The 72,089-nt window shown below is 37.8% G+C and overlaps 5 protein-coding genes across 5 annotated transcripts; 2 read left to right on the top strand and 3 right to left on the bottom strand.

Annotated features, from left to right (window-relative positions):
* The first annotated feature begins 31,302 nt into the window (after nucleotides 1-31,302).
* On the top strand, nucleotides 31,303-32,452 carry LOC138872121 (uncharacterized). The gene is made up of 2 exons (XM_070150164.1): nucleotides 31,303-31,780; nucleotides 32,247-32,452. Exons 1-2 carry the CDS (start codon nucleotides 31,303-31,305, stop codon nucleotides 32,450-32,452), a joined length of 684 nt encoding a protein of 227 aa, XP_070006265.1.
* Nucleotides 32,453-39,915: 7,463 nt separating this feature from the next.
* On the bottom strand, nucleotides 39,916-40,714 carry LOC138872118 (uncharacterized). Its single transcript, XM_070150163.1, has 2 exons — nucleotides 40,366-40,714; nucleotides 39,916-40,310 (listed from the first exon to the last, which is right to left on the bottom strand). Exons 1-2 carry the CDS (start codon nucleotides 40,712-40,714, stop codon nucleotides 39,916-39,918), a joined length of 744 nt encoding a protein of 247 aa, XP_070006264.1.
* A 7,357-nt stretch (nucleotides 40,715-48,071) lies between these two features.
* On the bottom strand, nucleotides 48,072-49,353 carry LOC138872116 (uncharacterized). Its single transcript, XM_070150160.1, has 4 exons — nucleotides 49,034-49,353; nucleotides 48,827-48,927; nucleotides 48,276-48,715; nucleotides 48,072-48,215 (listed from the first exon to the last, which is right to left on the bottom strand). The coding sequence occupies exons 1-4, from the start codon at nucleotides 49,351-49,353 to the stop codon at nucleotides 48,072-48,074; spliced, it is 1,005 nt and encodes a 334-aa protein (XP_070006261.1).
* Nucleotides 49,354-51,366: 2,013 nt separating this feature from the next.
* On the bottom strand, nucleotides 51,367-51,744 carry LOC104234841 (uncharacterized). Its single transcript, XM_009788477.1, has one exon. It carries the CDS (start codon nucleotides 51,742-51,744, stop codon nucleotides 51,367-51,369), a length of 378 nt encoding a protein of 125 aa, XP_009786779.1.
* Nucleotides 51,745-61,548: 9,804 nt separating this feature from the next.
* Nucleotides 61,549-66,180, top strand: LOC104234839 (ATP sulfurylase 1, chloroplastic-like). Its single transcript, XM_009788476.2, has 5 exons — nucleotides 61,549-62,184; nucleotides 64,414-64,819; nucleotides 65,073-65,333; nucleotides 65,422-65,508; nucleotides 65,781-66,180. Exons 1-5 carry the CDS (start codon nucleotides 61,667-61,669, stop codon nucleotides 65,916-65,918), a joined length of 1,410 nt encoding a protein of 469 aa, XP_009786778.1. The 5' UTR covers nucleotides 61,549-61,666; the 3' UTR covers nucleotides 65,919-66,180.
* Nucleotides 66,181-72,089: the final 5,909 nt, after the last annotated feature.

Raw genomic sequence — 72,089 nt, 5'->3', positions numbered from 1 at the left:
ATCATCATATTTTGGGTTGAATGTCATATTTGGGCCTCGTGCCAACTGTTTTGGACCCTTAGGGGATTTTTACTACTATTCCTCACTATTTTGACTTCATATTTGTACTCAGTCATGTTGTATTATACTGTTTTCATAACTCAGCCATGTTTACTCTATTTTGACATTCTAAATGATATTTTGGGTTGAGCATCATGTTTTTACTGTTGCCCAAGTGGCTTGAGAGATTTCTGACTGAGTGAGGCCAAGGGCCTATGTTGTGAGGATATTATGGGATTGGGCTGCGCACCGTAGCAGTGTAGTACTAATTTATGATTATGAGGCCGAGGGCCTGATTTGTTACACCACGAGGTGGATTGATATGAGGCCGAGAGCCTGTTTGATTATGCCACGAGATGGCTAATTATTGTGCTTGGGATATAAAGACCCTTCCCGGAGTCTGTACACCCCCAATGAGTGCGGGTACCCAGTGTGAGTGATATGATGTAGCCCGAGAGGCTTTTGTTGTTTCAAATTTTTGCCTGAGAGGCGGTTCTTGATTTATGTTATGTCCAAGGGACTGATTACGAGTGATAGTGAGGTAGCCCGATGGGTTGTATCTATTGATATTATGCCCGAGGGGCGGTTTATGGTACTTGTTTTGCCCGAGGGGCTGTTTACGTTTATATCATGTTTACTCAGTGTTTTATCACTCGTTTTAAACTATTGAAAACTGCTTTAAAAGGTTTTACCGAAACTGAGCATGATTTACAAAGTAAATGATTTCTGTACTACATTGAAAATGTCCTGCATTTGTTGTAGTGTTTTCACATGGTTTACGTGTTTTCTTACTGCTCAGCTTTCATTTACTTTTATTACTTACTGAGTTGGTGTACTCACATTACTCCCTACACTGTGTGTGCAGATTCAGGTATTTCTGAACCTGGTAATGTATATTGGTGGCTCAGTGGCAGAGTCATCGGAGTTAGCAAGGTAGTTGTCCGACGTTCGCAGCCCTGCTCTTCTCCCTCTTGTCTTCCTTAGATTGTTTTTAGTATATTTTCTAACTCTTCATTATATTCAGACCTTAGTAGATGCTCGTAACTTATGACACCCCGATATCGGGCTTGTGCATTTATTCCGCACTATTCATTTAGACTTACATTATGAGATATTTGCTTAATTAAAGGCTTAAAATGATGTTATTGATTAAATGGTTAATTCGGAAGTTGTGTCGGCTGGCCTAGTTTAACGATAGGCACCATTATGACGGGGGTCAGTTTTAGGGTCGTGACAAGTTAGTATTAGAGCCTAGGTTATATAGGTCTAACGAGTCATAAGCAGGTTTACTAGAGTCTTATGGATCGGTACGGAGACGTCTGTACTTATCCTCGGGAGGCTGCAGAACCTTTAGGAAAAACCTCACATTCTTGAATTTTTATCGTGTGTCCTTAATTCAGCTTGAAATGTAACTTTTTTTATTCCTTCCACGCGTTCGTATGCGCGCATGAGTGCTCAGTATCATATGTGCATCGATGGCTTGTGATTCCCTTATCGAGGGGCGATATGAGATCTCTATGTGTTGATGTTGGTCCAGTCTAAAGGACTTGAGGTCAAGTTTTGCCTGTAGCTTGAGCACTGAGGTGCTGATTATGTGAGAACGTATTTTTTGAATTTATATGTTCGGTAGTGTCCTTATTAGTGGAAGTGATGGCTACTATGTGATGAGTATGATGTGACTATGAGATGTATTCATATTATTTGGATGTGACGAGAAGGGTCTGCTTGAGGATAAAAAGAACTATTTGGTGCTTGATTTCCATCTTGATTTGATAGCCCCAAGTTATGGGTGTGTGAAGAATCTTTTCATGTTTTCTAGTTGGGGAGTGAAGTAGATTTCATGTTACGATATGAGTTCAGACTCAGGAAGATTAAGTGATTGTGTAATGTTTATGATGGTGGAAGTGTATAAAGAGCTATTAGGTTGAGGCGAAGCAGGTGGGTTAACTCCTGCGGAGTGTTCTGAAGTTGTGTGATCCTTATGTGGTTTGTTGGAAGATCTCTTTTACCAGTGAAATATATACGTGTTGCAATTTGAATTTGGGTTGCTTAGGAGAGTGGGCTTGACTGTTACGAGGGTGAATGCGAGATTTGCAGAAGATTTGAAGTACTAGATGGTCGGTGTTGCACGAGCTTATGAAGGATTGAGTTTAATCTCGCTATGGTATTATGGTCGTGATAGAGTATATGCATTATGAGTTATTGGGTGTTTTGATCTATGGCTTTGAGCCAAGTGGGGGACTCTGCTATTGATTAGTTGATTGCACGATTATATGCTATGTTGGTTCCAGTTTGAGGCGTACTGGTGAATCAGTTACGGCTTACAGAGGTTGAGGCTGAGGATGGCTTAAGTAAAGGAAACTTCAATAAAGGTTATGTTATGATGTATGGGTGTATGAGAATCACGGAATGACTTGAGTTGTTATTGGTAAAGGATGTACGGTGCATAGAACAGGAAGTTTCTTGGTTGCATTAAGGTGAGGTTACACTCTGCGGTGTTGGGGTGCTATTGGAGCACAGGTCGTTTGGTCCATTTGATCGGTCTAATTGCGGTTTGAGTAGAGTGGATGACTCTCAAGAATGGTTGTAACGGGTTCAAGATTGTACATGTAATAATTGGAGATTTTCAAGTTGTATATTTGGCTAGAAACTGAGGTTTGCATTGGAGGGTGTCAAAACTCATGGTATTTCTATATTATGATGGGATTCTAAATATTAGTATCATGAAGGTGAAGGTAATGGCTTTGGGGTTCATAGGGAGACACTTCTGGGTAGGTATTTTGAATGTGGTGAATTTGGGAATATTTAAGAGAGTATCCAGCGACTTATGAGCTTTAGACTGTGTGGTTTTATGCTTGGGTCTCGTATGGTGAGTCTAGGTTGAAGAATTGTGGTGTTATAGCAAGAAGAAATATCAAGTTGAAGGTAAATCAGAAGGAACTTGGATAGATGGGATAGCTTGGTAGTAGGCCGGATCGGCATGGTAAGGATATGACTAGTTCTTTGGGTGCTTACAAAGTAATGAGTTTCTACAGCTGTATCGCGATAATTCTTTTGGGTTTTAGTGGCCTGCATAGCTTGGTTGAGTTAAAAGGATTCAGTCCTGATAATTTAGTTTTGTGCAAATAGAATTTGGAGAGTTCTTGATGGTTTCTACCACGGTTAGAGATTTACATTTTCTACGAGCGTGAGGAGCGTGGGATGTGTAGTGATTTTTTCTAGATGGGATCAATGGAAAGTTCTTGGCTAGTTGAGTACGTAGCTGCTGGTGGCTCGGAAGGGATATGAAGTTCTCATGTTTATCCTAGGATGGTATGGTATATGTGGTGTGTTGTGTAGGATTGAGATTGTCATATGTAAGGTCACGATTTAGTTTTAAAAGGAAGGTCACAAATTCTTAGGTAGCACGGACAGTTCAAATGACTAGATAAATGAGATCACTGATTGGTGTGGCTTAATGAGGGTATACATTTTAGAATGGGCGATGTGTTTGAGTTGAGGATACTTCATTAGTATTGCGGCACTCTCTTCTTGGATCGACTGCTGATATTCGAGTTTGCTTGGTGGCACAGAAGAATTATAGGAGTACCTCTCGTAGGATGATTGGGTATTAGAGGTGTGTTGTATATTCGGACGGTGGAGTTGGGATCAGATATGGTGATTCGCATGCTGTATGGATTTGGAGATTGGGAGTTTCATAAATAGGATACGTCGTGGTTGTATACCGCGTATATCGGTCTTGTGTTGTAACTATTGGAGGTTTGGACACCCGAGTGGATCCTTATTGCTTAGTATGCAAGATTTTGGCGTGATATTGGGTATGGACTGGTTGTCTCCATGTTGTGTTATTCTAGGCTATTGCGCTAAGGCAGCGGCGTTGGCTATGCCGAGGATGCCATGAATTGAGTGGCAAGGTTCGATAGTTTATGTTCCCAATAGGGTGATTTCATTTTTGAAGACCTAGTGGATGGCTGGGAAGGGTTGCTTTTTCTTATTTGGCCTTCGTAATGGATGTCAGTGCAGAGACTACAACTATTGAATCAGATCCGGTGGTAAGGGATTTTTCGGATATGTTTCCTACTTCCGGGCATGTCACCGGATAGGGTTGTTGATTTCGATATTGATTTGGTGTTGGGCACCGTATCGTATGGCACCGGCGGAGTTAAAAGAGTTGAAGGAGCAGCTTCAGGAACTTCTTGATAAGGGGTTCATTGGTAGGCCAATATGGATGTGTGATTCAACATCGAGTCGGCTTGGTCAACTCCGAGTTGTATTATTGAGGGATGTGTTGATTCGATTGTAATTGAGCTTATTGGCGAGCTGGGGAGATCTATGAGTTATCGTTTGCGAGGTGTTGGGACTTGTTGGTTATAGGCACATGTGGTGCGGTTTTATTGGGGCTCTCAGTGGAATTCGAGCGGGAAGAGTATTGGGTATTGTTCGGCGGATGGCGTATCGGTTGTGTCCTTTTGGGTTGGTGTAATGTTATGTCAATTTATTTGTCGTGGTTATGATGATTTGCTTTTGGTTGTAGACATCAAATTGTGCATGGTTGTCGATTTAAGCATAGTAACTTGAGGTGTTTCATGTGGACTAGTGTTTGGATGAGGTCGCGCATTGGAGCGAAGTTATGTAGAGGTATGATCCTTCGGGTAGATTCGTGTGTTCTGGTTCTACGACGTGTGATGGGTTCTCAGCATTGTGTTGTGGTGGTACTAGTGAGCTTATGGTACGGCTCTCTCAATTGAGTCATTTTTCATGATTTGAGTACGTTCAGATTGTTGCTTATTGGTGTGCGGATTGCACGAGTTGTTGCTTCAGATGGTATTGATGTGTTATGTCACCAGAGTATTTGTGTTGGATTAGATGAGATCGTTTGTATCCATAATAAATACAAACGGATTCGGTTTTAGCATGTTGGAAGGATAATATCGATGTTCGGCTAAGAAATTTGCTATAGTCCTTGCCAAGGGAGGAGTGGCTTCACGAATGGTTGATATGAGGAATAGTTATGGCTTTCTATGTGTTTCTTTTATCATTGCCAGTATACGGAAGTGTTGGAATTGGGTTTTATTTGATAAGAGGCTTATTATCGAAATTCGGATGTTTTGAGCAATTGTTGTCATTAGAAGTTAACGCTACGAGTGTTTGAGTTATGTGGTATATCATGTAATTACATCTGAGGTTGTAGGTATGGTTTATTACAACTTGTTCGGGCTTATTCAGAGTATAGATGTGAGATTCTGGTCTTGTGGATGATTTCAGAAGTGGAAATGTGATTCTAAGGTTTATAGGCTAGGTTGGATTGTGAAATTTCAGTTACATTGTGTTATCGGACCTATATGAGATAGGGTGATGTGGGATCACCCCCGGGTATGTGTATGGTAAGGTTACTTATTGATTAATGGTTTTCGAAACAACTCTGGGCACGTTCTAGGACGGACGTATGTTTAAATAGGGGATGTATAACGACCTGACCGGTCGTTTTGAGCTTTTGCACTTCGCTCGCCAATTCTCGGTCATGACTAGCCCCGTAAGATGTATTATGAATTATCTAAATCATCGGTTTTGGAATTCAGGGTAATCAGAATGAATTTGGAAGAACAGTTCTCAGTTTGAAGCTTAAAATTTGACAAGGTTGACTAAATTTTGACTTATTAGTATATGATATCAGATTGGAATTTTTATGATTTGGTTAGCTCCATTAGGTGATTTAGGACTTAGGAGCATGATAGGAATGTGTTTTGGAGGTTCAGAGTAGATTTAGGCTTGAATTGGCGAAATTGGATTTTTGGCGATTTCCGATTGATAGGTGAGATTTTGATATAGGGGTTGGAATGGAATTCCGGAAGTTGGAGTAGGTTCGTTGTGTCATTTGGGATGTGTGTGCAAAGTTTCAGGTTATTCGAACGAGGTTTGATAGACTTTTTGATCGAAAGCGGAATTGAAAGTTTTGAATTAGCATATTTTGATGGTATGAATCTGCTTTTGGCTAGATTTGGAGCATTCGGAGGCCGAGTCAAGAGGCAAAGGTATCGCGGGCTAGAGTTTGGTCCAGATTGAGGTAAGTAATGATTGTAAATGTTTTTCCTAAGGGTATGAAATCCCAGATTTCACATCGTTGTGCTACTTGAGGTGACGCACACGCTAGATGACGAGCGTGGGGTCGTGCACCTTTGGAGATTGTGACTTAGTCCGTCCCATATGACTATTAAACTGTGTATTTGATTGAAAACTATTTGTTATCATTGTGTTTTGGAAAGTATCATCATATTTTGGGCCGAATGCCAACTATTTTGGACCCTTAGGGGATTTTTACTACTATTCCTCACTGTTTTGACTTCATATTTGTACTCAGTCATGTTGTATTATACTATTTTCATAACTTAACAATATTTACTTCGTTTTGACATTTTAAATGATATTTTGGGTTGAGCATCATGTTTTTACTGTTGCCCGAGTGGCTTGAGAGATTTCTGAGTGAGTGAGGCCGAGGGCCTGTGTTGTAAGGATATTATGGGATCGGGTTGCGTGCCACAGTAGTGTGGTACTGATTTATGATTATGAGGTCGAGGACCTAATTTGTTATGCCACGAGGTGGCTTGATATGAGGCCGAGAGCATGTTTGATTATTCCATGAGATGTCTTGTTATTGCGCTTGGGCTGTAAGGAGCCCTCCCGGAGTCTGTACACCCCCAGTGAGCACAGGTACCCAGTGTGAGTGATATGATGTATCCCGAAGGGCTGTTATTGTTTCAAATTTTTTCCCCAGGGGCGGTTTTGATTTATGTTATGCCCGAGGGGCTGATTACGAGTGATTGTGAGGTAGCCTGAGGGGTTGGTTCTATTAATATTATGCCCCAGGGGCGGTTTATGGTACATGTTTCGCCCGAGAGGCTGTTTACATTTCTATCATGTTTACTCACAATTTTATCACTCGTTTGAAACTATTGAAAACTATTTTAAAAGGTTTTACCGAAACTGAGCATGATTTACGATGTAAATGATTTCTGTACTGTGTTGGAAATGTCATGTATTTGTTGTAGTGTTTTACGTGGTTTACGTGTTTTCTTACTGCTCAGCTTTCATTTACTTTTATTATTTACTGAATTTGCATACTCACATTACTCCCTGCACCGTGTATGCAGATTTAGGTATTTCTGAATCCGGTAGCGGGTGTTGGTTGCTCAGTGGCAGAGTCATCGTAGTTAGCGAGGTAGCGGCTCGATGTTCGCAGCCCTGCTCTTCTCCCTCTTGTCTTCCTTAGATTATTTTTAGTATACTTTCAGACTCTTAATTGTATTTAGACCTTAGTAGATATTCGTGACTTGTGACATCCCAATGTTGGGCTTGCGTATTTATTCTGATCTGTTCATTTAGACTTACATTATGAGATATCTGCTTAATTAAAGGCTTAAAATGATTGTTATTGATTAAACGGTTAATTCGGGAGTTGCATCGGCTGGCCTAGTTTCATGATAGGCGTCATCACGACCGGGTCGGTTTTACGGTCGTGACACACAATTTACTTAATAACATTAATAAATGCTAAATAAACCAATTCTAATGCATGAAAATAGGTTTTCTAGTGAATTCCCTAAAAAGTCAAAAATCGACCCCGTACTTGCTTGGTCCAAACCCGAAATTCGGACCAAAACCTGATTACCCATTCACTCCCGAGCCCGAATATACAATTAGTTTTGGAATCCGGCCTTAATTTGAGGTCTAAATTCCCAAATTTTAATATTTCTAAGTTCTACCCAAAATTTTTAATTCTGACATGAAAACCCTAGATTCTAGGATGAAATCTTGTAAAAAGGAGTTAAGGAGTGAAAAAAGTGAGTTAAAAATCACTTACTTGCGTTTTGGGGAAGAAAGAGTGTTTGAAAAATCGCCTCTTATTTTTAGAGTTTTGGAAAATGAAAAATGGCTGAAAGTCTCGTTTATATATACCCCTCTCAGACCCTCACCGCTGACCGCATAAAAAGGACTGCGGTCGTGGAGCTCCACCGCGGACCGCGAAATATCAAGCGCGGCCAGGAAGACATGGCCTTGCCCACTATCACATTTTGTAACGAGTCACGCGTACGTGTACGTTGATTTATTTGGTATCATAACTTTGTCACGCGTACGTGTACATAATCACAATAATTTAAAACGCGTCTAAAATACTCCACCGGGTGTTCATAACGCTGTTGATACTGCCATGTTTTTGGTGTAATAATTACAAATTTATGATTGCAACTACTCCTCTAATTTAGATCACATAACCTTGAATCACGGCACATACAAGTACTAATTTCAAATAAGTAAAAGATTGGAATTTAAAGTTCTTCAAAGAATCAGTAGAGCTTGGTTTAAAGAAATTCACATTTTTGCTTTGAGTTTTGTTACTGATCGAAATGAATGAATAACACACTTAAACATGATCTAATTTTAGTCTTCTATCATTGAATGTTTTATCAGTTACTAATGAATTTACATTTCAGAATGCAAATTGAGCTGCTCCGTAATGGATTAAATATTAGCCCAAAGATCCAGATCTTGATATAAGCAACTACAACGTCAACGAATATAATTCAAAAACACTCGAGCCAAAATAATCTCAAAATATATTACAAGAAATAAATAAACTATTGCTATGATTGACATCCATAATTTACAATTTTAACTCATTTGAGCATATCCCGTCAAATATTAGACAGAGAAATTAAGATTGAATCTTTATCAACACCATCTTTTCGGGCGAATTGGAATAAGTTACTGATTTTTATATGCATTGACTAATTTCTGTCAAAGAGCCAAAGACAAAATAAAATATTGAAGCTGAAAACAAATATAAAAAAAGTGAAAAATAAAAAAAAATGGCCAAAGATAACATACCAAGAAAAAGGAAGCACCAAAAAAAAATTTAAAAAAAGTAGCAACAGAATCACGTTTCGCTGGTATTCAAATAACTTCAGAAACAGACCATGTAAAGCTAAACAAAAACTACATGGATTTCATGTGTACCTATAATTCAGGTGACAGTAGAGTCACAAAAAAAAATGAAGTCAGCAAAGAAAGAAGTCAGAGCTCAGCTAGCAGCAGTCAATGGATCCAGCAATCAACAACGAACATCTCTGGATTTCAACTTGAAAATCAACTTCAAATCCTCCTTCATTTCTCCGTTTTCTTCTCTCTTTTTTCTTCTTTGTATTTAAATTGAAATTTTAGATTGTTTTCTTTGGGAGAAATCAGTGAAGAGGGGTGGAATGTGTCTCGGCGGCGGCCTGGTATGGAGAAGGAGGGGTCAGTCGCTGCTGGGCATAAGGAAGGAGAGGGAAGGCTAGTGGCAGCCGCTGTTATTTTTTAGGGGGGTCCAAAATTAGGTCTCTTAGGGTTTAATTAAAGGTAAAGGGTGTTGAGCTAAGGGTGATTGTGGGGTTAGATGGGTTGGGAAGATTGGGCTTGCCGAAATTGGACTAAAATTTTCTTGAATTAGCTAACAATTGGGCTTTTTAGAAAATCTGAATTTCATTAGCTACAAGTCTAAGTGCTCCTTATATAAAATATTTATAAAAATGTAAGACTACTCCTAATTAATTAAAATAAAGTTTAAAACAGAATTAACTCAAAGTGAAACTATTTTTGATATTTTCACAAGATTATACAAAAATAAGAATAAAGAAAAATGTGTTAAAGTCATGGTAAGATTAAAATAATATTATTATAAAAATATTAATAACCTAAACTAAAAAGAAATAAGATAAAAAATGAAATTATTTTTGTATTTTTCAATTTTTGTGCCTTAAAAATAGAATTAAAATTAATAATAAAGTGAAATCCTATAGAAATAAACTCAAATAAATATCCTAAAAAAACTAGGACTATTAAAGGTAATTCTAATGTGCGGGTCAAAAATTACATGTCTACAGTTGTCCCTCTTTGACGGGAAGCACAAAGTGTTTCCATACAAAGAACAACAAGACATGTTTCTGACCCGACCCTTGTTTAGAGAGACCAGAACTAAAAGAAAAGAGAATGTGACCGAGCCCTAGTATCTGAGCTGCCTACATATCCTTGGCTATAAAGGAATCAGGCCACGTGTAGTTTATAACTGAATGAAGTGATGGAGTGTGTGAAGAGGACTAGAGAGTCGAGTGAGGTATTGTTCCGTCGAGGTTCCGGTTCGTGGTCCTGTTATTACATCAAAAATTAAAATTAAAAAGACTAATTAAGCCTATCAGCTACGAGTTACAAGATTCCTATCTATGAGTCTTCTAAAGCTTGATCCTGAGTTTTTGTTGGTTCTTCATGCGAACTCGGATCTGAATCTTGATGCTTGTTAGCTGCAGGTGTTAGTTCATTCTTCCACGGCTTCTTCGGATCAAGACCAGACATGCAGTGCTCGTGACTTCAGCCATGTCTTGAGCAGTTCACATCTTTTTTCTGCTTCTGCATTTTGGATTCACTTCTTTTTTTTCTTTTCTTTTCATTTTTGGACTGAGATTACTTATGTTGGTCATCTCGGATTGTTGACTCGCATTCTTTCCGCGAGGTTCTGCTACTTCTAACTTTAATTGAGTTCTGAAATGACTTCCCTTGTTTTCCATGTGGGCGCTTGCTACTGACTTGAAACTTGAAATAATTCCGAAACAAATTCCCTTGTTCTCCGGTGGGTGCCTGCTACTACAACAAAATAGAAAAAATAAAAGAAACTTTTCTGCCCCAGTTTGCACTAGGAAGATTTGTGAGTTGTTAGCAGAATAATAAAACACCTATGCAAACTAAAGATTAATAACTTAAGAAAACTAAAAATTGACCCTTTTTTTCAAATTCAGACTTCCCTTTTTTAAAAAAATTATTATCCTAGGAAAAAATTCCTCAGACTAGGTTTTAATCTTAGGAGAATACTCATCAGACTAAGATTTTGATCCTAGGAGAAAATTCATCAGACTAGGTCTCTTTTCTTTTTTTTTTTTTGTATCTTATGGGAAAGATTCATCAGACTAAGATTTCTATCCTAGGAGAAAGTTCATCAGACTAGGTCTTCTGTCTTAGGAGAAAGATTCATCAGACTAAGATTTCTATCCTAGGAGAAAGTTCATCAGACTAGGTCTTTTTTTTTAATAATGATCTTAGGAAAAAGATTCATCAGACTAAGATTTCTTGTATCCTAGGAGAAAATTCATCAGACTAGGTCTTCTATCTTAGGAGAAAAATTCATCAGACTAAGATTTTAATCCTAGGAGAAAGTTCATCAGACTGGGTCTTCTTTTTTTTTAATCTTAAGAGAAAAATTTATTAGACTAAGATTTCTTGTATCCTAGAAGAAAATTCATCAGACTAGGTTTTCTTTCTTAGGAGAAAATTTCATCAGACTAAGATTTTTATTGGGAGAGAAATCCATCAGACTAAGACTTTTTATCCTAGGAAGAAAAAATGTGAAGATCAACGGCAAGCTTTTATGCACAACAGCAAGACAAATAAAGGCAAAGATTTGAGAGACTTTCCTTTGTCGGCTCTTCTCTTCTTTTCTTTTTCTCCTTTTTTTTATTTTTTTTTCTCTTTTTTTTGGAACCACTTTCCTTGCACTTCTTTGTTCCTGTTTCACACAAAGAAAAATTTATCAGTTTTGAAAATAGTGGTCGATCTGTGGCCTTGAGTCTTGGGCAGCTTGGCTACGTTGCACATTCGCTTTCAGAAAATTGATTGTATTGGTAATTGGTTGCACTGATGGGAGACTCTGTTGTTGCTTTCAAGGGGCCTTTACTTTCTGTATCAATCCTAATTTTTTGTTCTCAATGCCATTGGTGTTTTGTGGCTCAATCAGCCTTACCCCAACTGGAGATCTTTGCTTAGGTGACCTTTTCTGATATCTTGAATGACTTCCTGCTTTTTGAGTAATTTGTCTATCAGAGAGAATCACAAGTTATCTTTGCTTGCCCCAAGTTGGCTGACAAGAGTCTTTTGGGGAATCCTTTGCATGAATCCTCAAGACATGTTGACAGTAACAACCTAGTGCTGGCCAAATTTATTTTGTGCAACTGAAAAGCTGGTAGCAGATTTAGAAATTTTTTCTTGCTTATTTTGACAAGGACGGACTCAGAGTGAAGGACACAGTGATGCAAAAAAATAATATTAACAAGAAATGCCCCTGTCGGGGAGTACAAAAAGGAAGAATTTATTTCTTTCTTTTTTTACGGTAACTAGCCTTAATGATCATGACATGCATTTTGGACTTAACGGCCTAATCTATCAAACTGATTCAATATTCCCTTTTACCATTCTTATGACCTTTGAAGTCGGGCTTGTTCGTGTCAACCCTTTGCATCAGCTTCACGACTCATATGTGACTAGTGGTGCCTCGAGGGGTTTTCACCAATAAGTCTCTCTCATTTATTTATCTCTTCTTACCATCGCCTTACAGTGCCCGTGAGGGTTTTCACTAGTAAGACTCTCATTTTTTTCTTTTGCTTTCTTGTGTGAGCAACTTGACAGTGTTCTATGTCGTGTGATAATTGTATCTCATTGCATACGTCTCTTGGCATTCTTGAAGGCTGATCAGGAGGTCTTTATTTGGAAGGTTTTTGGATAGGGTTGAAAAGAAAGGACGGCATGAAGGTTCAAAGTAGACTTAAAATGAGGGGTTGTGGAGTTACAACTCTTAGAATCCACCCTTTTAAAAGTAAAATAAAATCTTTGCCCCAGTTTCAGATACTGGGGATTTTATGGATTTATTTTTGAATTCTTATTTGGTTGGACCGAACGGTGTAAGGCTGCCTACGTATCTTTTTTTAAAGGAATCAGGTCTAACGTAGTTCAAGCATCTCACCTAAACTATTTTTCATCTTTCTTTCTGTTTTTTCTTCTTTTCTTTTTTTTCTTTTTGTTTTCAAAACAAGTTTCCCCAGCTTCTATTTTATTGAGGGCATGGATCTTTGACAATTCTTTTCTTCTTCTTTTTTTTTTACTTAGAACTTTCTAAAAGCTGCCCCAGTTTGTACTCTTGGGACATGGACTTTTTTCTTTTTTGCGATTTTAAACTTGATTCCAAAAGAGTGTGGTCAAAGAAAATAACACAGTCTCAAAAGGGGTAGCGAAGGATATAAAGTATTTGGATAGCAGAAAAAGGGCCTCCCAGCCTCAAGGACGCCAAACATAGTATCCTTTCGCAATCACGGCATTGATGAACATGCCTATCTTGTTGGTGAGTCGTGGTCGAAAGACACTTTCCATTTATTAATGTCAAACTCTCGACCAAGCTTCAATTGATTAAACATCCTCAAGTTCGATCTTCACAATGATTTGAAGGTGAATTTTACTCGACCTTAATTCCCAAATATTTCAACTCTTTATTCATCCTCAAAAATGTCTTGTTCTCAGTTATCCAATTCAAGCTTAAATCAATTTTCTAAGATCTGGCCAAAAATTCCGCATGCATGTCATATCACTAAAACTAGCGGGAAAAGAACTAAGCATGGAATGACACAAAAGGACAGACTGTATTTCATTGACTAAACAACAAGACAACTAACTTAAAATCCGAGTTACAACCCTAAAATAACCCGGCTAATGAAAATAGCAACAAAACCAGACAAATAAGACTCACACAAACAGAATAGAGGTATAGAAGGGTTTGACTCAATAAAAACAAATAAACTCTGGATCACAACCTTGAAATAACCCAGATAATAGAAAAAGCATCAAAACAAGCTACTAAGATTCTTTCCTAGTGAGGAGAGAATGACTTTTCAATTGATAAGCTTGACATTTAGCCACAAATTTGCTCATCAGAATCACCATGGCCTTCACCAATTTCAGTCGGCAAGTTCCCAAGAGGATTCTCATACTCCATGTCACCAGGCATCATCCCCACAAAGTGTGCTTCATCATGTGCAGGTAAAGGATTCTGTGTGATATTCCAGATGTCATTGTCTTGGATCACAATTAGCTTTTCTTGGATCATCCTTTCTGTTTCTCTTTTCAAATCCCGACAACTTTTAACATTGTGCCTCTGGTCATTGGAATGATATTCACACCTTTTAGATGGGTCAAAGCTTCTTGCACGTGGGTCTACATGATTTGGAGGAATGGGTGTAATCATGTCATAATGCTTTAACTTCTCAAATAAGCTTGCATAGGACTCTCCTATTGGTGTAAAATTATCTTTCAACCTTTGTTCCCTTTTATACTGCTGGCTTGGATGTGGGTTATAGGGCAATTGAAAATTTTGTGGAGGCTGGTGAAGATTTTGTGATGCTCGTGCTCACCTTATTGGGTGATTTCGTGGCTAGACAACATACTGAGGTGCAGCAACAGAGTATTGTGAGTTCCGAGGTGGATAGTAATGCTCAAGAGCATCAGCAAAAAACAGACGAGGCTGGTCATACCTTCGAGATGCTCTCCTAGGACCTCTTCTCGATACTGATTTCAGCATGATTTCTTTTTCCTTTTCATTCGTGTCACTAAATTTATTAGATTCAATCTGGACAGCCTGATTTGCGGTTTTGAGAACTGCTTGACTTATAATTCTTCCTATCTTAAGGCCATTCTTAATCATTTTCCCAATTTTGATTGCTTCTGAGAAGGATTTACCCACTGCGGACATCATGATTTGAAACTAATCTGGCTCTTGAGCTTGAAGAAAGATAGTGAATAACTCGTGGTCATCCATGGGTGGTTTAACTCTAGCTGCTTGCTCTCTCCATATAATGGCATATTCCCTGAAACATTCAGTTGGTTTCTTATTCAGGTTTGAAAGGGAATTGCGGTCTGGGGCGATGTCAATATTGTATTGGGACTGTTTGATAAAGGCCCGGGACATATCGTCCTAGACATGCCAGTGAGAGGTGTTTTGATCCATAAACCATTAGGAGGCTACTCCTTTAAGGCTTTCCTCAAAATAAGCTATTAGCAATTCTTCATTTCTTCCTACATCTCTTAGCTGATTGCAATACCTTTTTAGGTGGGCTATTGGGTCTCCATGTCCATCATACTTTTCAAATTTGGGTATTTCGAAACCAAGTGGCAAACGAACAGCTGGGAACATACATAGATCCTTGAAGGCAATACTCTTCTGACCTGTCAATCCTTGCATGGTTTTCAACAGTTGTTCTAAGTTTTTCAGTCTTTGGGTCATTTCTTCATGTGCCATCTTTCGGACAGGCTTCTCAATGTTTGCAGGAAGATCAAACAAGTACGAGTTGTACTCAGAAGAGTGGTACTGCTCTTGCTTGGTAGAAAATTATGACTCATGAGTTTTCCTCTGCACCACTGTCGGTTGTGGGATAGTGAAGACGTGCATAACAGTAGTGGTTGTCTGATTGGTTGTCAATGGCCAACTTTGGGAGCGCACAACAGAAGTTCTAGTTGTAGTTGTATAGTTGAGATAATGACTGAACCCAGGTGGATAGGATTGATCAGACAATGAGACCGGCGTGGCAGTAGTCAAGATGGATGTGAGTTCTGGGAAACCATGAATAGGAAAAGGCGGTCCTTGGCCATTGGCGCATGCTTGACACATTTTAGTCATTTTCTGCTTCAGTACTGTATTTTCATCAACCACAGTAGACTCTTGTTGAACCCTCTGTCCCTAGGACTCTTGAGCACTCGTAACAACTTCGATGTCAGCTGTCATTTTCCCATGGATTTTGTGTTGTCAGCTTACCACAAACCGACCACCTCAAACTTTCTTCACAATTCAAAATAAACAACATGTTAGAATGGTTACTCTTCTCTTTGTTTTCTTTCCTTTTTTTCTCTCCTTTTTTTTTAAACCATTCGATCGAACCTGATGTGGGTTGCCTACGCATCATGACGCTGCATGGATCAGATCTTTGTGTAGTTCGGGAAGATTAGGAATAAAGTAAATAAGCTAAAAAAAATATTTGGATTTTGGACTTTTTCGAAAGAAATACTTAAAATGAATAAACAAAATATTTTTAGATTTCTATTTATTTATTTTTTTGAGAATTTTTGAAAAGAAAGACTTCTAAAGAAGAAAGAAAATATTTTTTTGGATTTTTTATTTCGGTTTTGTTTGATTTGTTTTTCGAAATTTTTGAAAGAAAGACTTCCAAAGAAGAAAGAAAATATGTTTCATTTTTTTTTATTTCGAACCTTTTTTTTGGGGGGGGGGGGGGTTCGAAAGAAAAACTTTTAAACAAGAAAGGAAATATTTTTGAATTTTTGGACTTTTATTTTGACTTTATGAAAGAAATACTTCTAAAGAAAATATTTTGAATCTTGAATTTTCTTTTCAATTTTTGAAAGAAGAATGAAAATAATTTTGTATTATGAAAAGAAATTAAAAGAAAATATATTTATATTTTTTTTATTTAAAATTTGGGTCTAAAAGAAAGACTTTTCCAAAGAAGGAAATAAAGAAAAATATTTTTGGATTTTTTGAAAATTGTGGTCTCAAAGAAAGACTTTTCTAAGGAAGGAAGTAAAGGAAAATATTTTTGCATTATTTGAAAATTGTGGGCCGGAACCGATGAGGTTTGCCTACGTATCTCGCATCCGGTTAGAATCAGACCTGTATAGTTCGACCAGTTTTGACATAATTGGGAAAATATGATATTAACTCACTTTCATTTATTATTTTTTTTAAATACATTTTCTTTTCCTCTTTTTTTTCAAAAGTTTTTTCAGAGTTACGATGCATTTTCAAATACCGAGGTTTTCAAAATCGGATGAATTCTCTATCCTCCCTCACTCTTGGTTTTTTTATTGGTTTAATTTCCTTAGCTGATAAACATACAAGCCAAAGAAAATAAATGTACAAATAGCACGTAAGATGCATCAGGATGGCCTTTCATTTCGGGTACACCTGCCCTAGACAGACTCAACCCCTGTGTTGAGTCCCCAAAGTCCAATGCACGTGATGCAAACAAACATTCCTACTAGGGATCCGGCATGAGGTTATGTTATTCTAGGTTTAAGCCTGGGGTTGTGTTCTAGACATGGCTTACCCAAGCGGACAGCTCGAGCCGAGGTGGGGGCAACGTATCGGGAGCACAAAAGTCTACTTGGCCTTGTTGCTGACCCAGCGTCGTTCTATTTGGTATGACTTCTAACAGAAAAGTGGGTCACGCATACGTGTGCACCACATTTTTAGAAGACTCAGAAGGGAGGCGTAAGAAGACAGTTTAATACAGTTCAAATAATATCAAAACGGTAAATAAGCGGCAATTAGAACATTAGGTCCACAAATACAGTAATATCAACAAACAATAAAGCCAAGCATAAATCATATTAACAATCTCGAATTCTTGAACCCTGAACCAGAAGTTCTGGGTTCTTGATCCACAGCAGAGTCACCAGAGCTGTCACACCTCTTTTTTCCCGAAAGGGGGATATAAGGGAGTTTTCCCAATTAAAGTGACAATAACCAAAACGGGATTATTTATTCAAATTCAGAGTCGTCACTTGGGATAATTTATGGTGTCCCAAGTCACCGGTTTAAAATTCCGAATCGAGGAAGTTTGTGGCTCAATCAGCCTTACCCCAACTGGAGATCTTTGCTTAGGTGACCTTTTCTGAAATCTTGAATGACTTCCTGCTTTTTGAGCAATTTGTCTGTCAAAGAAAATCACAAGTTATCTTTGCTTGCGCCAAGTTGGCTGACAAGAGTCTATTGGGGAATCCTTTGCATGAATCCTCAAGACATGTTGACAGTAACAACCTAGTGTTGGCCAAATTTATTTTGTTCAACTGAAAAGCTGGTAGCAGATTTAGAAATTTTTTCTTGCTTATTTTGACAAGGACGGACTCAGAGTGAAGGACACAATGATGCAAAAAAATAATATTAACAAGAAATGCCCCTGTCGGGGAGTACAAAAAGGAAGAATTTATTTTTTTCTTTTTTTTCTTTTTTTTACTGTAACTAGCCTTAATGATCATGACATGCATTTTGGACTTAACGGCCTGAACTATCAAACTGATCCAATATTTCCTTTTACCATTCTTATGACCTTTGAAGTCGGGCTTGTTCGTGTCAACCCTTTGCATCAGCTTCACGACTCATATGTGACTAGTGGTGCCTCGAGGGGTTTTCACCAACAAGTCTCTCTCATTTATTTATCTCTTCTTACCATCGCCTTACAGTGCCCGTGAGGGTTTTCACTAGTAAGACTCTCATTTTTTTCTTTTGCTTTCTTGTGTGAGCAACTTGACAGTGTTCTATGTCGTGTGACAATTGTTTCTCATTGCATGCGTCTCTTGGCATTCTTGAAGGCTGATTAGGAGGTCTTTATTTGGAAGGTTTTTGGATAGGGTTGAAAAGAAAGGACGGCATGAAGGTTCAAAGTAGACTTAAAATGAGGGGTTGTGGAGTTACAACTCTTAGAATCGACCCTTTTAAAAGTAAAATAAAATCTTTGCCCCAGTTTCAAATACTGAGGATTTTATGGATTTATTTTTGAATTCTTATTTGGTTGGACCGAACGGTGTAAGGCTGCCTACGTATCTTTTTTTAAAGGAATCAGGTCTAACGTAGTTCAAGCATCTCACCTAAACTATTTTTCATCTTTCTTTCTGTTTTTTCTTCTTTTCTTTTTTTTCTTTTTGTTTTCAAAACAAGTTTCCCCAGCTTCTATTTTATTGAGGGCATGGATCTTTGACAATTCTTTTCTTCTTCTTTTTTTTTTACTTAGAACTTTCTAAAAGCTGCCCCAGTTTGTACTCTTGGGACATGGACTTTTTTCTTTTTTGCGATTCTAAACTTGATTCCAAAAGAGTGTGGTCAAAGAAAATAACACAGGCTCAAAAGGGGTAGCGAAGGATATAAAGTATTTGGATAGCAGAAAAAAGGCCTCCCAGCCTCAAGAACGCCAAACATAGTATCCTTTCGCAATCACGGCATTGATTAACATGCCTATCTTGTTGGTGAGTCGTGGTCTAAAGACACTTTCCATTTATTAATGTCAAACTCTCGACCAAGCTTCAATTGATTAAACATCCTCAAGTTCGATCTTCACAATGATTTGAAGGTGAATTTTACTCGACCTTAATTCCCAAATATTTCAACTCTTTATTCATCCTCAAAAATGTCTTGTTCTCAGTTATCCAATTCAAGCTTAAATCAATTTTCTAAGATCTGGCCAAAAATTCCGCATGCATGTCATATCACTAAAACTAGCGGGAACAGAACTAAGCATGGAATGACACAAAAGGACAGACTGTATTTCATTGACTAAACAACAAGACAACTAACTTAAAATCCGAGTTACAACCCTAAAATAACCCGGCTAATGAAAATAGCAACAAAACCAGACAAATAAGACTCACACAAACAGAATAGAGGTATAGAAGGGTTTGACTCAATAAAAACAAATAAACTCTAGATCACAACCTTGAAATAAACCAGATAATAGAAAAAGCATCAAAACAAGCTACTAAGATTCCTTCCTAGTGAGGAGAGAATGACTTTTCAATTGTTAAGCTTGACATTTAGCCACAAATTTGCTCATCAGAATCACCATGGCCTTCGCCAATTTCAGTCGACAAGTTCCAAAGAGGATTCTCATACTCCATGTCACCAGTCATCATCCCCACAAAGTGTGCTTCATCATGTGCAGGTAAAGGATTCTGTCTGATATTCCAGATGTCATTATCTTGGATCACAATTAGCTTTTCTTGGATCATCCTTTCTATTTCTCTTTTCAAATCCCGACAACTTTTAACATTGTGCCCCTGGGCATTGGAATGATATTCACACCTTTTAGATGGGTCAAAGCTTCTTGCACGTGGGTCTACATGATTTGGAGGAATGGGTGTAATCATGTCATAATGCTTTAACTTCTCAAATAAGATTGCATAGGACTCTCCTATTGGTGTAAAATTATCTTTCAACCTTTGTTCCCTTTTATACCGCTGGCTTGGATGTGGGTTATAGGGAACTTGAAAATTTTGTAGAGGTTGGTGAAGATTTTGTGATGCTCGTGCTCGCCTTCTTGGGTGATTTCGTGGCTAGACAACATACTGAGGTGGAGCAACAGAGTATTGTGAGTTCTGAGGTGGATAGTAATGCTCAGGAGCATCAGCAAAAAACAGACGAGGCTGGCCATACATTCGAGATGCTCTCCTAGGACCTCTTCTTGATCCTAATTTCAGCATGATTTCTTTGTCCTTCTCATTCGTGTCACTAAAATTATTAGATTCAATCTGGACAACCTGATTTGCAGCTTTGAGAACTGCTTGACTTATAATTCTTCCTGTCTTAAGGCCATTCTCAATCATTTTCCCAATTTTGATTGCTTCTGAGAAGGATTTACCCACTGCGGACATCATGATTTGAAAATAATCTGGCTCTTTAGCTTGAAGAAAGATAGTGATTAACTCGTGGTCATCCATGGGTGGCTTAACTCTAGCCGTTTGCTCTCTCCATATAATGGCATATTCCCTGAAACTTTCAGTTGGTTTCTTATTCAGGTTTGAAAGGGAATTGCGGTCTGGGGCGATGTCAATATTGTATTGGAACTGTTTGATAAAGGCCCGGGCCATATCGTCCTAGACATGCCAGTGAGAGGTGCTTTGATCCATAAACCATTAGGAGGCTACTCCCTTAAGGCTTTCCTCAAAATAAGCTATTAGCAATTCTTCATTTCTTCCTACATCTCTTAGTTGATTGCAATACCTTTTTAGGTGGGCTATTGGGTCTCCATGTCCATCATACTTTTCAAATTTGGGGATTTTGAAACCAAGTGGCAAACGAACATCTGGGAACATACATAGATCCTTGAAGGCAATACTCTTCTGACCTGCCAATCCTTGCATGTTTTTCAACAGTTGTTCTAAGTTTTTCAGTCTTTGGGTCATTTCTTCATGTGCCATCTTTCGGACAGGCTTCTCAATGTTTGCAGAAAGATCAAACAAGTACGAGTTGTACTCAGAAGAGTGGTACTGCTCTTGGTTGGTAGAAAATTGTGACTCATGAGTTTTCCTCTGCACCACCGTCGGTTGTGGGATAGTGAAGACGTGCATAACAGTAGTGGTTGTCTGATTGGTTGTCAATGGCAAACTATGGGAGCGCACAACAGAAGTTCTAGATGTAGTCGTATAGTTGGGATAATGACTGAACCCAGTTGGATAGGATTGATCAGACAATGAGACCGGCATGGCAGTAGTCAAGATGGATGTGAACTCTAGGAAACCATGAATAGGAAAAGGCGGTCCTTGGCCATTGGTGCATGCTTGACACATTTTAGTCATTTTCTGCTTCAGTACTGTATTTTCATCAACCAGAGTAGACTCTTGTTGAACCCTCTGTCACTAGGACTCTTGAGCACTCGTAACAACTTCGATGTCAGTTGTCATTTTCCCTTGGATTTTGTGTTGTCAGCTTATCACAAACCGACCACCTCAAACTTTCTTCACAATTCAAAATAAACAACATGTTAGAATGGTTACTCTTCTCTTTTTTTTCTTTTCTTTTTTTCTCTCCATTTTTTTAAACCATTCAATCGAACCTGATATTGGTTGCCTACGCATCATGACGCTGCATGGATCAGATCTTTGTGTAGTTCGGGAAGATTAGGAATAAAGTAAATAAGCTAAAAAAAATATTTGGATTTTGGACTTTTTCGAAAGTAATACTTAAAATGAATAAACAAAATATTTTTAGATTTCTATTTATTTATTTATTTGAGAATTTTTGAAAAGAAAGACTTCTAAAGAAGAAAGAAAATATTTTTTTAGATTTTTTATTTCGGTTTTTGTTTGATTTGTTTTTCGAAATTTTTGAAAGAAAGACTTCCAAAGAAGAAAGAAAATGTATTCATTTTTTTTTATTTCGAACCTTTTTATGGGGGGGGGGGGGGGTTCGAAAGAAAAACTTTTAAACAAGAAAGGAAATATTTTTGAATTTTTGGACTTTTATTTTGACTTTATGAAAGAAATACTTCTAAAGAAAACATTTTGAATCTTGAATTTTCTTTTCAATTTTTGAAAGAAGAATGAAAATAATTTTGGTTTATGAAAAGATATTGAAAGAAAATATTTTTTTATTTTTTTATTTAAAATTTGGGTCTAAAAGAAAGACTTTTCCAAAGAAGGAAATAAAGAAAAATATTTTTGGATTTTTTGAAAATTGTGGTCTCAAAGAAAGATTTTTCTAATGAAGGAAGTAAAGGAAAATATTTTTGCATTTTTTGAAAATTGTGGGCCGGAACCGATGAGGTTTGCCTACGTATCTCGCATCCCGTGAGAATCAGACCCGCATAGTTCGACCAGTTTTGACATAATTGGAAAAATATGATATTAACTCACTTTCATTTATTATTATTTTTTAAATACATTTTCTTTTCCTCTTTTTTTTTCAAAAGTTTTGCCAGAGTTACGATGCATTTTCAAATACCGAGGTTTTCAAAATCGGATGAATTCTCTATCCTACCTCACTTTTGGTTTTTCTATTGGTTTTATTTCCTTAGCTGATAAACATACAAGCCGAAGCAAATAAATGTGCAAATAGCACGTAAGATGCATCAGGATGACCTTTCATTTCAGGTACACCTGCCCTAGACAGACCCAACCCCTGTGTTGAGTCCCCAAAGTCCAATGCACGTGATGCAAACAAACATTCCTACTAGGGATCCGGCATGAGGTTATGTTATTCTAGTTTTAAACCTGGGGTTGTGTTCTAGACATGGCTTACCCAAGCGGACAGCTCGAGCCGAGGTGGGGGCAACATATCGGGAGCACGAAAGTCTACCTGGCCTTGTTGATGACCCAGCCTCATTCTATTTGGTATGACTTCTAACAGAAAAGTGGGCCACGCATACATATGCACCACATTTTTAGAAGACTCAGAAGGGAGGCGTAAGAAGACAGTTTAATACAGTTCAAATAATATCAAAACGGTAAATAAGCGGCAATTAGCACATTAGGTCCACAAATACAGTAATATCAACAAACAATAAAGCCAAGCATAAATCATATTAACAATCTCGAATTCTTGAACCCTGAACCAGAAGTTCTGGGTTCTTCATCCACAGCAGAGTCACCAGAGCTGTCACACCTCCTTTTTCCCGAAAGGGGGATATAAGGGAGTTTTCCCAATTAAAGTGACAATAACCAAAACGAGATTATTTATTCAAATTCAGAGTTGCCACTTGGGATAATTTATGGTGTCCCAAGTCACCGGTTTAAAATCCCGAATCGAGGAAGTTTGACTCTATTTCACAGTCTGCGAAACACAAAAATCTGGGTAAGGAATTCTGTTAATCCGGGAGAAGGTGTTATACATTTCCGGGTTTCATAGTTTTAGCACGGTCGCTTTAATCATACTTGGCTTAATTTAATTGTTTAACCACATGTTTTAGAACCTATGTTCATTTTTCTTTTACGGCTCTTAATCACTTGGTTATGAAATCACCTTGAAACGAGTCCCGCGTACGTGTACCCATTTTGTTTGGTACGTCAAAAATCATATCATGTCACACGTACATGTACATAATTAATGACACTTTATATTATTAAGAAAACTTTGCCAAAGTCGCGCGAATGAATACCTTGATTTATTTGATATCATAACTTTGTCACGCGTACGTGTACATAATCGCGATAATTTAAAACGCATCTAAAATACTCCACCGGTGTTCATTACTTTGTCGATACTGCCATGTTTTTGGTGTAATAATTACAAATTTATGATTGCAACTACTCCTCTAATTTAGGTCACATAACCTTGAATCATGGCATATACAAGTACTAATTTCAAAGAAGTAAAAGATTGGAATTTAAAGTTCTTCAAAGAATCAGTAGAGCTTGGTTTAAAGAAATTCACATTTTTGCTTTGAGTTTTGTTACTGATCGAAATGAATGAACAACACACTTAAACACGATCTAATATTAGTCTTCTATCATTGAATGTTTTATCAATTATCTAATGAATTCACATTTCAGAATGCAAATTGAGCTGCTCCGTAAAGAATTAAATATTAGCCCAAAGATCCAGATCTTGATATAATCAACTACAACGTCAACGAATATAATTCAAAAGCACTCGAGCCAAAATATCTCAAAATATATTACAAGAAATAAATCAACTATTGCTATGATTGACATCCATAATTTATAATTTTAACTCATTTGAGCATATCCCGTCAAATATTAGACAGAGAAATTAAGATTGAATCTTTACCAATACCATTTTTCGGCCGAATTGGAATAAGTTACTGGTTTTTATATACATTGACTTATTTCTATCAAAGAGCCAAAGACAAAATAAAACATTGAAGCTCAGAACAAATATAAAAAAGTGAAAAAAAATATTAAAAAATGCCCAAAGATAACATACCAAGCAAACGAAAGCACAAAAAAAGAGCAACAGAATCACGTTTAACTGGTATTCAAATAACTTCAGAAATAGACCATGTAGAGCTAAACAAAAACTACAGGGATTTCATGTGTACCTATGATTCAGGTGGCAGTAGAGTCACAAAAAAAAACCAATGAAGGCAGCAGAGAAAGAAGTCAGAGCTCAGCTAGCAGCAGTCAATGGATCCAGCAATCAACAACGAACATCTCTGGATTTCAACTTGAAAATCAGCTTCGAATCCTCCTCCATTTCTCCGTTTTCTTCTCTCTATTTTTTTCTTTGTATTTAAATTGAGATTTTTAGATTGTTTTCTTTAGGATAAATCAGTGAAGACGGGTGGAAGGTGTCTCGGCGGCGGCTTGGTATGGAGAAAGAGAGGCCAGTCGCTGCTGGGCATGAGGAAGGAGAGGGAAGGCTAGTGGCAGCCACTGTTATTTTTTAGGAGGGGGGGTCCAAAATTAGGTCTCTTAGGGTTTAATTAGAGGGAAAGGGTGTTGGGTTAAGGGTGATTGTGGAGTTAAATGGGTTGTGAAGATTTGGGCTTGCCAAAATTGTGCCATCTTCTTGCCCGAAATTGGACTAAAATTTTCTTGAATTAGCTAACAATTGGGCTTTTTAGAAAATTTGGATTTCATTAGCTAAAAGTCTAAGTGTTCCTTATATAAAATACTTATAAAAATGTAAGACTATTCCTAATTAATTAAGATAAACTTTTAAAATAGAATTAATTAAAAGTGAAACTATTTTTGATATTTTCGCAAGATTATACAAAAATAAGAATAAAGAAAAATATGTTAAAGTCATGGTAAGATTAAAATAATATTAATATAAAAATATCAATAATCTAAACTAAATAGAAATAAGATAAAACATGAAACTATTTTTGTATTTTTCAATTTTTGTGCCTTAAAAATAGAATTAAAATTAATAATAAAGTGAAATCCTATAGAAGTAAACTGAAATAAATATCCTAAAAATACTAGGACTATTAAAGGTAATTCTAATGTGCAGGTCAAAAAATTACATGTCTACACCCATTGTTGACCGCGAAAACCCCACCGCGGTCGCGAAGACCCCACTGCGGTCGCGAAGAGTCACCGCGGATCGCGAAGCTCACTTCAGAGACCTGCAACTCCTCTGAACCTGCAACAGTTATGTTCTAAGTCTAAATTAGCTCTATGGCCTATCCAAAACTCACCCGAGGCCTCGGGGCTCCAAACTAATCATGCACGCAAGTTTAAAAGTATCATACAGACTTGCTCGTGCGATCAAATCATCAAAATAATATCAACAACTACGAATTCAACCTCAAACTCATATAATTACTCAAGAATATTGAAATTTCCATTTTCTCTCAACTATAGGTCCGTTTTATACCAAACCACTTCCGATTCTTACCAAATTCCACAAATTCAACCAAATTATTATTTTAAACTTGTACCGGGCTCCGAAACCAAGATACGGGCCAGATACCATCAAGAAATTGCATTAATTAACGACCCGGTCGGTCATTTCATGAGTTACCTCTCTGTTTCCCCCATTTCTGCTTCTTATTGTCTTGTTCAGCTGTATTATATGTTACCGGGTTGATTGGTTCGGGTTCGGAGAGGTTTTGGTATGGTTTGAGACACTTACCAAAAGAAGCTCCCCCTCCCCCCAGTGTTCGAGGTTGATTGAAAAGAAGCCTTGAATACTTTGTTGAATGTTCCTTAGGTAGCATATAGGTGTTGCCTCGTTAAAAACCTTGTCGGTAAAACCCATTTGGGATAAAACCCGATCTAAGGGAAAAAGAGTGCAACGCATGCTTTCAAACCCAAGGCCTTAGAGATGATATATGCCTCCATATCTTCAATCGAACATCTGCAAGGAGTTAGTTTTAAATACAAATAGAAAAGGGGAGAAGGTCGTGCCTCAGCAGTATATCGCTTGAGCATCAATACATTCCAATTGTTTGGTAGTTTCTCGCCTTCCATTGTGCTAAGTTTGTAGGATCATTTCCCTACGATTCCGAGGACACGATACGGTCCTTCCCAACTAGGACCTAGCTTCCCTTCGTTTGGGTCTCGAGTGTTGAGAGTGATTTTCCTTAGACCAAGTCCCCGACTACGAAATATCGAAGGTTCGTTCTTCTGTTGTAATACCTTTTGATCCTTTGTTTTTGCGCGGCCATTCGAATCAATGTGGCCTCACGTTTTTCATCAAGTTGTTCGAGAGAAGTGTTCATATCTTCATGATTTGAGTCCTCGGTGGCATGCTGAAACCTAATGCTAGGTTCCCCGACTTCGATTGGGATCAATGATTCGGATCCGTATAACAAAGAAAATGGGGTCTCTCCCGTGCTCGACTTCGAAGTTGTTCGATATGCCCATAGCACCTCAGGCAATACTTCTCTCCATTTTCCCTTGGCATCATCTAACCTAAGTTTCGAATGATGGTTTTGTTTGTGGACTCGGCTGACCATTTGCACTTGGGTGGTAAGGTGCTGATAGAATCCTTTTGATTTTATGGTCCTCGAGGAATTTTGTTACTTTGCTGCCAATGAACTGCTTTCCATTGTCACACACTATTTCGGCGGTATACCAAAACGACATATGATGTGGTCCCATATGAAGTCGATAACTTCTTTTTGTTACAACCCATATTCACGTACGTTAGTTCATGCCGTAAGTTACTAGACGTAAATCCAAGAAGAGATTATCTTTGAGATGATAAGAAGTTAATCTTATTGGTCTTAAATGATACGAGGGTGTATAAGGGTGGTTATCAAGTATTAGAAGTTAAACGAATCAAGGATGTTGTAACCTGTAATTTCGGGTAAACCTAGAGGTACTTAATATACTCAAGAGGTTGTGTTTTAAGATATTTGAATCATATAATATTCATATCATAAGTCTTGAAGTCAAACGAGTTATGAAACAAAAATCGACAAAAGTTGTCGCAACTTACGCTCATAATTTTACTTAAACTTTAGGTCAAATGTTACTAAGATTTTCTCCTAATTTACTTTGAATTATGGGTTGATATACCCACCAAATTGAATATCTATGAGTTTAGTTTCTAACACATTTAACCGTTTGTCGATACTATATCGAAGAAAAGAGATATTTGCATTTTCACGAGACTATGCCAAGCACCTCTCTATGAGCCCCACATAGTCGGTTTAAGAGATATGGATATATATAATATGCCTAGAACCCCTTTTAAGTCATTATTTTTCAGTATATTCAAACCTTGGAACCCTAGAAACACTCTCTCAAGGTTCTCTCAAGATTCAAGACCCAAACAAAGGGCAAACAACACAAATTAAATGTCGGGAATCTCGTGGCGCTAGTAAGTTTGTTGTTTTTCTTGTTGTTGCTCATTTTTGTGTTGTTACAGCTCGAATGGGAGGTTTTCTTAAGGGGTTTATGTTCTGTAAATATTCCCTCAAGTTTTTAATATCAACTCTAGGTGATTTCAATCCTTCTAAAGTGATTCTAGTACCGAAAAACCCTAATTGATTGCTAGTTTCGCTTCCTTGTTGTTGTGGCACCATTGGAGGGATATTTCATGGACAATTAAGGTCAAGTTGGAGCTGTTCTTTCTGTTTAAAGGTGAGAAACCTCTTACACTTCATGTATTTAAGATTATCCAAGTTGCGGCTAAGTCATTGATGCTAGAACTTGTGAAATATATATCGAAAGGCTTGGTAGTAATGTTGTTGGTTGGTGGACTATTTTGGGAGGATCAATAAAATTAATATTGATGTTGTTTGGGTTGTTTGGTGATTTTTTTACTTGTGGGAATTCATATAAATAGGGTAGCTGATGTCTGTTTCATCGTAAAATAGGTTGTGGTCGGTACGTAATAGTTACGACACTTAAACGTTAACGATAGTGTCATTTCTCCTATTGTAGACTAAGGAGTCGTGATATTTGCATAGCTTGAGGTTGAGAAGTATATACAAGGTAAGTGACGCTATCCTTTTCCTTCTTTTGCATGACTCCGATTATACATGATGTAATGAACGAGCTTCCAAAGATACTCCACTCTTAGAAGCTAACAGTACTTAAATTGTCTCCCTTCTTATGGAGAGATTGATGTTGATGTTGCTTCTCTTATTCTTATGTTATAAATGTTGTTGGTACTTCCTGATACTTATAAGATTTATGATGAAGAGTTAGTCCTAATAACGTGTACAGAGGATACCGACCTTATGTCATTCCGAAAGGTTCAGAATATTATTCCAATGAGCCCAGCATGCATTATATTTATGTATCTATTTTACTCTACCAAGTTGCGCTATAGACGGCTGGGTACGACACCTATTGTGCAACCACTAATCATTTGGTTTTTACCGAGCTCCACGTGGCCGAGTGCGATTCTACCGAGCCTTATGATGGTCGGGTACATTTTTACCGAATCTTCTTTGAGGCCGGGTATGATATGATGATGATGATGCCCACAAAGGCGTGTGTTTTAAAAGTTTATGTATATATATGTCTGTATCATGCATTTTATGTCAGTAGCCCTCAGAGGTACCCAGATGTTACAGGTTGTAAATTTTTTATCCTTATTCACATTACTGTTCATACTTATGCTTTCCTGCCTTACATACTCAGTACTTTATTCGTATTGACGTCCTTTTTATTTGTGGATGTTGTTTGCCATGCTGCAGGTCCTAATAGACGGTTAGGCGCAGCTCCCCCACCAGAGTAGGCTGCCCAGTTCAGCGATTATTGGTGAGTTCCCTTCTTCGGACTTGTTGTGGTCTTGGTATGCATTTTTGTTATACATATTATGGGTATGTCGGGGCCTTGTTCCGGCTATGTTGCAACACTTATGTTTCTTTAGAGGCTCATAGACAGGTGTCGACTCATGTAGAGTTCGGTATGCCTTGTCGGCTGATTTTTGTTATATAGTCTTTCATGGCAGTGTGGTAGCTCGTAACTTATATATAGTTTCCTAACTGTCTGGTTATTCCATTTTAAGTATGTTCATGCTAGTATCTTTCATTGTTGGTTGTTCATGATCCATATCTACTATTTATATTGGTCTCGTCAACTCTTAAAGATAATAATGAAGGTTAGATAAAATGTACGTTGATGCTCGACAAGTATGGCTTGGGTGCTAGTCATGACCCTCCAGTTTGGGTCGTGACAAACTTGGTATCAGAGCAGGTCTGTCCTGGGGATTGTCTATGAGCCGTGTCTAGTAGAGTCTTGATTATGGATGTGTAGCGTGCCACATTTATAATCAGGAGGCTACATGACATTTAGGTTTATTACCTTCTTCCTGAATCTACATCATCGTAGAGTTGAGTCATAAGTGTTCGTCTCTAATATTCACCTTGTTTTCTTTCAGCAATGCCTTCGACTAGGAAGCAAGCGATTAGTAGACGGCTCGATACAGTTATGGGAGAGGGTACCAGTAGGTGCCCTAAGCCAGATTAGGCCAAAGTGAGGCTCAGAGTGAGATATTGTCCCATGCCTCATCTACTCCATCTCCTCCAAAGGATATTAGGAGGCACCCAGCACCTCCAGTTCCTCCGTCTGGCACTACAGAACAGGATATGCGGAGTGCTTTGTAGTTGTTGACTAGTTTGATTGCTGCTCAGGCTCAGAGGCAGAATACAGGTGTTGCTAATAAACTAGTTAGTACGAGAGTTTGTGATTTTATTAATTTAGACCCTCCAGTATTTACCGGATCAGACCCCAAGGAGGACCCGCAGACTTTTATTGACCAGGTTCATCGTACACTGTGGGATATGCATGCTAGTGATATGGAGGCAGTAGAGTTGGTTTCTTATCGGTTACGGGATTTAGCAGTTTTCTAGTATGATAGTTGGGAGAGATCCAAGGGTCTGAACGCTCCTTCAGCTGTGTGGAAGGAATTTTCTAGGGCCTTTCTTCGTCACTACTTGCCAGTTGAGATATGATGAGCTAGAGCTAATAAGTTCTTGAACCTTCGACAAGGTTATATGAGTGTGAAAGGGTATAGTATGCATTTTGATTCTTTAGCAAGGTATGCTCTCCATATGGCGGTAGAGATGAGCGATAGGGTGCACCTATTTGTGAATGGGCTGGGACCACATTTGATAAATGAGTGCCTCAATAGCCTCCTTGGTAGAGGGCATGGATATTTCCCATATTCAAGCTTATGCCTAGACACTAGAGGATCGTAAGCGCCAGCAAAGGGCAAATAGGGAGCAAGATAGGGGCCAACATAAGAGGGCAAGATTTGTAGGGTATTTTGATGATTTTAGAGGCACTGTCAGGCCCCAGTCTTCGAGGAGTTCGGCCCCACCTGTAGCTAGTGCTCCTCCACAGTTTCAAAGGCCTCGATATGATCAATTTACCTATTCTGGTCTAGGTCAGAGTTTGCGGGCATCAGGCTCGCAATATCACTGGGATACTAGTCAGACGAGACCCCTAACACCACATTGTGATCAGTGCAGCAAGGCCCATTTTGGACTGTGCCATCGAGGTTCTGATGTGTGCTATTCTTGCGGACAGCCTGACCATATGATACGGGATTGTCCTAACAGAGGAGGTAGTGGTATGGCTTAGCCGACTGGATCTGTGTCTGGTTCTTCCTCATCAGTTTGACCTCCATCACGGGGTTTTCAGCAGTCGACGGGTCGTGGTAGAGGTATAGGTGTAGTGGCAAGTTCGAGTGGTGCTCAAAATCAAACCTATGCTCTAGTAGGTCGATAGGATCTCAAGTCATCTTCAAATGTTGTTACAGGTATATTGTCTGTATTTTCTTACGATGTGTATGCGCTAATTGATCCACGATCTATATTATCATATGTTACACCATTTGTGGCTAATAAGTTTGGCATTGAACCTGAACTAATAAGTAAACCACTTGTGGTATCTACTCCGATATGAGATTCTATGATTGCTAGAAGGGTACATAGAGGTTGTACTGTGATGATTTGTAGTCGTCAAACCTCGGCAAATTTATTTGAGTTAGAAATGGTTGATTTTGATGTGATAATGGGAATGGACTGGTTATCCTCATGCTATGGAAATGTTGACTGTCATATGAAGATGGTTAGGTTTCAGTTTCCTGGTGAACCCGTCATTGAATGGAAGGGGAATACTACTACGCCAAAAGGTAGGTTTATTTCCTATCTTAAGGCAAGGAAGATGATATCAAAAGGTTACATTTATCATCTCATTCGCGTTAGGGATATGGAGACGAAGCCGCCTACTATAAAATCAATCCTTGTGGTCAATGAATTTCCAGATGTTTTCCCAGATGAACTCCCAAGCCTTCCTCCTCAAAGGGAGATTGAGTTTAGCATTGATATGTTTCCTGACACTCAACCCATATCTATTCCTCCATACAGGATGGCCCCGATAGAGTTGCAAGAGTTGAAGGCGCAGTTGAAGACTTGCTGGATAAGGGCTTCATTAGGCCTAGCACTTCACCTTGGGGTACCCCAGTTTTGTTTGTGCGGAAGAAAGATAGGCCGTTAAGGATGTGTATCGATTATCGACTGTTGAATAAGTTTACTGTAAAGAACAAGTATCCACTTCCAAGGATTAACGACATTTTTTACCAACTCCAGGGTTCCAAGTATTTCTCCAAGAATGACTTACGTTCAGGATATCATTAGGTGAGGGTTAAGGAGAAAGATATTCCAAAGACTGCCTTCCGGACAAGATATGGGCACTTTGAGTTCTTGGTGATGTCGTTCGGGCTAACAAATGCCCCAGAAGCTTTTATGGATCTTATGAATACTGTATTCAAGCCCTTTCTTGATGTGCTCATAATTGTATACATTGATGACATTCTGGTGTATTTTCATTACGAGGCAGAACATACAGTCCACTTATGGATAGTATTACAGACGCTTCAGGATCGTAAGTTATATGCTAAGCTCTCTAAATATGAATTCTGGTTGACTTAGTAGCATTCCTTGGCCATGTGGTATCTGAAGAGGGTATTAGTGTTGACACTCAGAAGATTGATGCAGTGAAGAATTGCCCAAAACCTACAACACCATCAGAAGTCCGCAGCTTCCTAGGGCTAGTAGGATATTATAGGCAGTTTGTAGAAGGTTTTTCCTCTATATCAACGCCATTGGCTAAGTTAACACAGAAAGCTACCAAGTTCTAGTGGTCTAACGCTTGTAAACGTAGTTTTCAGGAGCTAAAGAATCGATTGACGTCCGCGCCACTGCTTACTCTCCGTGAAGGAACAGAAGGTTATGTGGTATATTTTGATGCCTCAGGTATAGATTTGGGGTGCGTATTGATTCAGCGTGGGAAGGTGATTGCTTATGCATCAAGACAATTGAAGAAGCATGAAAAGAATTATCCAACCCATGATTTGGAATTGGCTGTAGTAATATATTCTTTGAAGATATGGCGTCACTACTTATACGGCGTACATGTTGACATCTACACAGATCACAAGCGTTTACAATACATCTTCAAGCAGAAGGAGTTGAATTTGAGGCAGCGTAGGTGGCTTGAATTACTGAAAGACTACAACGTCGATATTCATCCCAATAAAGCCTATATTGTGGCAGACGCTCTCAACCGTAAGTCAATGGGAAGTTTAGTACATATTGAGGCAGGTAGATGGGGGTTGACTAAAGAGCTTCATCAGCTAGCCAATATGAGAATCAGATTGTTAGACTCTGATGACGGAGGTGTTACTGTACAGAATACAGCAGAATCATCTTTAGTAGTCGAGGTAAAAGCATGTCAATATGAAGATCCTACCTTAGTAAGATAGAAAGAGGGCATTCAGTAGTGTATGATTACAGCTTTCGAGATGAGAGAAGATGGGGCACTGAGATACCAGGGCCGATTATGTGTACCTAATGTGGTAGGATTGCAAGAGAAGATTATGATTGAGATTCATCAATCTTGATATTCCATCCATCTCGGCTCGACAAAGATGTATTATAATGTTACAGAGTATTATTGGTAGGATAACATGAAGAAGTCTATTGCAGAATTTGTAGCCCAATGTCCTAATTTTCAACAAGTAAAGTTCGAACATCAGAAACTCGATGGATTGCTTCAGAATATAGAGATTCCGACCTGGAAATGGTAGGTGATTAATATGGACTTCATTATTGGATTACCTCGCTCTTATCATAAGTTTGACTCCATCTGGGTGATAGTTGATCAACTTACAAAATGTGCCCATTTTCTGCTAGTTAAGACAACTTACACGACTGAAAATTATGCAAAGTTGTATATCAAGGAGATTGTTGGGATCTATGGTGTGCCGGTATCTATTATATCATATCGAGAAGCTCAATTTAAGGCTAAATTTTGTAGCACATAAGTGAATCTCAGCACTGCGTTCCATCCGCAGACTGACGGACAGGTTGAACGTACCATTCAGACACTTGAAGATATGCTATGAGCATGTGTTCTAGATTTCAAGGGGAATTGGTATGACCATCTACCACTCATAGAATTTGCTTACAATAATAGCTACCATTCCAGTACTTAAATGGCTCCGTACGAAGCATTGTATGGGAGAATATGTAGATCACCAATCGGATGGTTTGAAGTCGGGGAAACAGAATTATATGGGCCAGATTTAATTCACTAAGCCATTGAGAAGGTGAAAGTGATACAAGAACGGCTGAGGATGGCGCAAAACAAGCAAAAGTCTTATTCTGATGTACGATGTCGTGATCAGGAGTTTGAGGTTGGTGATTGAGTTTTCCTGAGGATCTCGCCAATGAAGGGTGTTATGCATTTTAGGAATAAGGGTAAGCTGAGTCTGTGGTATATTGGTCCATATAAAATTCTTCGACTAATTGGACAGGTTGCTTATGAGTTAGAATTGCCATCCAAATTGGAATTTGTCCATCCGGTATTCCATGTATCTATGTTGAGGAAATGTATTGGAGACCCTTCTCAAGTCATCCCTATCAAAGATGTACAAGTTACAAAGGATCTATCATATGAAGAAATGCCAGTGGCTATATTAGATCGACAAGTCCGCAAGCTGAGAACAAAAGATGTAGCTTCCATCAAAGTATTGTGGAGGAACAAGAATATGGAAGAAATGACATGGGAAGCAGAAGAGGAGATGAAGTCTAAATACCCTTACCTGTTCCAAAAGGAAGATATATAACGAGGATGCCAGGGGAATGGAGGACACACTAGAAGGTGAAAAAGCTCTATGAGGTAAGCAATAGCTTGTCAATAATTTTCTTTAATACAAAATGGTGATATGTAGATAATGTACATATCCCTAATGCTTTGTGTAGCCTTGTGAGGCAATATGTTGGGTTTAATTGCTTGCAAGTTTGCCTAGTGTCCATTTTATAAGGGAAACTCGGTCGGAAATTTTCGTTGGAATCCACGATGATTTAGACTCCCCATAAACCCTTACATTCGAGGATGAATGTTCCTAAGGGGGAAAGGGTGTTACAACCCATATTCATATACGTTAGTTCATGCCGTAAGTTAGTAGACGTAAATCCAATAAGATATTATCTTTGAGATGATAAGAAGTTAATCATATTGGTCTTAAATGATATGAGGGTGTATAAGGGTGGTTATCAAGTATTAGAAGTTAAACGAATCAAGGATGTTGTAACCTGTATTTTCGGGTAAACCTAGAGGTACTTAATATACTCAAGAGGTTGTATTTTAAGATATTTGAATCATATAATATCCATATCATAAGTCTTGAAGTCAAACGAGTTATGAAATAAAAGTCGACAAAAGTTGTCGCAACTTACGCTCATATTTTTACTTAAACTTTAGGTCAAATGTTACTAAGATTTTATCCTAATCTACTTTGAATTATGGGTTTATCTACCCACCAAACTGAATATCTATGAGTCTAGTTTCCAACTCATTTAACCACTCACTGATACGATATCGGAGTAAAGAGATATTCGCATTTTCACAAGATTATGCCAAGCACCTCTCTATGAGCCCCACATAGTCAGTTTAAGAGATATGGATATATATAATATGCCTAGAACCCGTTTTAAGTCATTCATTTTAAGTATATTCAGACCTTAGAATACTAGAAACACCCTTTCAATGTTCTCTCAAGATTCAAGATCCAAACAATGGGCAAACAACACAAATCAAGTGTTGGGAATCCCGTGGCACTAGTAAGTTTCTTGTTCTTCTTGTTGTTACTCATTTTTGTGTTGTTCCAGCTCATGTGGAAGGTTTTTTTAAGGGTTTTATGTTCTGTAAATACTCCCTCAAGTTTTTAGTATCAACTATAGGTGATTTCAAGCCTTCTAAAGTGATTCTAGTACCAAAAAAACCCTAACTGATTGCTAGTTTCGCTTCCTTGTTGTTGTGGAAGCATTGGAGGGAAATTTCGTGGACAATTAAGGTCAAATTGGAGCTGTTATTTATGTTTAAAGGTGAGTAACCTCTTACTATACATGTATTTAAGATTATCCAAGTTGCAGCTAAGTTATTGAAGCTAGAACTTGTGAAATATATATCGAAAGGCTTGGTAGTAATGTTGTTGGTTGGTGGACTGTTTTAGGAGGCTCAATATGATTAATATTGATGTTGTTTGATCTGTTTGGTGATTGTTTTGACTTGTGGTAATTCATATAAATAGGGGAGGTGCTGTCCGTTTTATCGTAAAATAGGTTGTGGTCGGTACATAATAGTTACGACGCTTAAACATTAACGATAGTGCCATTTCTCTTATTGTAGACTAAGGAGTTGTGACATTTGCATAGCTTGAGGTTGGGAAGTATATACAAGGTATGTGAGGCTATCCCTTTCCTTCTTTTGCACGACTCTAATTGTACATGATGTAATGAACGTGCTTCTAAGGATACTCTACTCTTAGAAGCTAGCAGTACTTACAATGTTTCCCTTCTTATGGAGCGGTTGATATTAATGTTGCTTCTCTTATTCTTATATTATCAATGTTGTTGGTACTTCCTGATTATTATAAGATTCATGATGAAGAGTTAGTCCTAATAACGTGTACAGAGGATACCGAACTTATATCATTCCGAAAGGTTTAGAATATTATTCCAATGAATCCAGCATGCATTATATATATGTATCTATTTTACTCTACTGAGCCACGCTATAGACGGCTGGGTACGGCACCTATTATGCAACCACTGATCAATAGGGTTTTACCGAGCTCCACATGGCCGTATACGATTCTACCCTGCCTTTTGATGATGGGGTACATTTTTACCGAGTCCTCTTTAAGGCCGGGTACGATATGATGATGATGATGCCCACAGAGGCGTGTGTTTTAAAAGAATATGTATATATATATATATGTCTGTATCATTTATTTCATGTCAGTAGCCCTCAGAGGTACCCAGATGTTATAGGTTGTATATTCTTTATCCTTATTCACATTACTGTTCATACTTATGCTTTCCTGCCTTACAGACTCAGTAACTTTATACGTACTGACATCCTTTTTATTTGTGGATGCTTCATGTCGTGCTGCAGGTCCTGATAGATGAGTAGACGTAGCTTCCCCACCATAGTAGGATGCCCAGTTCAATGGTTATTGACGAGATCCCTTCTCCATACTTGTCGTGGTCTTATGAATGTTTGTTATAGACATTATAGGTATGTTGGGGCCCTGTTCCGGCTATGTTGCTGCACTTATGTTCCTTTAGAGGCTCATAGATAGGTGTCGACTCATGTATAGTTTGGTATGCCTTGTCGGCTAATTTTTGTTGTATAGTCTTTCATGGTAGCGTGTTAGCTCGTACCTTATATATAGTTTCTTGACTGTCTGGTTATTCCATGTTAAGTATGTTCATGCCAGTATCTTTCATTATTGGTTGTTCGTGATCCATATCTACCAGTTATATTGGTCTCGTCGGCCCTTAAAGATAATAAGGAAGGCTAGATAAAATGTACGTTGGTGCTCGGCAAGTATGGCCTGGGTGCTAGTCATGACCCTCCAGTTTGGGTCGTGACATTTTTTCTCTTATCTTCTCAAAAGCCTGCGCTTCTACCCATTTTGAGAAGTAGATAGTCATAAGCAAAATAATCTAGCTTTACCTGGCGCCATTGGCAGGGGCCGACGATGTCCATCCCCCATTTCATGAATGGCTACGGAGATAGGACCGAATGGAGTTGTTCGCCGGGTTGATGGATCATCGGTGCAAATTTGGCATTTATCACACTTTCGAACGAACTCCTTAGTATCCTTTTCCATGGTATCCCAATAGTACCCCGTTCTAATCACCTTGCGAACCAGAGAGTCTGCACCATAATGGTTCCCTCAAGTACCCTCGTGGATTTCTCGTACTATGTAATCGATATCCCCGAGTCCCAAGCACACTGCCAGTGGTCCATCGAAGGTTCTTTTGTACAACATTCCATTTTCATCGAGTGAGAATTGAGCTGCTTTGGTTCGAAGTGTTCTTGACTCTTTTGGGTCCGTGGGGAGCTTCCCATGCTTCAAGTAGTCAATGTACTTATTCCTCCAATCCCATGTCAAACTTGTTGAATTGATCTCTGCATGGACTTCTTCGCCCACCGACCTCGATAGTTGAACGACAGTCCCCAGGACGATATCCTCTTCTTCGTTCGATGATCCTAAGTTTGCAAGTGCATAGGCCTCGTTATTCTATTCTCCAGGTACATGGTCCAGTGTCTATTCCTTGAAGCAATGCAACGTCATTTGAAGTTTGTCTAAGTACCTTTGCATTCGATCGTCTCGAACCTCGAACTTCCGTTTACATGATTTACTACCAAAATAAAATCACACTTTGCCTCGATGACCTCTGCTCGGAGGCCCTTGGCTAGTTCAAGACCTACAATCATGGCCTCATACTTGACCTCATTATTAGTCAATTTAGAAGTTTTGATAGATTTCCTAATAACACTGCCCGTAGGCAGTTTCAAAATGATGTCGAGCCTGGACCCTTTCACATTCAAGGCACCGTTTGTGAAAAGGGTCCATACCCCTGATGACGTACCCGTTTTTAGCAAGAGCTCCTTTTCTACTTCGAGTACAAGGGCAGGCACGAAATCAGCCACGAAGTCTACCAAAATTTCAGACTTGATTGCCATTCAAGGCTGATATTCGATATCATACCCTCCAAGTTCGATGGCCCATTTGGCCAATCTGCCCGATAATTCGGGCTTATGAAAGACATTCTGGAGGGGGTATTTAGTCCGTACACATATAGGATGACATTAAAAATATGGTTTTAACTTCCTAGATGCACTTATTAATGCAAGAGCTAACTTTTCTAAATGTGGGTACCTGGTTTCAGCATCTTCCAGGGTCCGGCTCATATAATAGAAAGGAAATTACATACCTTGCTCTTCTCGAAACAACATGCCACTTACCACTACCTCGGACACGGATAGATATAAGTAGAGTGTTTCATCCTTCTTTGGAGTATGGAGCAGGGGTAGGCTCGAGAGATACCTCTTTAATTCTTCCAAGGCTTGTTGGCACTTCAGAGTCCATGCGAAGTTGTTCTTCTTTTTGAGTAAGGAAAAGAAGTGATGGCTCTGATCTGAAGACCTCGAGATAAATCGGCCCAGGACAGCTATCCTCCTAGTCACCCGTTGTACGGATTTTCACATTGTTCACCACGGTGATCTCCTCGATGGCTTTAATTTTATCGGGGTTGATCTCTATCCCTCTGTTAGATACTATGAAGCCCAAGAACTTTCCCGAGCCGACTCCAAAGGTGCATTTCTTGGGGTTAAGTTCATGTTATACTTTCTTAGGATGTCAAATGTTACCTGCAAATGCGTCAAATGGTCCTCTGCCCGCAGGGACTTAACTAGCATGTTATCAATATAAACTTCCATGGACTTGCCTATTTGATGTTCGAACATCTTATTAACTAGGCGTTGATATGTGGCCCCTGCATTCTTTAGCCTGAAGGGCATTACATTATAGTAACATGTACCATACTTCGTGATGAACAAAGTCTTTTCTTGGTCTTCTGGGTTCATTTGAATCTGATTGTACCCGGAGTAGGCATCGAGAAAGGTAAGGATCTCGTGGCCAGCCGTAGCATCGATCAATCGATCGATGTTAGGCAGTGGAAATGAATCTTTAGGACATGCTTTGTTCAAGTCCTTGTGGTCTACACACATTCTAAGTTTATTTCCCTTTTTAGGGACTACCACTACATTAGCTAGCCATTCGGGATATTTTACTTCCCTAATGGATCCTATTTTAAGAAGTTTGGATACTTCTTCTTTGATAAATGCATGTTTTACCTCAGAATGAGGTCTCCTATTTTGCTTCACCGGTTTAAATCTGGGATCAACACTTAGTCGATGGGTAGTTATCTCCGGTGGGATTCCTGTCATATCTAAGTGGGACCAGGCAAAACAATCAATGTTATTTATTAGAAATTAAATAAGTTTTTTCCTGAGTTCAGGGGTTAACCCCGTCCCCAGGTATACCTTTCATTCTGGAAGATGTTTGATCAATATGGCCTGCTCGAGTTCCTCGACCGTGGACTTCGTCGCATCCAATTCTTCGAGAGCAATGAAGGCTCGGGGGGTGAGAAAATCTTCTTCTTCATCCTCAGCAACCTGTTCGTCGGACATCTGTCACTCAGGCTCAACCAAGGGCATGGGCTATGATTTCTATTTGGCCAACTATTCGTCCTTCAACTTTTCTGATATGGATGGTGCCGATACCGATGCCAATTCGTGCACTGCAAACATTTTCTTAGCAGCATGTTGCTCTCCATATACTATTTTCATGCCATCCTTTGTTGGGAACTTCATCATCTGATGGGGGGTTGATGGCACCGCCCTCATACTCTGGATCCACGGTCTTCTGAGCAAAGCATTATACCTCATGTCACATTCGATGACATGAAATTTGGTGTCTTGTATGGTCCTAGCCACGTTGACTGGGAGGATGATTTCTCCCTTCGTTGTTTCGCTTGCCATGTTAAAGCCATTCAAAAATCGAGATGCTGGTATGATTTGGTCGAACAGCCCGAGCTGCTCCATGAACCTTGACCTGATTATATTTGTCGAACTACCTGGATCCATGAAAACACGTTTAACTTGAACTTTATTTAAAAGGATAGAAATTACGAGCATCGTTGTAAGGTTGAGATAAAGCCTCGATGTCTTCCTCGTTGAATGTGAGGGTGTCCTTGGGCATGTAATCTCGAGTCCGTTTCTTGCTTGTGATAGATACCTTGGTACGTTTGAATACAGGTCCCTGTGGGACGTTGATTCCGTCGATGATCATGTGAATGATATGTTGAGGTTCTTCAGGTTCATTCTTTCTGCCTGCATCTCTTTCCCTGAAGTGATTCTTAGCCCGATCACTTAGGAATTCTCGAAGGTGGCCCTCATTGAATAACCTAGCAATTTCCTCCCTTAGTTGCCTGCAATCCTCTATTTTATGACTATGCGTGCCATGATACTTGCACATCATGTCCGGGTTCCTTTGGGAGGGATCAGTTTGTATTGGCATGGGCCACTTAGCATCTTTGATTCTCCTAATAGCTGAGATGATCCCTAATGCATCTATGCTGAAGTTGTATTCTGATAATAGGGGGACCTTGGGGGGGCCCGCGTCCTTATCGAGCCCGCTCTTGCTCATGAGCCTCATGAACCTTATCCTCAGTTACTTCTTCGATCGCTCCGAGAGGTGTTGTGACTCGGGCCGTTGTTCCTTCGATCATATGGTTGATACCGTTCTTTGTTGAATCTGGATCCCCTGTCTGCATTTCCTGACTCCCTTGCTAGTAACCTGCTTGGATAAACTGAGCCCGAGGGGGCTCCCAATTGGTCATCCTCGATCTTAATTTTTGATTGGAACCTGTTATGCATATCCTCCCAAGTCACAGCAAGATACTCGACCAAGTTTTGCTTCAACTTCTTCGAAGATATCAAACTTTGTTCATTTAGCCCCTAAGTGAAGGCTTGTACGGCCCAGTCATTGAAGACTGGTGGTAATTCCATTTGTTCCGATTGAAAACGGGGTACAAATTCTCTCAGCATCTCGTTCTCCCTTTGCTTTATTTTGAACATGTAGGACTTTCTTGTTGTAACTTTTATGGCACCGGCATGTGCCTTCATAGAATCTGCCAACATGGCAAACGAATCGATAGAGTTCAGGGGTAGGTTATGGTACCAATCATGGAACCTTTAGACAGATTTTTCCCAAAATTTTTTAGCAAAACTGATTCAATCTCATCATCTTCCAAATCGTTCCCTTTTATGCCACATGTGTATGTAGTAATGTGTTCGGATCATTGGTTCCATTGTATTTCGGGATATCTGGCATCCAAAATTTCTTTGGGATGGGCTTTGGAGACGCACTCTGGGGGAATGGCTTTTGCATGAACTTCTTCGAGTCCAGTCCTTTTAAAAAAGAAGAGGTGCTCCCAGTATCTGGTCGACCCTTGAGTTGTATGTTTCCACCTTTTTGTCATTTTCTTCAATATTCTTTTCTCCGGTATATATCCTTTTGGTGATCTCCTCGAGCATTTTCATAATAGCAAGGTCAGTTCCCAAGCCATTTTCTTCGGGCCTCGTTGGTTCTGCATGGCGAGTGTTCATTGGTTCGGCTGTGTTAGGAGTTATGTTATGACTCTGAAGGTGAGCAATGGCAATTTTCTGAGCTTGCAGCATCTCGAATATCACTTGGAGGCTGACTCCTCCTTCTTCCATCCCTCGTGTTTCTTGGCCTCCTGCTCGGGCTTCCCTATGTGCGTTCCTTGCGGGGTTTGTGCCTGTGTCCATGTTTAGAGCGTTGTAAGAACTGATATCAACTAGCTCCATGTTTGGCACTCCTTCAGGGTTTATGGGTGGTACACCAACGCTATACCGCTATTTTCTCCAAGACCTTCGTCCTCATGAATGGGTGCATTCTATGTGCTAGACATGATTAGGCCTGAAATCAAAGAATCTTTGACAAGAAAAAGTATGAAGAATAATGTGTGTTATCAGAAAACTAGCACTAAAATAATCACTATTATCTTTAGCCCCACGGTGGTCACCAAACTATTTACCTCGAAAAATGGGGGTAACAATTAAATGTAATTTGTGGTTTTAAAGATATGTGATTTATTCTAATACTAGTGAATATACAAAAAATATTAGGTCTAAGTAAGAAGAATTAATGAACCAAACCAGTGTTGTTATGACAATGAGGACCTCGAGCTCGACTCTCTTAGTGTCCTCGAGGTCAGCTGAGAGCAATGGAGTATGAACAATAAAGTAAAAGTAATAAAGCTGAAGAACACTTGGTAAGCACCTTAAACAAGAAAAACAAAGTAGAATATTCTATTGCAGTGAATAATGTGAGATGATCCTTACAAAATGATTGGGGTCTCCTTTATATAGGAGGAGAAAACCCCAATATAGTACATCCCTAATTGAGGTAGGAATTCTATTGGTACATGTGTATAACAACCTAGTACGGACTTGTACTATTTCGTACAGATCTTATCCTATGATTTATGCCCTCACCCACGTGTCCTTGAGAAATTCTTGTTCTTTCTTGAGTGTCTTCAAGATTGCACTGCCCTTGATGTGGGTCCTTCCCGGCCTTCGATCTTCTTCCTCGAGGTGTATATTCTTTGGTCGGGTTTGACCCCTACCTCAAGTCACCCAGACTCGAACTCGTAGCTTAATTTAAGACTTCGAAATCTGGCTCCTTGATTTTGACCATATACACTCTATTTACATTTATATAATTTTTTGTCTTTCTTTTTCCTCCTCGCAGTCGCCATTGAATAAACAGATAAAAGTATGATGGCTCGTGATAGAAACTAAGGGTCCACCAAACAGTATAGAGAACCAGGTTCTCTATCAATTCCTATAGTAAATAGCAGTAAATAAAGAACACACAATATTTACATAAAAAACTCTCAGCTCACGGGATTAAAAACCACGACCTACCCTAGTTGGATTTTCACTTAACTAACTGAGAAAACATCAGATTACAACTTATTGTAATCTAGAAATTAAGGTTAATCCCTCACCTCTTACAATAACTCTATTACAAAGTTGCACATTTGACTAACTCTATTCAACAACCAAAAGCAATAATAGTTTAAATAATGTCCTACTAAATGCTTCTAAAAAGATGTGTGGTAATTACAAATAAATAATATAAGAAAAAGACATAATAATACTAAAGGACAAAAGACATATTCAGTGCTGGGATCTGGTCCTTTGTTTTGTAGTTGCTTTGTTGTTTAATACACCTGAGGGAAACAAAGGCGAATGCACACTTGAGAGAAGGTATGTATTGTAAATATAAGTGTTAGGTCAAATTCTTGTAACATGTTGTATATATATGGGAGATCATGGAAGTAGTTACGAGGGCATTTCTGATCTCGAGCAAATTACAATTGGGATGCTATAATGTTACAAGAATAGTGTAGCAGCTTTAACAACTGTAGAGTTGACTTGCGCGACGACCTGGGGAACTGATCTTATATGATCTATGTGCAGCTCCCTTGTCTATTTTCTTTGAGAATAAATCCAAACAACAGGTATGTTTTAACGAGAACAAGGGACCTTCTTGTATTCGGTTTCTATTTGGTTCTTTCATGAAGTTTTACAAATTATCAAAACCACACTCGCATAATTTATAAATTTTCACATTTTTAATGATGACAAACTTAGAATTGATATTCCCTTTTAAGAACTAGATGTCCACATGCTCCCCCTACGAATCAGACAACCTTCCCCCTAAGACCCTAGGAACCAGTTCCCCTCCCTCCCCCTACCCCTTCAATTTTCTTCCCCATTCTAGCATCATTAAAAGAATTAGACAGGCATATGCAAAAACAAGTTCAGCAACATTAACTCATGCCACTTATATGCACACAACGTGACTAAAAATAGAACGCAAGAGTATAATATTGCATAAAATAGGCAAACATGCTCATTAGTTATAATGGAGAAAGAAAACATAAGAGTAGAAGTACCATAATCACACAAATATCACAATTCAAAAGGTTAAAGTACCACAGTCAATAATTAGAGTAAAAAAAAAAGACAAAATTAGGAGAAGACTAGGAAAAGGTGCAAAAACGGGGGACACTAGATGGGGGTAAGGAAGGATTAGGGAGCAAGAGCCTTGATGAGACTGTCCAATTGAGCATTTGCAGCCCTTTGATCATTAATCAGCTGCTCCTTTAGGTTCTCCACTTGTTTCCTCAACTCAGCATTTTCAGCCTTCAAACGGGAAACCTCTTCACCATGAGCACTGCTGGAACCAGGTTCTTTGCTGGTCTGAATAAGCTTAGACTCCAGAATGGCATTTTGGGCTTTTAGATGCTTAATTTCTTCAATAGCAGCCTCCTGAGCATCAATCAACTGAGAGACAGTGGAGTTGCTTCCTACTCCTCCCTTATTCACCATACACTCACACTCTTCCAAAGTGTTCATAGTGAACATTTTATTTCTTGTCCCCACGGATGCTTTTCCCAAAGGAAACTCAAAGTGTTCAAAGACTTTGGTGAGGAGAAACCCATAGGAGAGACCGTGATTACCATCCTTGAAATATGCCACCTTCAGCATATGTTTAATCATAGTCCAAGATAGACTAATGGAAGAGTAAGAGTCCAGTGCTTCCAGAAAGACCAGGTCTGCAATGGAGGTGATAGACTCCTCTCAGCCTTGGGCAGCAGCACCTTGTTCACCAACTCAAATAGTCAGCTGGTATTTTGGCTGAAGGGCCTTCTTGTGTACTTTTTCCCCATTTGAACTACTTGCTTCTTTATGATCAGCTTTTTAAAGTCAGGGAAACTAGTTCCCTTCACATTCTTCCGCCCAATAGTAGGAACATCAAGAATCTCACCAAGAGCTACTCCATCCATGACAATGTCCTTCGCATTCACCTTCAAAAAAAGTGTATCCCCATTCACCACAAACATGTTAGCATAGAAGCTTCTCACATCATCTTCATAAACTTTGAAATTTTTGATTTCAAAGAGATGGGTCCACTTCTAGAATTCCCTAATTTTTACCAGTTTTCTCATGCCTGGTTGTTGAAGGATCTCATAATCAAAGGCTCGACCCCACAAAACCTTTTGCTTCTTCAAATTAGCCCTTCTTTCGAACTCTAATAATTCTACCATTGGCCTTTTGGAGGAACCGGGTTCCTCACCGGTACTCTGCCTCTTTCTTTGAGTCTTCTTCTTCTCAACTTTTTCTTTATCCACTTCTCCTTCCTCCACTACATCATCATCCTTGTCACTCATCGGTTCTCTGTTAGAAGTTACCTTCTTCTATTTAGCAACAATGGTTTTCCTTGAGTTTTTCCTTATAAGAAGAGCGGGTTACTTAATAGGCTCCTCATCATCCACCTCTAATATATCAGCAGGAGGCACATCCTCCTCATCAATCAACCAACTTTTCACAAGCATCATTCTTTTCTTCTTTTCCTTATTTACTTTCAAAGCACTATCAAGTGCAGCCTTTTTCTTATGTCTAGTGGTGGAGCGTTTGGGGACAGAATCCTTTATGGATTTCCCCCACCCTTAGCAGGTATGAAATTTATTATAGGCAGATTATCAATGTCATCTTCATTGTCACCAAACTCAGCTTCAGATGCAGACTTCATTTTTGGGTAAACAATCTCCAACAAAACATTAACAGGGTGGTCAAAAGGGGTAGTGTAAGCACTATCTAGGGGCTGTCTTGTAGAACCAAGAGTTTCATCCCAAATAGGAGCAGAGAACTCCTTATGGGCACAAGGACCAGGTACCTCTATAGGTTCCCATATTGTACTGACAGGTACTTGTTCCCCCTTACCCTATTCTCCCCTCTGATTCAGTGGTTCCCCAACCAACTTTTGCACCGCAACATGCTCTTTTTCAAGAGAAGTAAAGCCTATTTTAAGTGCATCACTCCCATCTTTTACACCCTCAATACCAAAATTTTTTGTATCAGTAGAAGAAGACAGAATATTACCCAATGTGGACGAGATACCCAGAACAATTCCCTTAACACTTGAAGCCTCAAAAATTCTAGATTCATGGACACACCAGGAACTGACTTCTCACGGAACCCCACTTCCTAAATACGCTGACTCGATACCTAAACACCTTCATCCCCTTCCATAATTTCGTTTTTGGTTTGAAGGAACTGAGAAGTAGAGGTAGTTCATTCTGAGTCGACTTTCTTTATAGTAGCAAAAGGACATAGAAAAAAAACTTTTTGGGAGTTTGACTCTTACGACTATGATGGGGACTAGAACTAGATGGTGTGGGAGAAGGTACTGTGGGTTTAGGTTGGGTTGAAATCAGGGATTTCGTGGGTGAGGTTGTTTGCAATGTCATTTGTTACTTGTTCGTCCTGAATTTGTCGTGCGTGTCTACCTGTAATGATATAGAATTGAGATAGAAGTTGCCAGAAAATACTTTTCAGCATTGTGCCTTTCAATCCATTCATAGCCAATCATCGAGGGACCAAGTTCTCAGTTCAGCTTGATCAACCCCAACTCTAGATGATTTCTTTCAAAATGTTCTCTACTCGGTGCTTTGGTGAAGATATCTGCTATCTAGTCCTCCATTTTGAAGAACTTCATATAGATAAGTCATTTTTCAATATTGACCCTCAAGAAGTGATATCGCACATCAATGTGCTTTGTCCTCTTATTTTGAGCTGGGTTCTTAGCCATGTTGAGAGCACTTGTATTATCATACAAGAATGGTACACAATCTTTAAACACACCAAAATCTTCTAGTTGTTGCTTGATCCATAGCAGTTGGGCACAACAAGAAGCAGCAACCATATATTCAGCTTCTGTAGTAGAAAGAGCCACAGAGTTTTATTTTTTTGTACCCCATGAGATCAAGCATAACCCCAGAAAATGTGTCATTCTAAATGTACTTTCTCTATCCAGCATAATCAGCATTAGCATATCCAACTAAGTCAAAATTATCTCTTGAGGGATATAAGAGGACCAGGTCTTGCGTTCCCTTGAGATACCTCAGGATTCTCTTGGCATCTTTCAAATGAGATTCCTTTGGAGTTGATTGAAATCTAGAACACAAGAAAACACTAAACAAATTGTCAGGCCTGACGGACGTTAGGTACAAAAGAGATTTGATGATATCCTATACATAGTTTTATTGATATGAGAACCAGGTTCGTCCATGTCTAGGCGAGTTGCAGTAGCAATGGGATTATCAATAGTCTTTGAGCTTTCCATCTCAAATCTTTTCAATAGCTCCTTGATGTACTTCTGTTAACTTATTATAATACCATTTGAGGTTTGTTTTACTTGTAAACCAAGGAAGAAGTTTAGTTCCCCCATCATGCTCATCTCAAATTCACTTCCCATGAGCTTCATAAACTCCTCACAAATGGAATCATTTGTTGCACAAAAAATGATATCATCAACATAGACTTGCATAATCAACAGATTGCTCCCTCATTTCTTCAGGAACAAAGTGTTGTCAATTTTACCTCTAGTGAAGCTATTCTCAAAAAGGAACTTAGATCTCTCATACCATGCACGAGGGGCATGCTTCAATCCATATACAGCTTTGTTAGGATTGAAGATATGTTTCAGATGTTCATGGCACTCAAACCCATGTGGTTGCTTGACAAAAACTTCCTCCTTTAAATATCAATTCAAAAATGCACTTTTAACATCCATTTGGAAATATTTAAATTCCATATAAGATGCAAAAGCTATGAGAATTCTGATGGCTTCCATTCGAGCAACCAGAGCAAAGGTCTCATCATAGTCAATCCATTCTTCTTGAATGTAACCCTGGACCACCATCCTAGCTTTGTTTCATATTGTATTCCCAAACTCATCAAGTTTGTTTCTGAATATCCACCTGGTTCCAATCACTGTTCTGTCTGATTGGCTGGGGAACTAGATGCCACACTTTATTTCTCTCGAACTGATGAAGCTCTTCTTGCATAGAAACATTCCAGTCAGCATCTTTTAATGCTTCCTTGATGATTTTAGGTTCAATTTAAGACAAGAAATCTGAGAAGGCAAACATATTTCTTGCCTTAGATATAGTTTGAATATTAGAGTCCAAGGGAGTGATCACATTTTGAAGAGGATGAGAAATCTTGTTCTTCCAGTTAGACACTTGAACTTCAGAATATGAGGGGCTAATTTCCTCCGGATTTGACCCATCATTGGCATCTATAGAAGTATGAGTTCCCCTTCGTTGTCCAGCATCAGGAGTACCTAATATAGCATCATCAACCTTACGCTCAGGTTCAGTTGCACTGATAGAGGAACCGGGTTTCTCTGTTTCGGCTGGAGATTTTGCTACATTTTCTTCAATAATCTCCTTAACTTGGCTCATCAGATCAGTCTTCCCGTTTTTCATATTTATAGCCTCTTCAGAAACCTTTGAGAAATTTCCATCTCGATCCTTCTCATGTGAGTCCTTCCCACTTGAGTGGTGAGATTCATCAAAGATCACATTCACACTTGCCTCTACATATTGAGTCCTTTTATTGTAGACTTTTTATGCCTTTCTTTGAGAAGAGTAACCAAGAAAAATTCCCTCATCACTTTTTGCATCAAATTTTCCGAATGCTTCCTTACCGTTGTTGAGAACAAAAAATTTGCATCCAAACGCCCTTAGGTAAGTCCGCTTTGGTTTTCTCCTATTACGCAGCTTATAAGGAGTCTTGTCAAGTAGGGACCTGATCATGCACGTATTAATCAAATAACATGCAGTATTAACTGCTTCAGCCCAAAAATTATTTTGACACACCACTGTCAATCAACATTTTTCTTTCCATATCCTACAGAGTCCTATTTTTTCTCTCCACGACATCATTTTGCTGAGGTGTTCTAAGAGTAGAAAAATTATGACTTATACCATTTTCATCACAAAATTTATCAAATTTTACATTGTCAAACTCAGTGTTAGGATCAGATCTAATACTCACAACATTGTAACCCATCATCACTTGAATTTGTTTCACAAATGCAACAAATACAGAAAAGGTTTCATCATTGTTCCTCAGAAATAAAGTCCATATAAATCTAGAATAGTTATCAAAAATCACAAAGATGTACTTCTTTCCTCCTCTACTAGGTATCCTCATAGGTCCACAAAGATCCATATGAAGACGACACAGTGGTCTTGAGGTTCTCACTTCCTTCTTTGGTTTAAATGAGGATCAGACTTGTTTCCCTTTTACACACGCATCACACACCTTGTGATCCTTGAACTTTGACTTTAGCAGCCCACTGACCAGGTCCTTCTTGATCAGCTTGTTCAACGAGGAGAAACTTGCATGCCCTAGTCGTTTGTGCCATAGCTCAGCATCATCATTAATAGCATTAAGGCATATAAGATCACCATTATTCAGCGAGTTAAAGTCTGCAACATAGATTTTCTTGAACCTCTTTGCAAACAAGACCACTTTGCCAGTTATGAGATTTGTAACAGTACAAGATTTTGACAAGAACTCCACTTTGTTTCCTTTGTCACAGACTTGAGAAACACTCAACAAGCTATATTTCAAGTCAGTCACATAATACATATTTTCAAATGAGTGGGAGAGTATTTTGCCAATCTTTCCAACACCAAAAATATATTCATTCTTGCCATTTCCAAAGGACACACTCCCACTGATTAGATTTAGGAACACAAACTAGTTTGGGTCACTTATAATTATAGAATGGGTGAACCAAAATACTTTTTGTCTATGCAGGCATCATTTGTTTCTTATTCTAAGAACTAGGTTCCTTAGCAGTAGGTTTCTCTTAAAAAACTTTGTTTTTCTACTGAGATTGAAATTTAGCTCTACAAGAGTCCTCGTAATGACCAGCTTGACCATAATGAGTGCAAAGCTAATTATCAGTCACAATAACATACTTGTTATGAGGATTGTATGAGGCTTTGGCCGTATTACTTTTATACATAGACGTGATTTCAGTAGAGGATCAGGTCCATGTAAGAGACTTACCTAAATCATTTTTAACCCTCTATAAGTCCTCCTAAAGTTGTCTATTCTTTTCAAGCTCAGCAGTGAGACCTATTTTGACCTCCTTGAGCTCACTGTCTAGCTTAAGTTGAGCCTCACTAGCCACTTCTTTTCCCTTAGGGTGTACATCCATTTTTCCATTATTTGTTCACAAGGTATTTTCTCTCGTACTTTCTTCCACTTGTTTCTTCATATCTACAACTACAACCATCAAGTCATCTCTCTCTTGTTCTACCTCTCCATTTTTTTCAGTTAAGACATTTTTCTCATTAATAGGACTGGATAAGCATCTATCAAAACATTTGCTAAGGACATCAATTTCTTTTGAGAATAATTTTTCATGTTTTTTTGAACATTAAGAAAATTTATCTCTTCTTCCTCGTTGTCCTCATCATCATTAGATTTGGCCATAAGTGCAAAGATAGAGTCATACTCTGTAGATCCACTTTCAATATCCATCATGGAGGTGTCTCTTTGGTCATCTTCACATTCAGATTCACTAGAGGAATCTCCCCAGGCAGCCAGAGCTAGCTTCACATTGTTGTCAGCAACATCTCTTCTCTTGAACCTTCTGTCGGGGACCGGGTTCCTCTTGTCCATCTTGTCAGCATTGCATTTGTAATGGTCCTTCTTTTGAAGAAGACATTCTTTGATAACGTGTCCTGGTTTTCCACACTTATGATAGCAGTCACTTCCTTTGGTGTTTCTGATAGAGTTTTCTCTCTTGGGAAGTCCTTCATTTCTTCAAATCATCTTTTGGAATCTTTGAGTGAGATAGGCCATGTGTGTCTTATCACCACTTGAGTCACTATTGTCGGCCTTGAGAACCAAGTTCTTCTCATTTTTGGGCTCTCTTCTTTCAAGATCTTTCATCTTCTTCATCTCATAAGTTTTGAGATTTTTGATGAGTTCATCAATGGTTAGCTTCTACAAATCCTTGGCTTCAGTGATAACATTTACTTTACTTCCCTAGGAACATGGTAGAACATTGAGTATTTTTCTAACCAGCTCTTTTCTTGGGATGACTTCTCCAAGAGAGTGAAGCTCATTGATGATAGAGGTGAAATGTGTATGCAGGTCATGAATAAACTCATCTTCCCTTATCTTGAAAAGCTCATACTCGGTAGTAAGCATATCGATTTTGTACTACTTAACTTGAGTAGTTCCCTCATGGGCACTTTGGAAAGCTTCCCATATCTCCTTAGCATACTGACATGCAGAGATGCGATTGTATTCGTCTAGTCTAATGTCACAAACAAGAATCTTCTTTGCCTTGAAGTTCTTCTCGATGGCCTTTCTATCAACATCGCCGTACTCCTTTCTTGTCTTTGGGACTGTAGTTATTCCCTCATCAATAGTTTTCGTGGGAACAAAAGGACCATCATAGATTACATCCCACAGTTGTGAGTCCTCAGCCATGATGAAGTCATGCTTTCTTGTTTTCCACAAACCATAGTATCGGCCATTGAATTTTGGTGGTCTGTAGGTTGATTGTCCTTCATCGAAGTTTGGTGGAGTAGCCATGAAGATCCCTTCTAGGTGTTAACCTTTTAGAAAGAAACTGCTCTAATACTAATTGATAGAAACTAAAGGTCCACCAAACAGAATAGAGAACCAAGTTCTCTATCAATTCCCACAGTAAACAGCAGTAAATAAAGAACACACAATATTTACGTGAAAAACACTCAGCTCAAGGGATTAAAAATCACGACCTACCCTAGTAGGATTTCAATTTCACTAACTGAGCAAACTTCATATTACAACCTATTGCAATCTAGGAATTAAACTCTTAATCTCTTACCTCTTACAATGACTCTATTGTAAGCCCTTGGTAATAACTGTATTACAAAGTTGCACAATTGACTAACTCTAGTCAATAACCAAAAGCTAATGATTTAAATGATGTCCTACTAAATGCTTCTAAAAAGCTGTGTAGGAATTGCAAATAAATAACATAAAACAAAGACACAACAATACTAAAGGACACAAGATATATTCAATGTTAGGATCTGATCCTTTATTTTGTAGCTGTTTTGTTGTTCAATGCACCTGGGGAAACAGACTCGTATAACTTCTCAGCTCGTCATTAAAAAAATAACAATTGGAAGTACAAATTTGATCAATTATTGATGTGGTGATTGGGTTTCTGGACCCTAACAATCAAGATTTTTCCAAAACAAAAAGATCAACCCAAACAAATAAATTAGAAGTATGCATGATTAATTAGTTTTGATGGCCATTGACTACCTTGATCGGCCAATTGAATTGTTGAATTATAATATTAATTACTCTAGTATTGTATTAACCTGGTAATACGTGTCAAAATACAATTGGATGTTTTGGTCATTAAAATATTATTTTGTAAGACAACAAGTGTCCTACCTATTGAAGAATAAATGTTTGTCTTTCATTACTCTCTAGGACCACATTTGATCTGGCTGTAATGTTGTGCAAGGTTCATGACTTCATTAGATGATAAACAGAAACAGTACTACTACTACATTTATTTGTGCAACAGGCTATAAAAAAGTACTACTACTATTTATTTGTGCAACAGAAAGGGTTCGTGGAAACTGGAAAGCAACAAAGCACAAACATTACCGACAACTGAGACAAGGTAAGGACAAAACTTCCACTTGGTACTTTGTTTAATATCACATAAAGAAGCTAATTAGGATAATACACTTTATTATTTATATCTATTTATCTATTTGTATCTATCTATCTATGTTATTATAAAAGCACAAATATCATAACACTAAATGTTAAGCGACAAAATATTCTTTAAATATTGACCGACTTTTATACCCTTCAAAAACTAAATTATTCACTCAAAATATAGATCATCTTTGGATAAATTTGTAATATCAAGACTTTGCCTAATAACTGAGTTTGATTCAACTACACTCTTGACCATTTAGTTTGGGTTCATTCAAATTCTGTCCTAACTCAAAGTTTGAATTTATTAAGACTTCTATCACAAAAAAGCATCAGTCATAGTCTCTTACATTAACTATATATTCATTGTGGACAAGGCAGACCCACAAATTCACGGGGCAACACTCAACAAGGTACTCTCCTATCTCCGTAAAGCCATTCGTAAGTTATTACACTTTTTCCTAATTATGCCTTACAAGAGTTATGCGCCTGACATTTTGCATCTAAATTTACTCCAAATATGTATTTTTTTATGAACTAATTTAGTGATTAGACAAATGTTTTGATGGTAATTTGGTTTCTAATTAAGGAGTGGTAATAGTGTTCTGATATCTTTGTGGAAATTATAAGTTCTACTAAGTTTAAAGAGAAAAGGTGGGCGTAGAATCAAATATTTTGATTTCTTAGTTACAATGAAAATCGGATGCACATTTTTGTTTAATGTACTGAGTTATTCCTTTTGGACAAGGTCAAGCATAAAGCTGGAGAAGACAAGTTTGGATAGTACTTCGGACAGTCAATACTATACTCTAATTTTTGTGATTTACATGCTATCTTCACACTTTATTTTTTGTTATGTGCTTGCTATCTTCTTTCGCTTAACAAGTGAAGTAATGGTGCAGAAAATATTTAAAAGGATGGATGGAACCACTTAACTTGATGCATGAACGAGATAGAAGTTCTAAAATATACAAGGTAGCCAAAGTAGAATATAAGGTTTAATGGTCTATCACCTAATAACTTACGAGTGACACCACCTTGGTTATATCAATAAAAAAGAAACTATAAATATGCACCACAAATATAAATATATATATATATATATATATATTAAGAAAGATACAACCAAATAACATGTTTATACCTTATAAATAAAGGTAATGTAATTACAAATTATATGTAACTTATTTTAATTGTGATCCTTTGGAGGGACAAACAATGACCAGTTACGTATTGAATTCAAATATCAGTTTATAACAATGGGAATTTAGTATACATTAATTATTTCCATTTTTACTCGAACAAATGCTATTGCTAGGAAAAAATGCGATTAAGGTTTTACTATCTTTTCTATAAATTATGTGATATTTGACTTGAGATACTCGTGTAACGCACGAGCCTAGAGAATATATGGAAAATCTTTTAGTCTTCTTCCTTTCCGCTGTTTTGGATACGGGTATGCATTTTTTTCCATAGAAATTAGTAATATAATTTATTAATTAACATTAAAATAAAGCATAAGCCAACAATATCTAAAATAATCATTATGGCCTAACTAACATCGTAAGGGTCGTTTAATATTCAAATAAGACGAGATTAAATAGAATTGATGTCTAAATTATTTGAATTTTGTAAATTAAGGAGAATACAATCAGACATCTCTATAACAGCATCCTTATATAATAATACTTCATTATAAAAGCCAAGTTTTTTCGGAACCAAATTTCATGTTATGTTATAATATATGTTCTATAACAACACTTCGCTATAACATCCAAAAATATTCAGAACAAATAAGGATGTTATAGAGGAGTCCGTAACCGAAATGTGATTCCTTTGGACTCAAAACACTTTTTTATATAAAATGCATTAACAAACCGCATTTTATATAAAACGCATTAACAAATCGCGTTTTATATAGTAGCTGATAAGACGGCTATATAAAGCGCAGCTCATTACCGCATTTTATATAAAATACGGTAATGAACTGCGTTTTATATACATAAATAATAGATCCCTTCCCCTTTCCCCCACGTTTCTGCCCAGAACCTTCCCCCTTCCCCCTTCGTTTTAAAAAAATGCAGCGGTCCCCCCTTCATTAATGTCCTTAAAAGCTCGTGTGGACCCCACTGGTCCCGTAAAAAGCAGATATCGTTGGTCCCACATCCTAGCCAAGCCTTCTATTGTTGTGGGTTGCTTGTTTCGGAGTCAAATTTTTAAATCTTTAATTTTTCAGAAAATATAATTCGAGGTATTCCGATTTAGTTTATGACCAATTTCGTATAAATAATGCATATTAGTTGTTTTGAATGTGTTGTATATTGTTTTGTATTTTTTGTGATTAAATTGGTATGTTATTTTTATCCGAACTAATATATTAATGCTGTAAAAAAATATGTAAAAATTGTGAAATTGTTATTATTTGTTAATAAAAAATGTTAATAAATTACTATTACTGTTTTATATGTATTTTTATGATTACAATGTATTTGTTGTGTTTTATTTGATTTAAATTATTTATTTGCTTAAAGACTAGTAATATAATGCCTTTTAGTGTAGTAAAATGTAATGCCTTTTAGCATAGTAAAATATAGTGCCTATTAGCATAGTATAATGTAGTGCCTTTTAGCGTAGTAAAATGTAGTGTCTTTTAGCGTAGTTTTCATGTAGTTTAAATATCTCTTATACTAAAAAATACGTCAAAATAACTGATAGATCAAACTCAAACTTTGTCCAAATATAGTAAACATATATTTGGTGCTACTGGGCTGTAAATATCGAGCCTGGAACCCATATATGAATATTTAATAATTAAATATTGTATAATTATAAAAATTAATTATTTAATGTACAAACAAACATATAAAATTATAAAACTAACATGTAAAATAATAAAACTAACACATAGAAGAATTTAGGATAAATTGGGCTACTTGGCTTCAAATATCGAGCCTGGAACCCATATATGAATATTTAATAATTAAATATTGTATAATTATAAAAATTAATTATTTAATTTACAAACAAACATATAAAATTACTAACACATAGAATAATTCAGGATAAATTGGTGCTACTGAGCTCCAAATATCGAGCCTGGAACCCATATGTGAATATTTAATTATAAAAATTAATTATTTAATTAATAAACTAACATATAAAATTATAATAAAACTAAGCATGGAACCCATATGTGAATGTTTATTTATAAAAAATTATTATTTAATTTACAAACTAACATATAATATTATAATAAAACTAACACATAGAAGAATTTAGGATATCTTGGTGCTACTGGACCTCAAATATCGAGCCTGAAACCCTTATGTGAATATTTATTTATAAAAATTAATTATTTAATTTATAAACTAACATATAAAATTATAATAAAACTAAGCCTGGAACCTATATGTGAATGTTTATTTATAAAAATTTATTATTTAATTTACAAACCAACATATAAAATTATAATAAAACTAACACATAGAAGAATTTAGGATATCTTGGTGCTACTAGATCTCAAATATCGAGCCCAGAACCCTTATGTGAATATTTATTTATAAAAGTTAATTATTTAATTTACAAACTAACATTTAAAATCATAATAAAACTAACACATAGAAGAATTTAGGATATCTTGGTGCTACTGGCCTCAAATATCGAGCCTGGAACCCTTACGTGAATACATCATAATTAAATATTGTATAATTATAAAAATTAGTTATTTAATTTACAAACAAACATATAAAATTATAAAACTAACATGTGATGTGGGACTCGTACACTTTTGGTCTAACGGGAGGTGGAGCATGCTCCATCGTCAACTCAGGTTCGACATTCATTTCTTCCTTATCATCACCCTCGTCAAGGAAGGGTGTGTCATCTCCAGACTTATCGGCATTGTTGTCATAATCACTATTATCTTCCTGACTCTCCGCATCTGCCAAATCCCAAGTAAATACGTCGTCTACGGGCAACTGAGTGAGGTCAAGACCATCAAGTTGCTTGTTTTCACTGCACAAACAACAAAATGATAAGCTACTCAAGTTGATAAATACTTTACATATAGCTATATCACTTCACTTACAAGTCGTAATGAGTTGATATTCCATGATGGATGTTATCCTGTTGGTGATGACTCCCGGATGGACCACTATGATCCAACACACCAAAACTACGCATATTCCAACTGGGTGTGGGGTCATAACTTGTAAAATTCATATCTGAACGGTACCCCATGTGGAATATATGAGTATTAATACAAATTCAATACAACAAAAATAAACATCGTAACATAAAGGAAAATTGAAGTTTACCAGTCGTCTTGTGGGTTATGTAAAGTAGGAGAGAAATTATTTCCTCGCTCCTCGTTCGCCCGTGGAGATAAGTTTAGATCCGGCCAAACTCTTTCAGCCGGAACCTGTTGGGCTAAAACTGCTCCAAAATAACCACCCGATGATTTAGGGTTATCCCTGCTTTGCGCAATATCATTATTGCGAACGTCTTCAACTTTCACGTACATTTCCAACATTTTTATCAAAATAAGTTCTCGGTATTCATCCAGAATCCCCAAAAAAACTCTCAGAGTTTCATTATTCTCGATGTTAAACTCAGTGTAACAAGCAACCCCTTGCGGAGTTACAGAATACGAATATCTTCCAGTTATTTTAAGATTCATCGAACGTTTGCTCAACCTCATTTTATTTTATAACAACGATACCAGTCTATTGTACTCCATTGTGAGTGACAACTTAACATGATTCTATGGATATAAATTGTAGCTCACTGAGTTATTCGTCATCATAACCTCACCCCCCTCCCACTCCAATATAATGAAACTCTTACTTTTCGCTCTTCAGACATTATGAAAAAAGCTTTAGAATTTAACAACAAGAAAAATTTATCACGAAGTTGGAGTATTTCTGAATGATTTTTCTCAAAATCCTTAACACCTTTAAATAAGGCAATGCCAATCTGGGGGAAGGGGGGAGGGGGGGTCAAATTTGTGGAAGTAAAATGCAGTTTAAAAAGGTGTTTTACATATTTGAATTATTGTTATGTCAATTAAGCACAGAAGAGTTATTGGTGGGCCCACAAAATAGGTAAAATGCGATAATGAACCGCGCTTTATATACTTGTCTTATTAGCTGCCAGGTAAATCGCAATTTGTTACCGCATAACCGCGTTTTATATAAAACGCTATAGAATGGTAACTTTTTTTTCTACTCAAAAAATATTTTGAGTCCAAAAGAATGATATTTCGATTCCAAACTCATTATAGAGAGGTTCGACCGTATATGATTTTATTATCCTTTACTAACGAACAATAGTCACTTCCACTCCAATTTAATCATTTTTCCGAAAACTTTTTTGTCAGTGGAATCACTAGAATGACAAGATGCAACGCAAGAAAACTCATCATTAAATAATAGTATCATGTATAACATACGACATAGTGCAATTTTCCACAAAAAAAAATGGTTATTACAAATCTTGAATGTTTGATTTTATCTTTGAAAATCTAATTATAATAATGTAACTTCTTGTTTAGATTGTTAATCAGTGTAAGAATAATTGTGTTATTTGGTTAAAAAAAAAATTATGGAATTTTAACACGGAAAAGGGCCAAATATAACCCTACATTACGAGAAAATGCTTAAATACATCCCTCGTTATACTTTGGATCTAAATATACTCCTACCGCAATAATATTAGTTCTAATATCTCTCTCTTCTGTTAAATTTGTCTAAGATGAATATCCAATCCTACGTAACATTGACATTTGATGAGGTGGATGTCACCTGGCATGCCACCTCAACGCCCCTAACCCATTTTACCCCTCCCCTTTATTTATTTTTTCACCACTAAATTTTCTTTCCTTCCACCACCATTGCCACCATAACATCCAGCATGGACAATATTGAATTTTTAGCTAGTCAATCTTAACAGTATGAGATTGAGTGTTGCCAATCTGCAAATGCTTTGAGTATCTGAGTCTGCAACAAAAATATCCAAGCTTCGACAACTCCAGCATCAGTTAGCATGGAAATGACTCTTTGACATAACTGAAAGATGGTGCCAATTCAGTCCCTTAGTTCGGAACCTAATTTAGATGCCTTAACCTCCTTTCAAAGAGCTCTATCATAATTGACTTTATTGCAGTCATTCAAGGCAAAAGAGAAACTATAGCTTATCGCTAATCGCACCATAGCAGGAACCTCGCTATCCTTGTCGGTCAGTTAGTCTAACCTCAGGTATCCCCTCATGCCTGGGTACGATAATTGAGGTTGCTCCTGCTATAATTTAAGGGGCCATCAGCAGAAATATCTCGAGAACTAGTTAAGGGCAGGAGATAATAACAGAATAATTTAATTAGTCACTCCATTATCACGTACACTAATAATACATAAAGAGATTATTTAGCTTCTCGAGGAAGAGAATTTCACCTAAAATTCGAGAAGCTTCTAATTATATTGAATCGAATGCGAGTGATGGAGAAAAACACACACATATAGAAGACTAAACTTTAAATATAATATTGCTCATGTTGGTAGTAAGATAATGATGGTGGAGGGGAAGAAAATTTTAGTGGTGGAAAATAAAAGATGGGAGGAGTAAAATAGGTTCGGAGCGCTGAGTTGGTATGTCATGTGGCACCCACCTGATCATATGTCAGTGCTACATAGGGATGGATGTTCACATTGGACAAACTTAACGGAAGAGGGGTATATTTGAACCAATAGTGTTATGGCATTGATATATTTGGATACAAAATATAACAAATGGTATATTCAAACCTTTTCTCATAATATAATGGTATATTTTGTCCTTTTCCGAATTAATATCATCCTTAATGAAATCCAAAATACAGGATAAAATTAATATTTGTTCTTAGCCCACTCTCGAATTATTCTCTTACTATAATGCTGGTATATTAGGTATAATCCATTCACTACACAAGTTTTAGTAATACAAAAAGTTATTGGTCCACTTGCTTCTTATAAATCTTCTCGTTACGATATATATTATATATAGGTGTAAATTTATCTGCATCCAATATTTATACTAATTACATTGTCTTTTATATATATGATATGTATTTTTTACTTTAATTTTGATTATTGAGGTTAAATTATTTGATCTTACATATAGTCAGACATCTCTATAATAGTATCTGTATAACAATCATTCACTATAAAAGTCAAGTTTTTCTCGGAGCCAATTTATCATTCACTATAGCAATTATTCACTATAAAAGCCCAAAAAATATTAAAACAAACGATGTTGTTATAGAGAGATTTGAGTGTAAATATAAGTGCGAATGAGTATTATTCTTAATATAATATACTCTAATTGATTTAATAATTTATTGTCTTTCTTCGTTCATCCTTAGCACTCATGACTCACCTACCCAATTTAGCTTGCAACACATAATCTTGCATACTTATAGAATCATTTCATCATTAAGAAACTTAATCAAGCATAAATCGAGTTAGTCTTTCGAAAGGAACCCAAATCAAGATACTAGGCATACTTAACTAAAATAGATTTACTCTTTTTTTTTTCGAAAGAAATAAATTTAGTTCATAATCAAAGGAAAGCGGACGTGAAAGTGAAGCTTGACTCACAAGTCGTTCCCAAGAGAGAAAGTTTTAAGTACTTAGGGTCAATTATCCAGCGAGAAGGGGAGATCGATGTGGATGTTATGCACGCGGGGGTGAATGAAATGGAGGTTAGTATTTGGAATCCTGTGTGACAAGAATGTGCCATCGAAACATAAAGGGAAGTTCTATAGAGCGGTGGTTAGACAGGCCTTGTTGTATGAGGCTGAGTGTTGGCCAGTCAAGAATTCACATATCTATAAGATAAAAGTAGCAAAAATGAGGATGTTGAGATGGATGTGCAGGCACACTACGCTGAATAAGATTAGGAATGAAGATATTCGGGAGAGGGTGAGTGTGTGGCTATGGTGGATGAAAAGATGCAGGAAGTGAGGCTTAGATAGTTTGGGCACGTGCAGAGGAAAAACCTAGATGCCCCGGTTAGGAGGTGTGAACGGTTGGCTTTAGCAAGTGGGAGAAGAGGTAGAGGGCGACATAAGAAATATTGGAGCGAGGTGATTAGGCAGGACATGACACGTCTCCAGATTTTCGAGGAAATGACTTTTATTAAGAAGGTGTGGAGGTCGAGAATTAGGGTTGTACATTAGGGAGTAGTCGAGCATTTTCCCTCTTTGTACCAGTTAGTGTGCTAGTGTTTTATTTAGGACTACTAGCGATTTATGTTGTGTTTCGCACTTTTGAGTACTATTTGTGTTATTGCGCTTCCATTTATTGGTTGTCTCTCACGTTGCTGATATTATTTTTCTGGTTTTTGTTGTTGATACAGATCTTTTGTCTCTAAACCGAGAGTCTCCAGAAAACAAGTTTGCATACACTACTTTTTTCAAACCCACTAATAAAATTTTACTGGATTATTGTTATGGTAATCAAAGAAAAAATTGGATCACAATAATCCAAGATAATTATGTCCAAGTTCATCCCCCCAAATCTTTTCTCCACCTAAAAGAAGTCCCTACAAATAACAACAAAACTTCCTAGTCATTTTACACTTTACCTTATTTTCTCTTTCTTTCTTTCACTATCACCCCAACATTATAAAATACAAATCAGTCCGAGAAAATTACTTTTAAATTCCCAAAAGCTCCACCAAAGTCTCTCTCCCTCCAAATAAAACCATCTAATTTTTTCAAACCCCAAAAAGAAAGAGAGAAGAGCCTAAGGCTTGAATGGCGACTATGGCTTCTCTTTTTCTCAAAACCCCAGGTCCATCTCAATCTTTATCCAAAACCCAGAAAACCCATTTCGTGTTACCCCTCAATCTCCCTGTTTCGTATTCGTGGCGTTCCAAGTTTCGTGCCGTACCGGGGGCCCGAATCCGATGCGGCCCGCTGATTGAGCCCGACGGCGGAAAGCTCGTGGACCTCGTTGTCGAGGAGCCACAGAGAGATTTGAAGAGGAGACAGGCTTTGTCTCTTCCGAAAATCAAGCTGTCAAAGATTGATATCCAATGGGTTCATGTGCTCAGCGAGGGCTGGGCCAGTCCGTTGAAAGGATTCATGAGAGAATCCGAGTTCCTCCAAACTCTTCATTTTAACTCGCTCCGACTCGGTGACGGCGGCTCACTCGTCAACATGTCGGTGCCGATTGTGTTAGCCATCGACGATTCTCATAAGAATAGGATCGGTGGGTCTACCAGTGTTGCCCTTGTTGATGACAAGGACAAGCTTATTGCCATTCTTAACGAGTAAGGGCATTTTGGTAACTTTAGTTTCATTATGTGTTACTGTTCTTTGTGTCCATATGGATGTTAGATGTAGCTAAAAGAACCTTAACCTTTCAATAGAATTATTTCTCCAAAACTCTATGTCTTCTAAATACGTGTAAAAAAATTTGTAGAGTCAAGGTCATTTATTAGATAACGACAGATAAATCTTGTACTAAATAATTGGTAATATGGTAAAAAGTTTTTTGGCAAAAGTTGGAAGATTGAAGGTTTGGAAGGTTGATAGGTTTGACTGAGAGTTGGCTTTGTTGATATCGGGTCCGGATTGTATTTTCGGAAATTGGTATAGGTCCGTTGTATCATTTGGGTTTTGCATGCAAAATTTGAGGTCATTCTGAGTTGATTTAGCATGGTTCGGCTTGAGTTTTAGAAGTTTAAAAGTTGATTAATCATTAAGCTTGAATTGATGTGTGCTTCATAGTTTTGATGTTGTTTGGTGTGATTTGAGGCCTCAACTAGGTTCGTGTTATGGTTTGGGTCTGGTTAGTGTGATTGGACAGGGTCCCAGTAGCCTCGGGTGTGTTTCGGATGGTCAAGCGACTCAATTTGATGGTTTTTCCTCAATCACAGGGAATAAACATATACCTTTAATAACCATGGCACTTAATATGTAACAAAAGGTGGAGTCTTTTTGGTTATATGCTTTGATGAATGAATTTTTTTAATTAAACTTGGCACTTAACAAAATTCATTAGTGTGGAATCTTGTTGCATAAGTATTTTTATGTTTGTAGATGGCAGTTAAGATCCACGATAATTCTCACTTTAATATTTGAAACAAAGATTAAACGTCACAAACATAATAGTAATAGCTAAGGAAAACTGGAACGCTTTGCTTTGTACTATGTTAATAGGCAAATATTTCCGGGTCACTTGGGTTATTTGAGGACCTTCTTGCTACTGTAAAAGTGTTTAAAACTGTTTCTGTTGTTAGAACTTCTTGTTTTATACACTCATATGTATAATATAGTTTACCTGAAATCTGATGACTCTACAGGTCTTTTTTTCGGGTCCTTATGGGTGGTATAGACATCATGTAACATTTGTTGATCCAGATCTGTGCCTTTTGTCATCTGGAAAGAATTGTTTCATGTTTGCTTAATCTTTGTGTGCACCATGCTCTACTAATGATATTATACGTGACCTCCTACTCTACTGTTCGGTTCACTTTTCTTTGTTTTTTCACTATGAATTTACTAAGGACATGTGTGTTACCCCACGACAGTTTCTTGGATAGGATATTAGGTATCAATATGGTCCTCCTGGTTTATCTAGGGAAAGCGAAACTTATTTGGACAAACATCCCTATCTGAATTTGAATTTCTTCCTAAGATCTATAATTGTATGCTTTGGAGTGGAATTTTGTGGTCAAGCATCCACCAATACCCACATTAAGGATGCACTCATGCACACATCAAAGGGAGGAGTACTTATGCATGACTACTTGCAAGGGAAACAATATGCTTGTACCGTGCAGTTCTACTTGCATAGGAGGAAAAGTAATCTTGTACTCTTTCGGGTCAACCATTGTTGTAAAAACAATTCTGTACACGTGAAAAAGAGTATCAACCAGGTGTACGTTCATCTGTCAGAATCTCCACAAAACTAACATCACAGTATGTAATTTATCAGATTACCTCAATTTGAGCGCCGAGATACTAAAAGGAACAATGACCTTTCTAATCATTGAATTAAAGTCAGGAAATTGCTCATAAAGAAAGCTCCCGATGATTGTTTTGTGATAGTTTTGGCATAACGATCCCAATATTGAATTTGCACACCCACCCGAGTTTTTGGTTGGTCTCCACTTGTTATACTACAAATTAACATGTTGATTATTCTTTGGTGGACCTGGTGGTAGATCTAGGAGGCACCTTTTTTTTTTACTCCATCTTTTTAAAATTTCTCTATATGCCATAATTTTCTTGAATCTTGGTTCTTAATCATTAATGTACTGTCTGTAATCTGCAAGTGTTCCAAAGCTTTTCCTACTCTATGGCTTACTTAGTGAAAGCTTTGTACATTTTTGAATCGTATCATAGCATTGATGTTAGGAGATTCTCAATTGCTTGTTTAGCAAATTGATTTACCTCTCCCTTGTCTGTACTAAAAAATTATTGTGCTTATTTACCTGCCTGCAAATGTAAGATGAGCACTTATAATACTCACTTTCTTTATTTGATAATTCTAGTGTTGAGATCTACAAGCATAATAAAGAAGAACGGATAGCCAGAACTTGGGGAACAACTGCCCCAGGTCTACCTTATGTAGATGAAGCAATAACTCATGCTGGAAACTGGCTAATTGGTGGTGATTTGGAAGTTATAGAACCAATCAAGTACGATGATGGTCTTGACAGGTTCCGGCTCTCCCCTGCTGAACTTCGAGATGAGCTTACGAGGCGCAATGCAGATGCAGTGTTTGCTTTTCAACTCAGAAATCCAGTGCATAATGGCCACGCATTATTGATGACAGACACACGTCGTCGACTTCTTGAGATGGGATACAAGAACCCTGTCCTTTTGCTTCATCCTCTGGGAGGTTACACAAAGGCAGATGATGTTCCACTTCAGTGGCGAATGAGGCAACATGAGAAGGTATGTGATCTTGGACATTCAGATGCTTTGTTCTTCAAACTTTTTTTGCTATAGGAGAACACACTTAGCACTCACCTGCATCCATTTTGAAGTCCTTCCTGAACTAAAATGCGTTATTGTTTAAGTTACTTCTCCATTAAAGCTAACCCCAATTAATTTGGGATTGAGGTGTGTGGTTACTTGCCATCATTCTGATTGATGGAGTAGTATAGTGCTGCTTCTTAACTGTTTCGTACAATGAACACTTTTTCAGGTACTTGAAGGTGGGGTGCTTGACCCAGAGACAACTGTGGTCTCTATATTCCCATCTCCTATGCACTATGCTGGTCCAACTGAGGTGCAATGGCACGCAAAGGCGCGCATCAATGCGGGAGCTAACTTTTACATTGTGGGCCGGGATCCAGCTGGGATGGGCCATCCATTAGAGAAGAGAGATCTGTATGATGCAGATCATGGAAAGAAGGTACTCAGTATGGCCCCCGGGTTAGAGCGGCTGAATATCTTGCCTTTCAAGGTATGACAACAATGACCTGTAGCGTGAAGTGCTTCATTTCTCATTTAGCTTTTCGAACGCCAATGTGAACCTTTTAACTTTTGGACAGGTGGCTGCATATGATAAGACTCAGAATAGAATGGCATTCTTTGATCCATCTAGGCCTCAAGACTTTCTCTTCATATCAGGCACCAAGGTATATTCTCTTCATTGACTTTCTCTATTCTACCTACTTCCCCATCCCCCACTCCACTATACTCCTGGAGAAAAGGGAAGTTCTCCATTTCCACGCAATAAAGAAATAAAGAAGTATTTGGCATCCACTTTTTGATTAAAGTTTGAGTTGAATGTAGTATGCTGTAGAAAAGAAGCTACACAGATCACAAGGATATATGCTGCTTATTAAAAAAAGTCACTAGCTGTGCCTTGTTCAATTTTAAGGCACAACTAATTTTTTGGTTTTTCCAGATGCGATCACTTGCAAAGAATAAAGAGAGCCCTCCAGATGGTTTTATGTGCCCTGGTGGTTGGAAGGTCTTGGTGGAATACTATGATAGTTTGACTCCAGCCGGGAATGACAGAGTTCCTGAACCTGTCCCAGTTTGAAAGTATCATCATTATCAAGGTGTACTCCAATGTGTTTGGGAGAAACCTTAAAATGTAATATGGCTCCTGATTTGGTGCACATTCCTCTCAAAGGACAAAACAATAATAATAGTGAGGCACTGGTATTGTGTGAGAAAAGTTGTCTCCATCTTGTAAATTATTAGTGCCAAACATGGCACCTTAACTTTGTCGACACATCTGTTTGCAGTTGTATCATAGGTTGTGCTGTCATGAATATGGATTTCAGGTTTTCTGCTTTCAATTCTTTCATTAGAAGGATAAGCAAATTTAGCTCGACCTTGCCTATTGTCTTTTTTTTTTTGAACATAACACACGGATATTATATATATATATATATATACATCTGTTTGCAGTTGTATCATAGGTTGTGCTGTCATGAATATGGATTTCAGGTTTTCTGCTTTCAATTCTTTCATTAGAAGGATAAGCAAATTTAGCTCGACCTTGCCTATTGTCTTTTTTTTTTTTTGAACATAACACACGGATATTATATATATATATATATATATATATATATATATATATAAAAGCAAAATTACATAGACATGGCAGATGTTTTTAGGGCACTAGTGTTACCAATATTTGCCAAATAGTTACAAACATTGTTAGACAAAGTCCTAATGCCATTACAAACTCCATGCTTGTCCTTGGTAACTTCATGCTCAACAAAAAGGGGTGGACGTGCATGGTAAAAATACTTAGACGTTGATACAATTTTGGTGGCTTGCTTGGCTAGTACATGGGCCACCATATTTCCTTCTCTAAAATTATGCTTCAGCATTGGGATCTTCAATTGGTGCATTAGCCATCTGCATTCACAAACAATGTTAGAGTAGTTAGAGTTATTCTCGTAGATGAGTTTAATAACATCAGTGGAATCAGTTTCAATTCCCAGCATCATGAAGTTCATGTTTCGTGCCATTTTTAACCCTTGTAGTATGGCTTGTAGCTTTGCATGGATGGGAGAACTTGCTTGGCATGATTTGTAATAGCCTACAATCCAATCACCTTTGTTATTTCGAAAAGCTCCTCCAAGTCCTGCCCTACTACTCTTATTACAGAAAGCACCATCGCAGTTTAATTTAACTTCTTTGTTAGGCTTTATCCAACTAATCTCAACCTTGATAGTTTTTTCCACAAAAAGGTTTCTTTCAGTGAAGAAGTAGAATTCCCAAGATGCATGGATAACCTTTTTTATATCTAGGTAGTTATTCAAGTTGTTGATGTTATTATTGTTCCTGTTTTTCCATAGTTCCCATATATAATAAGGGAATATAGTAGTCCACTTCCTGGGAGAGTTGCAATTATTAATGAAGATATCTCTTAAATTAGTTAGCCAGTCTTTGTTTTTCCCAATATCCAAAGGTGGAAGGCCCATATTTTCCCAGAAATGCTTTGAGATAGAACATCTAGCAAAGATGTGTTGTATGTCCTCGATTCCGGCTCTATAGATTGTACAGTTAGAATCAATGTTGATACCTATTTTAGCTAGGTAAGCCCGACAAGGAATACAGTTGTGCATGCATTGCCATAGAAAGAACTTTATTTTAATCGGGCATTGGAGTTCCCAAATCCATTAAAAAGGTCTTGAGGTGGAGTCATACTCATGGATTAGTTTATAGCAAGACTTAGTCGAAAAGATACCTGATGAGTTGGGATGCCAACTTATTTTGTCAGACGTTGAACCCTTGCCAGGAACATGAGTAATGTGGATGTTGTTGAGGATATTATCGGGTAGCTCAAAGGAGACAACCTTACTATTCCATTCCTTTTTATGGATGAGGTTTTTGATAGAAAATGCATGATCACTTATATTAAGGGGACCTTCAATGAAGCATCTTAGGGGTTTAGAATTATAAATCCAATTGTCATTCCAAATGTTAATATTAGAGTTGATACATGGGTGCCATAGGATCCCTTTATTGCAAATATTCCAACCTTGCAAGATGGATTTCCAGATGAAGGAGGCGTTATTGAAGGTTTTTCTAGTGCCATATTTGGCTAGAATTATTTGTCCCCAGGGGGATGAAGTATTTTTTAGGAGTATCCAAACAAGACTAGAAAGAATGACTAGATTTTTAGATTTTGCTTGATGAATACCTAGACCTCCCTCAGTTTTATCTTTAGTAACAACTTGCTAATTGATTAGGTGGAGCTTTTTAGTGGAGTTAGTGGAACCCCAGATAAAGTCCCTTTGGACTTTGTCAATCTTTTTTAGTATTTTAAAGGGGAGAAGAGTGTATTGCATGGAGTGTGTAGGGATAGCTCCCAAAGTGCTTGAGGCCAAAGTAGTTCCTGCTATGTTTAAGAAGGAACATTTCCAGTGGGACAATTTGGATTGCATTTTGTCTATGATAGACTGGAAGTCTTTAGTTCTAGGAGAGTGGCTAAGAATTGGGAAACCTAGATAATTACCAAATTCCTTAGTGGATTTGATACAAAAAAGGTTTGTTGAGAATTTTTTTAAGTCTTGGGGACAGTAGTTTGGCAGCACAATTTTTGACTTGGCATTGTTAATGGCAAGTCCAGACTCGGTGCAAAAAAATCTAAGCATGATTTGATACAGATGTTAGTTTTTTTGTTAGCTTTTCCCACTAAGGTAATATCATCCGCAAAGAAGACGTGGGAGAAGTTTGGATCATTATGCTTAAAGTAGATAGGGTCCCATTGTAACGTATCTACTTGATAATTAATTAGTCGAGATAATAGTTCAAGGCAAAGGATGAATATATACGGGGATAGGGGGTCACCTTGACGAATTCCTCGACTTGGTTGAAAGAAGCTAGTTCTCACACCATTTACTATGATACTCATAGAGCTTGTACATATGCAATGCATTATTAGACGGGATATTTTAGGGGAAAATTTAAAAAACCTGAGGGTTTTATAAACAAAGAACCATTCCAACTGGTCGAATGCTTTCTCTATGTCTAATTTAATGATCATGTCAAAATTTGATTTCTTATTTTTGTGGAGATTATTCATAATCTCTTGAATTATAATAGCATTGTCACAAGCTCTCCTATTTTTAATGAAACTAGCTTGCATTGGACTAATAAGATAAGGGAGATAAAGTTTTATCCTATTAACAATAATTTTTGTGATTATTTTATAGGAGGTATTGCAAAGGCCAATTGGTCGGAAATTCTTGAGATTATCGCGTTGGGAAATTTAGGTATTAGACAAACGAAGGTATCATTGAATCCATTCGGAAGGGATTGGGATTAAAAAACTTTGTGACAGTAGCTAGTAATGGAGAGGCCAATAGTATGCCAATACTTTTGATAAAAAAAGGGATGAATGTCATCCAGACCCGGAGCCTTAAACGGTTTGAAAGAGAATATGGCATTTGTGATTTCTGAATTATTAAGAGGATTATCAAGGCTGCTTAGGTCAACTTTTTTATGGAAGGAGGCATCACCAAGGTTGATGTTATCAGGGGAAGAAATTTTTGATGTCCTAAAAGCATTTTTAAAGAAAGTTAGTGCATGGTCTAGAATTAAATTGGGATCCAATATCCTATCACCATTATCATTAGTAAATTACATAATAGCATTACGATGCTTGCGATTTGAGGCCATGATATGAAAGAACTTGGTGTTAGCCTCGCCCTCGTTAAGCCAGTTTATTCTAGATCAAAGTTTCCAGAAATCATGCTCCATAGTAAGAATAGAGTTATATTCATGTTGTAAATTGGATTCCAGATCTTGTAAGAAGTGGCTCTTAAGATAATTAGGAGAGGATTGGATGCCACTTAGCCTAGCTAGGATCCTTTTTTTCTTTTTGAAAATGTCCCAAAAGGTCTCATTTTTCCAACTAACAACTTCTTTTCTAAAAGTGTTTTGAGCATTAATAAGGTTATCACTAATCCAACAGTGTTTAACTAGATTAATGAAGTCCGGATGCCTACACCAAATCATTTCCAGATGAAAGGGTTTATTAAAGTGGTTCACATTTTTTGGGCACAGGGTAAGAACAAGATGTTGTGGTCCGAGTGTGTTTTAGGGAGGTGGATTACCATAGCTTTGGGGTATAAAGATAGCCAATCTTCGTTGACAAATATTCTGTCTAACCTTTCCAATATTAATCCTTTGGATTTTTTCCTTAGATTAGACCAAGTATACTTAGGACCTTTATAACCTAGGTCCAATAATCGACACTTATTAATACTATCCCAAATAGAGTTGCTATGTTTACGATAAATAGGATTGCCCCCTAGTTTGTCTTTAGAACTAAGCACATCATTAAAATCTCCTAGCAACCAAGCTCCTTTGTAATTAGCACTAATATTTTCTATGTTTTTTCATAAAACATTTCTTTTATCAGTTTTGTACTAGCGTAAATGGAAGAAAACAACCAAGTGGAATGAGAAGGAATTACCTCAATCAATGCATGGATTTCTTGATTCCTCCTAACAAAGTTGTGCACCTTAACAAGACTAGCGTCCCAGAGAATAACCATACCTCCCGATTGGCCATCACTTGGTACCTCGATCAATTCAGAGAAGGCAAAGTCGCTTGGGAGAGAAATGTAGCTTTCCATTCTTGTTTCTAGTAGAGTAACCATGCACGGTCTATGGGTGTCTATCATTTCTCTGAAGTTAACCCTAAAGTTTTCATTGTTTCCCCCACGGATGTTCCATATAATAATGTTTGTAGGCCTAAACATCATTGCATGGTTGTTGGTTGGACCATTGTCCATTTGAGATTATAGTACTGGGTTCCTCCTTAAGCTGGGGACTAGGATCATGGCATGATTCCCTACTGTGGGATCCTGGGAGGGCCTCACATCCATTGAGCATTTGTATAGTGCTGGGGGGAAACTGAGCACATATCTCTTCTCTAAGAGGTCCCTGAAGAGAAAGACTTTTACCTCGTTGAGGCTTGAAAATTCTAGGACTGGACTGGACCCTAATAGGTTTATCTCCTCTTCCTCTTCCATTAGGACATTTTCTGGTTCTGGAGCATTGGGAGGGACTTGGACTTGTGGAGCAGGTTTGCTACTGGTGGTGGGACAACCTGTGGTATTTTGAGTGGTACATTTGGTGGATTTTCTGGTTGGACTGGGTTTGCATGAGGAGAAGCTTGCATATTGGGGTTGGCCTGGGCTTGGGGGTTGTTAAATGGTAGGGACCATGGCATGAAGATAAGATTCATGTTTGAGATTTCCCCCGGGGGAAAGAAGGGTAGTTCCAGTTGGGAAGAGTGATTTTGGATAGGGTTAAAGTGGGGTGGCAAGCTCCATTGGTGCCTCATGGCTTGGACTTGATCCAAGTTCATTGATGGTGCAAGGATATGAAGGATGTTGTTCATCCATACATGGTTTAGGTAATTGTTCATTGCCATGTGCATTCCTTCCGACACTAATTGGGCTAGAAAGTGAGAGTTTTGGAGAACTATCACTGTCTCTTGGCCGTCCAGAATCATGTTGAATGTTATAGCATGGCCCATTAGAGATTGCTCCACCCAAGAGAGTGGTTGATGATCTTAGGGTAGTGGGGGTTGGATGAAGAAGACTTGGTTGTTTGTTTGAGGGTTTGGAGGAATTGGAGGGTTCAACATGTTTATGGCTCTTTGGTGTCTCACTATTTGGACTAGTCGAAACCTTCTTCTTTGGGTGATTGAGATCCTTGGCATCTTTAGAGGGAGTTTGGTCGTTTATATTATGAGTGAGTGGTGTATTTTCCTCCACTTTTTTTGAGTGCACCAATGGAGTAGAGTTAGCTGTTATAGTAGAGTCTATATGAATATCTTTGATATTGCTTGATGGAGTGGTATTTGTAAGATTTTGTTCAGATTTTGAAGGGAGGACGTGGTTGATTGGTTTAGCCATTTGTGTAAAATCTTGTGTTTGCATGGACACGTGTAAGTTTGTGTGAAGATGAGGGTTATTTGCCATGCAATTAGAATTATTTCTTTTAGAGGAGATTAGGGGTTCGTTTAGGGAGTGCCGTGTGATGGGGGGGGTTGTTTAGAACCCTGATGGGGTTATTTAGGTCTTCATTACCCTTAGATAGGGAATGATTATCATGCATGTTAATTGGCCTTTTTCTGTAGTTGCCATTTGGACGTCCATTTCGTGGACTCCTTCCACATCATTAACCATGCAACTAGTATTATAATTAATAGATTTATTATTAATATTATTATA

Source organism: Nicotiana sylvestris, chromosome 1 (genome assembly GCF_000393655.2).
Source record: "Nicotiana sylvestris chromosome 1, ASM39365v2, whole genome shotgun sequence".
Lineage (NCBI taxonomy): Eukaryota > Viridiplantae > Streptophyta > Magnoliopsida > Solanales > Solanaceae > Nicotiana > Nicotiana sylvestris.
The sequence above is the reverse complement of the archived record's forward strand: the minus strand, read 5'-3'. Positions and strand labels throughout refer to the sequence as shown.

What these genes read in the sequence shown, in the direction of transcription:
- LOC138872116 (XM_070150160.1), bottom strand. Translation starts at nt 49,353, where the DNA reads ATGGATCTTTGTGGACCTATGAGGATACCTAGTAGAGGAGGAAAGAAG. An exon ending in ATTTTTTGTTCTCAACAACG is followed by an intron (nt 48,716 to 48,826) that starts GTAAGGAAGCAT and finishes CTCAATATGTAG; the next exon opens with AGGCAAGTGTGAATGTGATC. An exon ending in ATATTCAAACTATATCTAAG is followed by an intron (nt 48,216 to 48,275) that starts GCAAGAAATATG and finishes AAAATCATCAAG; the next exon opens with GAAGCATTAAAAGATGCTGA.
- LOC104234839 (XM_009788476.2), top strand. Translation starts at nt 61,667, where the DNA reads ATGGCGACTATGGCTTCTCTTTTTCTCAAAACCCCAGGTCCATCTCAA. An exon ending in CTTATTGCCATTCTTAACGA is followed by an intron (nt 62,185 to 64,413) that starts GTAAGGGCATTT and finishes TGATAATTCTAG; the next exon opens with TGTTGAGATCTACAAGCATA. An exon ending in TCTTCATATCAGGCACCAAG is followed by an intron (nt 65,509 to 65,780) that starts GTATATTCTCTT and finishes TGGTTTTTCCAG; the next exon opens with ATGCGATCACTTGCAAAGAA.
- LOC138872118 (XM_070150163.1), bottom strand. Translation starts at nt 40,714, where the DNA reads ATGATGTGCAAGTATCATGGCACGCATAGTCATAAAATAGAGGATTGC. An exon ending in TCAACCTTACAACGATGCTC is followed by an intron (nt 40,311 to 40,365) that starts GTAATTTCTATC and finishes TCATGGATCCAG; the next exon opens with GTAGTTCGACAAATATAATC.
- LOC138872121 (XM_070150164.1), top strand. Translation starts at nt 31,303, where the DNA reads ATGGTTGATTTTGATGTGATAATGGGAATGGACTGGTTATCCTCATGC. An exon ending in CCTTGGGGTACCCCAGTTTT is followed by an intron (nt 31,781 to 32,246) that starts GTTTGTGCGGAA and finishes TTGACTTAGTAG; the next exon opens with CATTCCTTGGCCATGTGGTA.
- LOC104234841 (XM_009788477.1), bottom strand. Translation starts at nt 51,744, where the DNA reads ATGGCTACTCCACCAAACTTCGATGAAGGACAATCAACCTACAGACCA.